We start from the raw sequence: 72,089 nt of genomic DNA, 5'->3' as shown, positions 1-72,089 counted from the left end.
GGTGCCGCCCTGACGGCCTCTTGCGTCTCTCCCTGGCCTGGGATCCTTCGGGACAACACCTCGGTGTCATCCATAGCCCTGGGAGAGGAGGCCGCCGGAAGGTACCCGCTATCCATTGCCTCCGGGTCTAGCAAATTCCCCGAAGATGAGGATCGCTCGAGGTCAGAACGAGTTGGACTGCAAGTGCATGATTCAACATGTTAAAACTATGAAGTAACGAGGCTGGATATATGAATGCGTCAGGGTCTTTGAGTACTCACGATTCGGCTAGGGGCTTATCTCGGGGGCGCCGCTCTGGATTGCTATCGATGTCCCACGCGGAGTTATCCACGAGGGAGATCTTCCCCTTCTTGGACACCTCGTGTTGGGGAACGTAGTAATTTCAAAAAAATTCCTACGCACACGCAAGATCATGGTGATGCATAGCAACGAGAGGGGAGAGTGTTGTCTACGTACCCACGCAGACCGACTGCGAAAGCGTTGACGCAACGTAGAGGAAGTAGTCGTATGTCTTCCCGATCCGACCGATCCAAGCACCGTTACTCCGGCACCTCCGAGTTCTTAGCACACGTACAGCTCGATGACGATCCCCGGGCTCCGATCCAGCAAAGCGTCGGGGAAGAGTTCCGTCAGCACAACGGCGTGGTGACGATCTTGATGTTCTACCGACGCAGGGCTTCGCCTAAGCACTACAACGATATGATCGAGGTGGAATATGGTGGCAGGGGGCACCGCACACAGCTAAGGAACGATCTCAAGGATCAACTTGTGTGTCTAGAGGTGCCCCCTGCCTCCGTATATAAAGGAGCCAAGGGGGGAGGGTGCGGCCGGCCAGGAGGAGGGCGCAGGAGGAGTCCTACTCCTACCGGGAGTAGGACTCCCCCCCAATCCTAGTTGGAATAGGATTCCCCGAGGGGGAAAGAGAGAGAGGGGGCCGGCCACCTCTCCTTGTCCTAATAGGACTAGGGGAGCGGGGAGGCGCGCAGCCCACCTTGGGCTGCCCCTTTTACCTTTCCACTAAAGCCCATTAAGGCCCATATGGCTCCTGGGGGGTTCCGGTAACCTCCCGGTACTCCGGTAAAATCCCGATTTCACCCGGAACACTTCCGATATCCAAACATAGGCTTCCAATATATCAATCTTTATGTCTCGACTATTTCGAGACTCCTCGTCATGTCCATGATCACATCCGGGACTTCGAACTAACTTCGGTACATCAAAATGCATAAACTCATAATAACTGTCATCGTAACGTTAAGCGTGCGGACCCTACGGTTCGAGAACAATGTAGACATGACTGAGACACATCTCCGGTCAATAACCAATAGCGGGACCTGGATGCCCATATTGGCTCCTACATATTCTACGAAGATCTTTATCGGTCAGACCGCATAACAACATACGTTGTTCCCTTTGTCATCGGTATGTTACTTGCCCGAGATTCGATCGTCGGTATCCAATACCTAGTTCAATCTCGTTACCGGCAAGTCTCTTTACTCGTTCTGTAATACATCATACCGCAACTAACTCATTAGTTGCAATGCTTGCAAGGCTTATGTGATGTGCATTACCGAGAGGGCCCCAGAGATACCTCTCCGACAATCGGAGTGACAAATCCTAATCTCGAAATACGCCTACCCAACATCTACCTTTGGAGACACCTGTAGAGCTCCTTTATAATCACCCATTTACGTTGTGACGTTTGGTAGCACACAAAGTCTTCCTCCGAAAAATGGGAGTTGCATAATCTCATAGTCATAGGAACATGTATAAGTCATGAAGAAAGCAATAGCAACATACTAAACGATCGGGTGCTAAGCTAATGGAATGGGTCATGTCAATCAGATCATTCAACTAATGATGTGACCTCGTTAATCAAATAACAACTCTTTGTTCATGGTTAGGAAACATAACCATCTTTGATTAACGAGCTAGTCAAGTAGAGGCATACTAGTGACACTCTGTTTGTCTATGTATTCACACATGTATTATGTTTCCGGTTAATACAATTCTAGCATGAATAATAAACATTTATCATGATATAAGGAAATAAATAATAACTTTATTATTGCCTCTAGGGCATATTTCCTTCAGTCTCCCACTTGCACTAGAGTCAATAATCTAGATTACACTGTAATGATACTAACACCCATGGAGGCTTGGTGTTGATCATGTTTTGCTCGTGGAAGAGGCTTAGTCAACGGGTCTGCAACATTCAAATCCGTATGTATCTTGCAAATCTCTATGTCTCCCACCTGGACTAGATCCCGGATGGAATTGAAGCGTCTTTTGATGTGCTTGGTCCTTTTGTGAAATCTGGATTCCTTTGCCAAGGCAATTGCACCAGTATTGTCACAAAAGATTTTCATTGGACCCGATGCACTAGGTATGACACCTAGATTGGATATGAACTCCTTCATCCAGACTCCTTCGTTCGCTGCTTCCGAAGCAGCTATGTACTCCGCTTCACATGTAGATCCCGCTACGACGCTTTGTTTAGAACTGCACCAACTGACAGCTCCACCGTTTAATGTAAACACGTATCCGGTTTGCGATTTAGAATCGTCCGGATCAGTGTCAAAGCTTGCATCAACGTAACCTTTTACGGTGAGCTCTTTGTCACCTCCATATACGAGAAACATATCCTTAGTCCTTTTCAGGTATTTTAGGATGTTCTTGACCGCTGTCCAGTGATCCACTCCTGGATTACTTTGGTACCTCCCTGCTAAACTTATAGCAAGGCACACATCAGGTCTGGTACACAGCATTGCATACATGATAGAGCCTATGGCTGAAGCATAGGGAACATCTTTCATTTTCTCTCTATCTTCTGCAGTGGTTGGGCATTGAGTCTGACTCAACTTCACACCTTGTAACACAGGCAAGAACCCTTTCTTTGCTTGATCCATTTTGAACTTCTTTAAAATCTTGTCAAGGTATGTGCTTTGTGAAAGTCCAATTAAGCGTCTTGATCTATCTCTATAGATCTTTATGCCTAATATGTAAGCAGCTTCACCGAGGTCTTTCATTGAAAAACTCTTATTCAAGTATCCCTTTATGCTATCCAGAAATTCTATATCATTTCCAATCATTAATATGTCATCCACATATAATATCAGAAATGCTACAGAGCTCCCACTCACTTTCTTGTAAATACAGGCTTCTCCGAAAGTCTGTATAAAACCAAATGCTTTGATCACACTATCAAAGAGTTTATTCCAACTCCGAGAGGCTTGCACCAGTCCATAAATGGATCGCTGGAGCTTGCACACTTTGTTAGCTCCCTTTGGATCGACAAAACCTTCCGGTTGCATCATATACAACTCTTCTTCCAGAAATCCATTCAGGAATGCAGTTTTGACATCCATCTGCCAAATTTCATAATTATAAAATGCGGCAATTGCTAACATGATTCGGACAGACTTAAGCATCGCTACGGGTGAGAAGGTCTCATCGTAGTCAACCCCTTGAACTTGTCGAAAACCTTTTGCGACAAGTCGAGCTTTATAGACAGTAACATTACCATCAGCGTCAGTCTTCTTCTTGAAGATCCATTTATTCTCAATTGCTTGCCGATCATCGGGCAAGTCAACCAAAGTCCATACTTTGTTCTCATACATGGATCCCATCTCAGATTTCATGGCTTCAAGCCACTTTGCGGAATCTGGGCTCACTATCGCTTCTTCATAGTTCGTAGGTTCATCATGATCTAGCAGCATGATTTCCAGAACAGGATTACCGTACCACTCTGGTGCGGATCTCGCTCTGGTTGATCTACGAGGTTCAGTAGTATCTTGTCCTGAAGTTTCATGATCATCATCATTAGCTTCCTCACTAATTGGTATAGGTGTCGCAGAAACAGTTTTCTGTGATGTACTACTTTCCAATAAGGGAGCAGGTACAGTTATCTCGTCAAGTTCTACTTTCCTCCCACTCACTTCTTTTGAGAGAAACTCCTTCTCTAGAAAGGATCCATTCTTAGCAACGAATATCTTGCCTTCGGATCTGTGATAGAAGGTGTAACCAACAGTCTCCTTTGGGTATCCTATGAAGACACATTTCTCCGATTTGGGTTCGAGCTTATCAGGTTGAAGCTTTTTCACATAAGCATCGCAGCCCCAAACTTTAAGAAACGACAACTTTGGTTTCTTGCCAAACCATAGTTCATAAGGCGTCGTCTCAACGGATTTTGATGGTGCCCTATTTAACGTGAATGCGGCCGTCTCTAAAGCATAACCCCAAAACGATAGCGGTAAATTAGTAAGAGACATCATAGATCGCACCATATCTAGTAAAGTACGATTACGACGTTCGGACACACCATTACGCTGTGGTGTTCCGGGTGGCGTGAGTTGCGAAACTATTCCACAATTTTTCAAATGTACACCAAACTCGTAACTCAAATATTCTCCTCCACGATCAGATCGTAGAAACTTTATTTTCTTGTTACGATGATTTTCAACTTCACTCTGAAATTCTTTGAACTTTTCAAATGTTTCATACTTATGTTTCATTAAGTAGATATACCCATATCTGCTTAAGTCATCTGTGAAGGTGAGAAAATAACGATATCCGCCACGAGCCTCAATATTCATTGGACCACATACATCGGTATGTATGATTTCCAACAAATCTGTTGCTCTCTCCATAGTACCGGAGAACGGCGTTTTAGTCATCTTGCCCATGAGGCACGGTTCGCAAGTACCAAGTGATTCGTAATCCACTGGTTCCAAAAGTCCATCAGTATGGAGTTTCTTCATGCGCTTTATACGATATGACCTAAATGGTAGTGCCACAAATAAGTTGCACTATCATTATCAACTCTGCATCTTTTGGCTTCAATATTATGAATATGTGTGTTACTACTATCGAGATTCATCAAAAATAGACCACTCTTCAAAGGTGCATGACCATAAAAGATATTACTCGTATAAATAGAACAACCATTATTCTCTGATTTAAATGAATAACCGTCTCACATCAAACAAGATCCAGATATAATGTTCATGCTCAACGCTGGCACCAAATAACAATTATTTAGGTCTAATATTAATCCCGAAGGTAGATGTAGAGGTAGCGTGCCGACCGCGATCACATCGACTTTGGAACCGTTTCCCACGCACATTGTCACCTCGTCCTTCGCCAGTGTTCGCTTAATCCGTAGTCCTTGTTTCGAGTTGCAAATATTAGCAACAGAACCAGTATCAAATACCCAGGTGCTACTGCAAGCTCTAGTAAGGTACACATCAATAACATGTATATCACATATACCTTTGTTCACCTTGCCATCCTTCTTATCCGCCAAATACTTGGGGCAGTTCCGCTTCCAGTGACCAGTCTGCTTGCAGTAGAAGCACTCAGTTTCAGGCTTAGGTCCAGACTTGGGTTTCTTCTCCTGAGCAGCAACTTGCTTGCTGTTCTTCTTGAAGTTCTCCTTCTTCTTCCCTTTGCCCTTTTTCTTGAAACTAGTGGTCTTGTTAACCATCAACACTTGATGCTCCTTCTTGATTTCTACCTCCGCAGCTTTCAGCATTGCGAAGAGCTCGGAAATAGTCTATAGTTCATCATGAAGCTCTTGTAGCTTGGTGGTAGTGATTGGAGAATTCTGTCAATGACACAATCATCTGGAAGATTAACTCCCATCTGAATCAAGTGATTATTATACGCAGACATTTTGAGTATATGCTCACTGACAGAACTGTTCTCCTCCATCTTGCAGCTATAGAACTTATTGGAGACTTCATATCTCTCAATCCGGACATTTGCTTGAAATATTAACTTCAACTCCTGGAACATCTCATATGCTCCATGACGTTCAAAACGTCGTTGAAGTCCCGATTCTAAGCCGTAAAGCATGGCACACTGAACTATCGAGTAGTCATCAGCTTTGCTCTGCCAGACGTTCATAACATCTGGTGTTGCTCCAGCAGCAGGCCTGGCACCCAGCGGTGCTTCCAGGACGTAATTCTTCTGAGCAGCAATGAGGATAATCCTCAAGTTACGGACCCAGTCCGTGTAATTGCTACCATCATCTTTCAACTTTGCTTTCTCAAGGAACGCATTAAAATTCAACGGAACAACAGCACGAGCCATCTATCTACAATCAACATAAACAAGCAAGATACTATCAGGTACTAAGTTCATGATAAGTTTAAGTTCAATTAATCAAATTACTTAAGAACTCCCACTTAGATAGACATCCCTCTAATCCTCTAAGTGATCACGTGATCCAAATCAACTAAACCATAACCGATCATCACGTGAGATGGAGTAGTTTTCAATGGTGAACATCGTTATGTTGATCATATCTACTATATGATTCACACTCGACCTTTCGGTCTCTGTGTTCCGAGGCCATATCTGCATATGCTAGGCTCGTCAAGTTTAACCTGAGTATTCTGCGTGTGCAAAACTGGCTTGCACCCGTTGTAGATGGACGTAGAGCTTATCACACCCGATCATCACGTGGTGTCTGGGCAGGACGAACTTTGGCAACGGTGCATACTCAGGGAGAACACTTCTTGATAATTTAGTGAGAGATCATCTTATAATGCTACCGTCAATCAAAGGAAGATAAGATGCATAAAAAGATAAACATCACATGCAATCAATATAAGTGATATGATATGGCCATCATCATCTTGTGCTTGTGATCTCCGTCTCCGAAGCACCGTCATGATCACCATCGTCACCGGCGCGACACCTTGATCTCCATCGTAGCATCGTTGACGTCTCGCCAATCTTATGCTTCCACGACTATCGCTACCGCTTAGTGATAAAGTAAAGCATTACATCGCGATTGCATTGCATACAATAAAGCGATGACCATATGGCTCCTGCCAGTTGCCGATAACTCGGTTACAAAACATGATCATCTCATACAATAAAATTTAGCATCATGTCTTGGCCATATCACATCACAACATGCCCTGCAAAAACAAGTTAGACGTCCTCTACTTTGTTGTTGCAAGTTTTACGTGGCTGCTACGGGCTTAAGCAAGAACCAATCTCACCTACGCATCAAAACCACAACGATAGTTTGTCAAATAGACTCCGTTTTAACCTTCGCAAGGACCGGGCGTAGCCACACTTGGTTCAACTAAAGTTGGAGAGACAGTCGCCCGCAAGCCACCTGTGTGCAAAGCACGTCGGGGGAACCGGTCTCGCGTAAGCGTACGCGTAATGTTGGTCCGGGTCGTCTCGTCCAACAATACCGCCGAACCAAAGTATCACATGCTGGTAGGTAGTATGACTTATATCACCCACAACTCACTTGTGTTCTACTCGTGCAAATAACATCAAACCATAAAACCAGGCTCGGATGCCACTATTGGGGAACGTAGTAATTTCAAAAAAATTCCTACGCACACGCAAGATCATGGTGATGCATAGCAACGAGAGGGGAGAGTGTTGTCTACGTACCCACGCAGACCGACTGCGGAAGCGTTGACGCAACGTAGAGGAAGTAGTCATACGTCTTCCCGATCCGACCGATCCAAGCACCGTTACTCCGGCACCTCCGAGTTCTTAGCACACGTACAACTCGATGACAATCCCCGGGCTCCGATCCAGCAAAGCGTCGGGGAAGAGTTCCGTCAGCACGACGGCGTGGTGACGATCTTGATGTTCTACCGACGCAGGGCTTCGCCTAAGCACTACAACGATATGATCGAGGTGGAATATGGTGGCAGGGGGCACCGCACACGGCTAAGGAACGATCTCAAGGATCAACTTGTGTGTCTAGAGGTGCCCCTGCCTCCGTATATAAAGGAGCCAAGGGGGGAGGGTGCGGCCGGCCAGGAGGAGGGCGCAGGAGGAGTCCTACTCCTACCGGGAGCATGACTCCCCCCCCCCCAATCCTAGTTGGAATAGGATTCCCCGAGGGGGAAAGAGAGAGAGGGGGCCGGCCACCTCTCCTTGTCCTAATAGGACTAGGGGAGGGGGGAGGCGCGCATCCCACCTTGGGCTGCCCCTTTTACCTTTCCACTAAAGCCCATTAAGGCCCATATGGCTCCCGGGGGGTTCCGGTAACCTCCCGGTACTCCAGTAAAATCCCGATTTCACCCGGAACACTTCCCATATCCAAACATAGGCTTCCAATATATCAATCTTTATGTCTCGACCATTTCGAGACTCCTCGTCGTGTCCGTGATCACATCCGGGACTCCGAACTAACTTCGGTACATCAAAATGGATAAACTCATAATAATTGTCATCGTAACATTAAGCGTGCGGACCCTACGGTTCGAGAACAATGTAGACATGACTGAGACACATCTCCGGTCAATAACCAATAGCGGGACCTGGATGCCCATATTGGCTCCTACATATTCTACGAAGATCTTTATCGGTCAGACCGCATAACAACATACGTTGTTCCCTTTGTCATTGGTATGTTACTTGCCCGAGATTCGATCGTCGGTATCCAATACCTAGTTCAATCTCGTTACCGGCAAGTCTCTTTACTCGTTCTTTAATACATCATCCCGCAACTAACTCATTAGTTGCAATGCTTGCAAGGCTTATGTGATGTGCATTACCGAGAGGGCCCCAGAGATACCTCTCCGACAATCGGAGTGACAAATCCTAATCTCAAAATACGCCAACCCAACATCTACCTTTGGAGACATCTGTAGAGCTCCTTTATAATCACCCATTTACGTTGTGACGTTTGGTAGCACACAAAGTGTTCCTCCGGCAAACGGGAGTTGCATAATCTCATAGTCATAGGAACATGTATAAGTCATGAAGAAAGCAATAGCAACATACTAAACGATCGGGTGCTAAGCTAATGGAATGGGTCATGTCAATCAGATCATTCAACTAATGATGTGACCTCGTTAATCAAATAACAACTCTTTGTTCATGGTTAGGAAACATAACCATCTTTGATTAACGAGCTAGTCAAGTAGAGGCATACTAGTGACACTCTGTTTGTCTATGTATTCACACATGTATTATGTTTCCGGTTAATACAATTCTAGCATGAATAATAAACATTTATCATGATATAAGGAAATAAATAATAACTTTATTATTGCCTCTAGGGCATATTTCCTTCACCTCGGCCTCCAGATTTCTGGAGGCCACCCTCTTCTTCCTTCCCCCCTCAGGGGGAGAGTTGCTTTCCTCCTCCTCCTCCTCGTCCTCGGCTGCGGAGGAGTGAGTCTCGGTGTCTTCAGACGTCACGTCCAAAGCACCCTTGCGGCGGAGACCACCTCTAGTCTTCTTGGCCTTTTTCTTGGCATTCTTCTCCGGCGCCTGGTAGGGCACCAAAACCAGCATCTTCGTCAGAAGTGGGATGGCTGGTTCCTCGGGCAGCGGAGTCGGACACTGAATTCGCTCCGCCTTCTTTGTCCAGCCCTAAACAAATAAATGGGGAGGCTTTGGCATCTTCCCTGAATAAGTAAGTAAAGGATACACCTTCAAATGCGAAAGACTTACCTGACTGGCAGGACGGGCCAGGTCGTGCCCACGGTCCTTGGTCGTCTTCGGCCACGTCTCCTTGGCCTTGAAGAGCACCTTCCAGATATCTTCGTGCATAGTTCTGAAGAACCGAAGCAAGGTCTGATGCTCGGCCGAATCGAACTCCCATAGATGGCAAGCCCGGCTCTGGCATGGAAGGATCTGGCGAACTAGCATCACCTGGATCATGTTGACAAGCTTGATGTTCTTGTCCACCATGCTCTGGATGCGCATCTGCAGCACTGTCAGCTCTTCCGACGATGCCCAATTCAGGCCGTTCTCTAGCCAGGAGGTGAGCCACATTGGGGCTCCGGACTTGAATTCAGGAGCCGCGGCCCAGGAGGCGTCACGGGGCTCTGTGGCATAGAACCACGGTTGATGCCACCCTTTGACGGTCCCCACAAAGGCACCTTTGGGCCATGTGACGTTGGGCATCTTGCTCACCATGGTTCCTCCGCACTCTGCGTGTTGGCCATCCACCACCTTCGGCTTCACATTGAAAATCTTGAGCCACAGTCCGAAGTGGGGTGGGATGCGGAGGAAGGCCTCGCACACGACAATAAATGCCGAGATGTTGAGGAAGGAGTTAGGGGGCCAGATCGTGAAAATCCAGCCCGTAGTAGAACATAAGTTCGCGGACGAACGGGTGGAGAGGAAATCCCAGCCCGCGGACAAAGTGAGGGATGAACACTACCCTCTCATGGGGCTCCGGGGTGGGGACAGTCTGCCCCTTGGCCGGAAGCCGGTGGGCAACCTCCTTGGCCAAATACCCGGCCTCCCGGAGCATGGTGATGTCCTTCTCCTTGACGGAGGAGACCATCCACTTGCCCTGCGCTCCAGATCCGGACATGGTCGGAGTGCTTTTTTGGGGCGAAAAAGATGAGAACTTGGGCGTTGGAGCTCGAGAATGGGGACAGAGAGAGAAGGCGTGGGTGAAAGAAAGGAATCCTTATCTTCTTATAAAGGCAGTGAATATCAAGCGCCTCCCCACTCGCCTTAAAACTCGCTTATTCCCAAGGGCCGTGCAGATGGCACGGTTGGATTACCCACGCCCATATTGATGAGAATCCCGTAATAAAGGGACATGATCTCTGCTGCGACAAGACGTGCCAATGGAAATTGCATCTTGAAGCGTGGAGTGGCAGGCTAAAAAGCGGTTCGAAATAATAACCGGGCAGCGACGTGATGTCACATTACAAAAAGTCGTCAGCAGATTGGACTCGTGAAATATTATACTCTCTGCGGTTGTGTGTGGTACTTGTTTTGCAGAGCCGGACACGTTCTCTGCGTTTGAGGACTACTTTGAAGTATTCAGAGGAGGAACCCGCCTTGCAATGCCGAAGACAATTTGCGCGCCGGACACATCATCATTGAAGCCTGGTTCAGGGGCTACTGAGGGAGTCCTGTATTAAGGGGTCCTCGGGCGTCCGGACTATGTAACATGGGCCGAACTAATGGGCCATGAAGATACAAGACAGAAGACTCTCTCCCGTGTCCGGATGGGACTCTCCTTGACGTGGATGACAAGCTTGGCGTTTGGATATGAAGATTCCTTTCTCTGTAACCGACTTTGTACAACCCTAGTCCCCTCCGGTGTCTATATAAACCGGAGGGTTTAGTTCGTAGAGGCAATCATAATCATACAGGCTAAACTTCTAGGGTTTTAGCCATTACGATCTCGTGGTAGATCAACTCTTGTAATATTCATATTCATCAAGATCAATCAAGCAGGAAGTAGGGTATTACCTCCATAGAGAGGGCCCGAACCGAGTAAACATCGTGTCCCCCGTCTTCTATTACTATCGACCTTAGACGCACAGTTCGGGACCCCCTACCCGAGATCCGCCAGTTTGACACTGACAGTCACGTTTGTCATTCTTCTTAAGCGATGTTCAATGACTCTCTTCCATAGCTTCATTGTATGGCACATCAGCTTTAATTCCACGGTAATTAGTACAACTCTAAACACCCCCTTGTTTTTTAAGATTGATACTAATATACTCCGTTTCCATTCTTCTCGCATCTTGTTTGCCCAAAAATGAGGTTGAAAAGCTTGGTTAGCCATACTATCGCTATGTCCCCGAGCCCTTTCCACACCTCAATGGAGATACAATCAGGGCCCACCGCCTTGTCTCCTTTCATCCTTTTTAAAGCCACCTTGACCCCAGAGTCCTGAATCCGCCGCACAAAACGCATACTGGTCTCATCAAAGGTGAGCTGACGAATTGAGTTCCCTAAAAAAAGTTTTTCCAGGACTAGTAAAAACACCTCTGACGGTCGGTCCCGATGGATGCATGCAATGTCACAACTTTGGGCGGTAGACGTGAACCAACCTGTGGTTGGATGGTTAGAGGGACTGTGGTATCCCCAGCCCAGCAGGGTTCAAGTCCTGATGCTCCCATTTATTCTTGGATTTATTTCAGGATTTTCGGCGATGCACATTCAGTGAGAGGAGACGTTCCCGTCGATGACGAGGTGTCTATAGTGACTTTGTAAATTTCAAAATGATATGCCGGCCAGGTGCTCATAGAAATAGGGTGTGCATGCGTGCGTTCATAGGGATGAGTGTATGCGCATGTATACAAGCGCTTGCGGCTGTACTGTGTTAAAAAAAACTTTGGGAGGTAGACGGAAGCGTCACGTCTTTCCCCCGCCGGCCATCATGGACGAATGAGGAAACGTACCCGCCGCGTTAATTTAATAATAAAGAAAAGATACCTCTCCTGGTGGAGAGCAGATTTTACCGCGATGGTTGACGCGCGCGGTTCTACCGGGACTTACCAGGAAATCACATCACAGTTAATCGCTGGCAATTAGTTTTAATAAATAATAAATAATCAATTCCCTAAAAAAACGCAACCGTGAGGGATGGAGGAGGGGACACTGTGTGGGCCCCGCGACGGCGACAGCGCATCCCTCTCTCGCTGGCGCATGGGCCAGGGGGCGAGAGTGAGGGCTCCTACTGATTCAGCTGAATGCCTGGCCGTACTATATAAGTTGGCCTCTTCCCCTCCTCCAACCCTAGCCGCCCCCAGTTGCATCTTCTTCTTGTCAATCAATCAATCAAATCTCAAACACAAGGAAGAAACAAGAGATGATGGAAACCTTTCTTCTTCATCACAAGAAGGCAAAAGCAGGATCCATGGCAGGGTAGGTCTCCCTACACAAATCCTTCTAAACTTCATAGTTTCTATGAGATTCATTGGTTCTGACCCATGGATTTTGCAGATCCGGCGACCCTGCCCTCGGATCTACACAACTTCCTTGTTATGGCTGGCCGTCAGTGGCACATCCCTTCTGCCTTTCTGATGTCAAAGTGCATCCCTTCTTCCTTTCTGATGTCAAAGTTTGGACGTCCGTCCGTATTGGTGAGTTTTTTGTATTGATTGGTTGGAGTATATGAATTTCAGGTTTCTTTTCTCATGTCAAAACTTTCAGTTAATCGATCGTCAGGATTGTCCACAGGTTCAGACAGAAAAGCTTATCGTCAGAGAGAAGCAGCAGGCAGACAGAGAAACAGCCAATTCAGCCCAAGAGTCCGAGCCCGAGCTCACCATCCAGCCCAGGAGAGCCCACCATCTTCAAAAACGGGAGGCCCATCGAATCCCGAGGCCTCAACCTATAAGTACACCGAAAAGCCCTAAACCACACCGACTCTCTTCCCCATTCGCCCCCGCCGCCCGGTGAGTGAGCTCGCCGCCGGGATGAACCCGCCCCCCAAGACCTCGACCGGGACCCCCCCAGCGCACAGGTAAGCCTCTCCTCCTCGCCCTGAACGGGGCTCTTCACCTTCCCCTACATCCCTCCCTCCCTCCCTCCCCTGTCCTCGCGTTAATCTATGCTTCTGGTGACATTTCAGGGCTGATGGCCGTCCTGCTGAGGTCCGATTGGGCCATGACAAGGGGGATCCCGGCCCCACGAGTCCCCTTCTGCAGAAGCTGTTCAATGTGTTTGCCCCATCGTCCCGTGGATCAACTAGGTATGGACCGCCGAAATGAGACGCTCATACCCCATATCTGTCGAGGAGAAGCTAGTCCAGTTCATGTCAATGTAGTGGCTGAGTTGCTATCTCTATGTTTGATCTGCCCACTAGCATCGGATTTGCATCATGTCTCTCTGTTTGATCCGGATGTGCTTGCCAACATGATTTATGTATGCAAACATGCAACTTGAAAAAACAAGTACATTATTATCAAAGTTAATTCTGTTGCACTGACTGTTTTAATCTCCTGATTCATTTGATCAGTTTATCCATTTTGTTGCAACTGTTCTAGCTACCTTGGGCATTTCCTGTGACTAATTTCTTTTAGAGATGTGCTTACCCGACGTCTCTTGAGGACAAGATTGTCCTGTTCATGGATTATTATAGTGGCCGAGTGTCCTATCTGTTGAATATTGCTTCTCTCGGCTGCTTGATGTGCCCTGTACCATTTGATTTAGGCATGTGCCTACATGATTTTTGTAAACAAGTCCAATAGCAAAGTCAATTCCGTTGCACTGTTTAGTGAGATGTTGGTTATAATATCCTTACGTCTTTGCTCAAGTTGTGTTGTTTATAACCCTTTGGTGAAGTGTCTAGTTACTATTCTTCAGTTGTTTTCTTTCGTTTATCCAAGAATAACTGTTCAAGCTAACTTTCAATGTGTAGTACCATTAGATGTGCAATATTGTCTTGTCCAAGCCATATTGTGGTTTGTTAATCATTTATTGATGTGCCAATATTATTCATATCTAATTTGTCGTGCTTGTATATCTGTTTGTTAAGTTTATTCTTAATGAGACAACCATAAGTATATCTACAACTGCTACATCCTAATCCTTGCTCACAAGTATCTGCATAATTATTTTGTTATTAACTGCTGGACTTTATGTTTTGATTTCTATAGGATGCATGAGTCCTCCAAGGAAGTTGGAATCAAGGATGACAATGATGAGTCTTGTTACAGCTGTGAGGAAAAGTAAGCTCTCGTCCAAACTAACCTCTTCGTTACATATTAAGGCTTGCTCTTGGTTTACATGTGCAGAGCTAACTCATTTTTGTACCCTACAGAAACACTTCATATTTTTCATGCTGGCATATACATGTGCTGATCTAGATGTACTATATATTTTTGTTCTGTTATTACAGAAGTTATAACCATGTCTAAACTGTTGGACTTTGCCGTTTAGTTCTGCCTTGTTCCATGATCATATTTGCAGTCCACTGTATTGTGACATAATGTAGTTGATAAATTATTGTAAACTGATAGTTTATGAGCATTAGATATTAGTGTACTGTTTGTTGACAAAAAGGTTAATATGGTCTTACTGTGTCGATAAAAGGTTAATATGGTTTAATGTTCTTTTCTGTGTTCATAAATGATAGTTACTATCCGTAAGTGGTTTCCTTTCAGTAATGAAAGGAGGCATTGACCTCTTTTGATCTGCTGGTTACTTCTTTGTTTGTGTGCATGTGCATTAACACTAGATGCGAAACATTTTATTGTAAAAGCCATATTCTGGTCTCTTTACCATTTTTTGATGTGCCAATATTATTGACATATAGTTTTTCATGTTTGTATATCTGTTTGCTAAGTGTATCCTTAATGAGACAACCAAACATAAGTATATCTACGACTGCAACATCATAATCCTTGATTACATCTCTCTGCATATTTTTTTTGTTATTAACTGCTGGACTTGATATGTTTTGATATGTACAGGATGCGTGAGTCAGTAAAGGAAGGTGGAATCAGGGATGAAAATTTTGATTCTTGTAGATTTTCTGAGAAGTAAGCTTATGTCCAAACAAACATCTTTGTTCCATATTCAGGCTTACTCTTGTTGTACATGTGCATAGCTTTGACCCTCCAGCAGCACATCAATATTTTCCAGTCAGACATATACATGTACAATTTGTATTGCACCCTCTCAAATGATTACATGGATTGCTAACATTTTTCAGTCTAAGAAGTTCTTCTTAATACAGAAGTTAAAAACCTGTTTCTGAACTGCTATGCCAACTATATAAACATGTTAGGTTTGGATTATTCAAGAGGATATTATCGATGAAGTTGTTTCACGTAGAAGACCTCTCATCGTTTGGTGGTGATTATTTTTATCATCCACCCAGCTCTGGTTGGGGCCACAGGTAACCATTTTTTAGATCTCTTGAGCTAAATCTGTTATGAATGTCTTACCTTGTGAGCATAATAATTTTGCTTTTATCCAGCTGGGATGAGGTCTCTGCTGCTGTGCGCTATGAGCTGGAGATATCTCGTATTCAGCGTGAGGACCAGCGTAGTGGCATGCATCACGTTGTATGGCATTCTATGTTGATTCCTGTTTCATCTTGCCTTTCTATTTTGTGCAGTTGAATAATGTGTTGTGTTGCAATTATGTTGCAGCTGGGAATGCCCAGGTACATTGCTCGCCAGTTGTATTATCAGAGAAGAGTTTTACGTGAAGCACAGGTGTTGAAGAACCGTTTTGCTGATCTAAAGAAGGCTTTCCTAGAGTGTGAGAAGTCTTCAACCAAAGGGATGTCTGATTTCATGGAGGTCCTCAAAGACTTCACAGCAAGAAATGAGCAAAAATTGGAAGAAGGGCTTGAGGCCATCAAATTGGCAACACATGAAGACTTGGTCTCCAGGCAGCGTACTTATGATGAGTTAGCATCCAAGTTGAAGTCCATGGACCAGAAGGAAATCTCTCCATTTCTCAGCTATATAGACAATCTTGTCAGGACAGTTGAGATACCAGTCAACATGAGGAAGCGTCTGAGTGAGCTCCGCAAGGAGCTATTTACGCTCCAAAGTTTGGCTATTCAGCTACTGGTATTTGTCACTTCTAATAAGCTGCCGGCCCCACCCTCAGTTACTCTCCTGGAAGAAGCAAATGCTAAATATGCTAATCTCCCTCTCCCTGTTCTGGTGAGCTCTGAAGTTAAAGCTCCTCGTTTTTACAGATCGTTTGGCAAGGATTCGAAGGGTGGGTTGTTCAACTTGACTTTCTGTTTCTGTTTTCATGTCCAATATCGGGTTGCTCAACTTGACTTTCTGTTTCTGTTTTCATGTTCAATTGACAGATCTTCTCTATAAGCACTACTGCTCTGATGCTCCCATGACTTCGAAGACGATCGTCAATTTCGACATGAGGGGAAGGTCGTCCTTATCTATGCTGTTGTCTACTGACCAGCAGGTGAGTAACTATGACCTAGAATCTCGTTTGATTATGCCATTCAGTATGATTCTGAGTTCCATTGCAAACTTGTTAGGTAATGTTCAAGTGCAACTATGCTGATAATTTGCCAAAAAATCTGATGGCTACGATGCTCTTTGGGGTGCCAAGCAGTAACTCCAAGGTACGACACAGTTTTCATTGAAACAGAACGTTCTTTCTTGTTGATTACACACTCGTATGTCTTGGTTTCCAAATTATCAGGTCAAGCTTCAGTATTTATTCCCATATGGTGGTCTGAACGGTAGCTTCAATTTTGGTGAAGAAAGTGTGTTAAAGGTTGCATTTTCTGGTGGTTATGATCGGTGGTATGCTGGAGGCAAGGTTAAGGTGAATACTTGCAATGCTATGAAGCATTATGAATTTGGTGTTTCATACGAGTCTGCTACTATAAAGTTGTAAGTTAAATTCAACTCTTCTATTCCAAATTGTCAATGATTATGCTGTTTGAACAATTTTATGAAGTTACTACAATCCTTTGCAAGCACTGACCTTATGTTGAACCTTGTTTGTAGGATAACAGCGACATTTTGAAGATCTCTTTGTTTGATCGCCCTGATTCTGCTATCTCTGGGGCAATGGAGCTGAGGTACACTCGCTCTTCAAACACTGCTGTTGCTGCTGCTGGTGTTTCATGGACGCCTGATGACAAGACCAAGTTTAAGGCACGAGTTGCTTCCAATGGTGAAGCATCACTCTTGTTGCAACATCGTGCCTCGTCGAGCATTGACTTCTCTGCTTCTGCGATGTTCAACTTTCGTGCATTACATGAGGCCCCCAAAGTAGGCTTCTCTTTTGATTTCAGGCCGGCCTTCCTCTCGTCCTTTGCCTCTCCACCCTTTGTTCCATCTGACAGCACTGCCCCGGCAGTGTGAGTTGGAGGTTACAATGATGTATGGCTGCTGCTATGAGGTCCTTGTGCTTTCAGTGGGATGGTTGAGTGCTACTGAATACTTGTAAGATATTGTTTCGTACTGCTCACTCAGAGAGAAGAGCTGAGTATGATTTTGCTACCAGAAATTAAGAAACCATCTGCTTTTAAACCTGTCAACCATATTTTCTGCATGTGTGATTGAAATTCTTGTCAGTTTACAGTTTGTCCATCTTTAATTAATCTTGTAGATTGCTATTTTTGTTCGTTGGGTGAAAGTGAGCTCTACAGCATATCGAACGTGATGGTGAATAATGTCAGAAGTTTTGTTTATTTATTTATTGCCATTGCTTTTCCATTTTCGTACTTGTTCTGCTGCCTGATACCAACATCAAATATTCAGTTACTTTAAATTATCCTACTTTTGGTTTCAAATTATCCTCATCCTTTGTCATACAGAATGAATAAATAAATAAACTGAATACGGCTACGGTCAGGTGAAACTAAATCCTTTGTTATTCATCTGCATTTGCTAGCTGTGGGTTATGTTGCTGATGCACAAACAGGTACAGTCCATGATATATGTCGCTGATGCACACATGTATGTAAATACAATCTCCTTTGCCCAAGGCTTGACGCAGTGTGATTAGCTTTGGTTTCCGTCCAGTCTCTTTATCGGATGAGTAGGCCCAAAAAATCTGCTCCTCTCTTAATACCTTATTAAAAAGGATCAAATCCTAGATAAATTTCCGAGTGTTGCCGTTGCATCCCTGATGATGTTAGTGGGAGGTAGTCTTGGTCATGGGCAGCCCGACCCGACCTTGTCCACGGGCCGGGCTTGGGCCCAGGTTTTGAGCCTGAAGCCTGGGCTGGGCCGGGCCTGTCAATTTTGCTGTTTAAGGAAGAGGCCTGGCCTGTGGCCCAAGGCCCGGTGGGCTTTTAGCGTGATGGCCTGGGCTCCGGCCTGATTTTTAGGCCCGACAGCCGGGCTTGGGCCTGGGTTTTTTGAGTTGGGCTTTGGTTGGCCTGGCCTGAAGCCCGGCCCGGCCTGAAGGATGGCCAGGGGAGGCATTGCCCCTGTCGGCCTCCTTCACCGTGTATCGCCAGCATCCCCACCTACTTGGAGGCCGGTGAAGATGTTGACATGGGCCATACCCACAACGATTTCTTCGGGAAGGAATAATTATTTCTCCTTTTCCATCCGAGTCTAATGTAAACGTTCAATGTATGAATGACGATGCAATGCACGTTAGCTTTATGTTCAATCGGTCATCATATCTCTAACATGATAAACGAGAGAAACAGATTGAGGATTCTCAAGGGAGATTTATACAAGGGAATTGTGAAATCATCCATCCCTAATAACTTGGAAATTGACGTTGGAAACCCCAAAGCACCGGGAGTTTTATTCGAAACTATTTCCCCCAAAAAAGATCCAGATCTAGTACATAAGTAGGCAAGTACAAGCTTCCTCAAATATAATGAAAACTATAACAACCACTACCATAGCCGCTGACGTGTCACTGTCGCTGAACCACCCCCCCCCCCCCCTCTATCGGAGTCTGCTTGACGTTGTAGATGAGAGCCGGAGGGCGTGGTGATTCATGGAAGGAAATCTGGGCGTGGCTGTTTGTGCGTGTTCGGAATCAGAATGATCGATTACTATTGATGATGGTTACAGGACGCTTATATATATATCTCCTGGAGAGACACGACGATCCAGAGGAGGCGTCGGTTCTAGAGAGATGCGTCGGTTGCCAGGACACAGGCGTCCGTGCGGTGCAACTGCTTGGCCGTTGGGCAAGGGGAGATTTCCCTTTTACAGAATTAATTTCAACACTCCCCCTAATCTACGCTTGATCATGTAGAATCATCTTCACGATTGTCCGGGAAGCTCTATCATCTCAAAAGATTCTTTTTCAAAAGTTCTTCAAAAAATCTTTGATGAGATCCTGGAACATATACTCACAAAGAATGATAGAGCTTCAGGATGACATATCACACATTTCATCACATTTCATCATATGACAGTCGGTACGGCCGCCGCCACTGCTGCCTCAGCTCGAGCGGCACTAGGCCGCCCTATCTCGAGGGCCCGATCTGGATGGGGAGGAGCATGGCGTGGGATAGATGGGGAAGCGAACGGCGCGGGATAGATGGGGAGGAGAACGGCGCGGGATAGATGGGGAGGGGACCGACGCGGGGTGGTTCAACGCCGGCGCCGCCGGTGCCGACCTGGAGCGACGCGAGGAGCATAGAGTGGCGGCGTGCGGGAGATGGGAGAAGGGGGAGGGGAATTAGGGTTAAAATGGGCGGGTCTCCAACGCAAAAAAAAGGGCGGTCTCAAAAATTTTGACTCCCCGTGCCGGCGACTTTAAAACTTTGGGTGTGTTCGGTGGCTCTCCATGACCCAAAACTCCTCAACTCCTCAGCCCAAATCTAACAGCCAGCTTCTCGGTAAAAAGAAGTTGATCGATCGTTCGGCAAGCTAGCTTCTGGATCTAGTACCTTACATTAGTATAAACCACCCTAGAAAATGAAATAAGATTGCAATCAGGCCCCTCTTCCTCCTACATCTGTCATCTCTCATCTATGGTGGCTGGCGTTGACCAGGATGTCTATTCCTTGAGACGCCGCGTTGCCATTGGGACATGAGGTGCACCTTGCGGCTGGTGGAGGAGCACAGGGAGGAGATGTACGAGGGGCGGACCTGGATCTAGGGATGCTCGGGGTCGCTGGGGATGGCGCCTCCTGGTCGCTGGAGATGGGACGGCGAGTGGTCCATGACAGCGGGTGCTGGGGACAACGGCGGCCGACGAGTCATGATCGACCGGATCGGCGGCGGCCTGCACGGGTTGCTGTGAGAGGGAAGGACGAGGGGATTGACCAGTGATTAGCGTTGGGCTTGTTCGCTCGGGCTGTTTCTCGTACCGGTTCGGTTCGATTGTCACTTGCGGTGGCAGAGGAAGGTAAATTCCACCAACTCCCGCTTCTCAGTTTCCTCGGAGCTCGAGAAACCCAGCTCCGCGACTCCGGTGCTTTTACACTGAGAAATTCGCCAGCTTCTGTTCCTAAACTCCAGGAGTTGGAGCGTTCGGTCGAAATCCGGATGTGGAATCGATGGAGCTGGGAGTTGGAGGGCTACCAAACAGGCCCTTTGTTTCTCGCGCGCACGCTCCGTAAGTTTTGGTCTATGTTTTCTTCTATTTATATTATTGACTACATCTGACTAACATGTGGATCACACACACGACACATCAGCAGAAGTTATCCATGACGGTCCAATACTGTATAAATAAAAAAAACTCTAGGCCCAACTAGGCCCAAGTGTTCAATCCATGACGGTTTCCGTGACGGTCCCTCCATGTCCATCACAAAAGGGCTACCGTTTTGGATCCCATTTACATCTTCTTGGTCCATGACGGTTTACGAAGATGTCACCAGAAATCCATCATGGATTAACAGATTTCTTGTAGTGTAAATAAATCAGTAAGGCTGTCGCATGATTTGACTTGCAAAATGCTTATTTCCCCGCTTTTCTGAAGATTATGGGGAAAAACCATTTAGGAGAAATATGCTTGGTGATATTACTCTTAATGTATCATGTTTGCATCTGCGCAACACAGGCCGCATTATCTTCATAGATAATGGTAGGTGATTCTATCGAACTAATTCCACATGACTGTTGTATGTGATTTATCATTCTGCGAAGCCATACACATTCACATGTTGCTTCAAATAATAAAATTATTTCAGAATGATTGGTAGATGTTGCCATCAGAGTCTGTTTTGAAGACTTCCATGATAGAGCAGTGCCATCATGTAGGAACACGAATCCGGTCTGAGATCTGGCATTATGGGGATCAGATAAATAGCCGGCATCTGCATATCCAATCATACAGAGTCCTGATTTTTCTGGAACTGAAAATATAGACCAAGATCCTTTGTGCCTTGGAGATATCGAAAGATATTCTTCACTCCAGACCAACGACGTTTGGTGAGAGCTACGCTATGTCTAGCAAGTAGATTCACTGCAAATGCAATATCAGGTCTTGTGCAATTTGCAAGATACATAAGCGCTTCAACGGCACTGAGGTATGGAACTTCAGGTCCCAACACCTCTTCTCCATCACCCCTTGGTCTGAACGGATCTTTCTCCACGTCTAGAGATCAAACCATCATGGGAGTTCTAGATGGATAGGATTTGTCCATATTGAATTTCTTCAATATTTTCTGGATATAGGCAGATTAGTGTACCATGATTCCTGAGGTAAGGTGCTCAAGTTGAATGCCTAAGAAAAATTTGGTTTTACCCAAATTCTACATCTCAAATTCCATCTTTAGGTGATTGCGTGCTTCATCAATGTCTGGTGTGCTGCCGTTGATGTTGAGATCATCAACATACACAAAAATGATGCAAAATCCTGTAGAGGACTTCTTGATGAAGACACATGGGCAATCAACACTATTGGAGTAACATTTCTGAAGAAGGAACTCACTCAGTCGGTTGTACCACACCCGCCCCGACTGCCTTAAGCCATATAATGACTTATTCAGCTTTACACAATACATGTTGCGTTTTGCATTTTTATTCGGGACAGAGATTTCATCAGGAACCTTTATATATATGTCCAAATCTAGTGACCCATAAAGATATGCGATCACGACGTCCATCAACTGCATAGATAGACGATCTTGCACTGCCAAGGATATAAGGTATCGGAAAATGGTTGCACTCATTACTGGAGAATATGTTTCAGTGAAATCAATGCCGGGTTTCTGCGTGAAACCTTGTGCTACGAGCCTTGCTTTATATCTCACCATCTCATTGTTCTCATTTTGTTTCTGAAGCAAAACTCACTTGAATCCCACAGGGAAAACACTGGGAGGTGTTTATATTGCTTCAGTGAATACTTTTCTTTTGTTAAGCGAGGCAATATCTGCTTGGATTGCATCATTTTATTTAGGCCAGTCGGAACGCTTTTAGCATTCAATGATAAACCTTGGATCATAATCAGCGAGAAGGGTATTTGCATGGGTCGTCTCAAGCAACCGCACCGCGCTGGTGCACCTCGGCTCAGCCAGCGCACTTCCGCCAGGCCGCCGCTCGCTTCGATTCGACATCCCCGTCGGCGGCTGCACTCACAACTCCGTGTTAGTTGTATATATAAAACCCCCGATCGCTCACGCCTAGCAGGTCCCAGTGCACCATCTCCACCATCGTTCACTTGTCCACACTCCGGCCGCCACCGCTCGGAGACGCGCCGCAGGGAAAACAGAGCCACCGCGTCGGGATGTCTACGCCGGGACACCGTTGGCAGCCACGCCGTTCCGCTGCTCGACGGAGGACGCTGGTGCGGCTGTACGTCGCTGCCGGGCCGCTGGCTGCTTTTGACCGTGATTTAGTGGCCACGCTCGAGCAGCACCTTACAGGCCGGTTGTTACCGCTGGCCGACGGGGTGTTACGCACCGTCTTCTTCGTGTGCGGCAAACAGCAGCGCGAGCTCGAGGACCTGCGCAGCCATGGCAGCGGCTCAAGGGGAGGTGCGGCGACTTGTAGGACCGTGACGCGCGGAGGAGGATCTGCAGCCGCACCCGCGAGGGAGAATTAACGGCCACGCGCACTAGCCAGGGCACTCGCGCTCGCCGTCGCCCACCACGCCTAGGCATACCCGGAGCCGGCGTCCGCGCCGTGTTCGCGAGCTTCGCGGCAGCCCGGAGCGCACGCGGGCATTTGGACGCTGACATGCGCGCACCGGAACACATGCTCGCAAGGTGTTCGAGAAAATGCCACAGAAAAGAGAGGAATGTATTTGTGAGAAAGGAGTGCTCACGCTGACATGTGGACCCCTCATCTAATATAACGGTCAAACAAACGAAATTGACTTTCGGTGCCACGTCAGCGCTTCCAAATGGGGCCAACTGGCTAGAAATGTCATTACATGGTTCAAATTGGGCATAAGGGCGTCTCTACCGCCGACCCTTAAACTGTCTGCATACGTTTGGACTGTGTTGTGTTTTGCCATCCAACGCAGGTCTGTATGGGTCCGTCGAGCCGTCCAGATGCACTTTTCCCTGCAAGACCGAGATAAAGTTAGGGGCTTTGCCAAAGTCCGTACATCAGCCACGTAGGACTTCGACACCCCGGCCCATCCAAGACCCCTACCGGTTTCATTTTCTTCCAATATGCCCCTTCGCCCCCCCCCCCCCCCCCCCGGTTGCCCTGCATCCGCACCCTTCTTCACCTACACCGACACACAGGCATTGCCGGACCAATGCACCCGCTTGCCTTTTTAGATGGCGTCGTCCACCCAGGAGGCATAATACTCCCCATTATAACCAGCCTCATGAAGGACATGGCACCGTCCACTGAGGTTGCGAGCCCCCCCCCCCCCCCCCGCCCCCCGCTCCCCTCCGAGATGATCACCTCCCTAGGTGTTGATGGCTTGGCCCCACCAGCCTTTGGTTCTCATAACCCATGAGCTAGATAGGTGTGCTCCCGGAGCTCAGGGGAAGAGGAGATCCGCCCGGTGCTAGGCGAGGGATAGCACACTATAACATGTGTGGGTTTGTGCCAACAATAGCTATGGGTTTTGTTTGAATTAGGCGAGGGATACCTATGCCCACCTTCGAATGATACACACGCATACATGCTGTGTTTTGAGTGGATGTAGCATCTTGTAGGACTTGATTTCTTGTGTATGTGGTTTGATTCACAATACTAGAGCTCTTAGTTAGGGGAAAGAAATCTGAAAATTTTCAAAGGGGCTTTATTTTCCCACTGCTGGGTCAATCCTGAGTTGACCAGTATATTTCAAAATGCTATATACTCCCTCTGTTCCAAAATAGATGATCCAACTTTGTACTAATTTTAATACAAAGTTGGGTCATCTATTTTGCAATGGAGTAAGATACAAGAGCCACATAGTATATCAGTCATATGTTTTCCATATTCATGTGTTCTCAATCAAAGATGGCCTAAAGCTTTGCCATGTGGTGATTGGCTTGATGGAGTCCATGTAAAACCATTGCCTAGTTTACTGCTCGCGTCGCTCCCAAGGGGGCGGCACGGGAGAAACCTAGCAGCCGCCGCCCCCATTTTCCTCACCTCCACCCTAGCCCTCCTCGCCGCCACCAGGTGAATCCGATGGGCAAATCCCGCTCAGCGTTCGGTGGCGGTGGGAACTTCTCCTTGCAAGGCGCGTAAAGGCGGCCCTGGACGACGCGAGGCGACTGACGACGGCCGCGTTTCGCCGGCGCAGGCAAGTCGGGGCAGCGGCCCCGGGCATGGTGGCGGCGCCGTTCTCTCTTCTCCTCCCTTCCTGTGGGTCATGCGGGGCGGTGCTAGGGACGACCGCCGTGGATCTGGCGCCTGGAGGCTGGATCCGTCGGTAGGGGTGCCCAGGCGTGTGGCTCCGGCGGCTGCACGTCCGGCTGGTCGAGCTGCGCTGGTGGCGGCATGCTGCAGCACCTGGATGGCGGCGCGGCGGTGCCGCGTAGGTGGATTTGCTGCGGCGGTCTTGGGGAGTGGCCCCTGGCCTCCGTGCGATGTGTGCTCAGCCAGCTCAGTCCGTGCGAGTGGTGGAGGGGTGCTCATGGCTGTTGGCGGCGGCTCCGGGTCTGGTGTCGTGTGGTTGGTTGTGGCATGGCCGGTGGTGCTTCCGGCGAGGCTGGCGGCTCCCTGGATGTGTCAAGGGCTGCGGCGCGGTGGGCTGTCCTTGTGGCAGTATGGTGATGGTGGTTGTCGTGGGGCTCTGGACGAAAGTTTCTACCCGACTCAGTCGGTGCCGGTGACGGTGGCGCTCTATTGCGCCGTTTCCATCTTGATGGCGTCGTCGAGGAGCCCCGACCCGCCTCCAACCAAAGGACCTCGTCTTCTGGGTGAAACCCCAGATTTAATTTTCTAGATCAGAAGGCGGCGGCGTTTTCTTGGACGTCGTTTATCTTTCTTGGAGGCGCCATCTTTGGAGACGAGGTTCGGTTGGCGCTTGTGGCTTTTGTGCTTCTGGTGGTATGCCCGGACGGTGGATGCCAAAGCGGCGGCTCCGGATGGTGGATGTATGCCGAGGCGACGGCCTCGGATGGTCATGCAACGACGGTCCTATTGGGTAGGTCTGCTGCTTTGCTTGGCATGGGCGGCGACCTGGTGCTGCGAGGGTGGCCAGTTCGTCGGCCCGGTCGACGCGATCTGTGGGTCGGTCTGGCTGGAAGTCGAGGCGGTGGCCCCGGATTTTGGTACAACGTTCGTGGTTTGCGGGTGGTCGTCTCGTGTAGCAAGGGCTACGAGGCGCCTGAGCCATGCGGCGTTGTGGCTCGCATGAGGGCGGGGGACGTCGGAGTGGCGGCTCCGGAGTCGGGTGTGTGTGTTTGTTGCAATGTTGCCTTGGGTCGTGTGGTCGGCAAGGGTTCGCTGCGTGTGCGGTTTTTCGGTCTGATTTCCCTCATAAACTGGGCCACTCTGTTAGGTTTTCGATCCGGTTTCCCTTATAAACTGGATCAACTCTTTTCTTCTATAATGCAAAGTCAGAGCACCTGGCCCTGTGACGAGGTTCCGTAAAAAATGATTGGCTTGATAACAGGAGTAGCTTATATAGAGCAGCATATCATCGACAGTGAAATGGGAAGCACCAAATACCACCAACTAGCCCAGCAAAGATCACCAAGGATTTACGTCTTACAAAGTAATCAGAGATACAATGAAACGTCATAACACACAATGAAACGTACGTCTAATAACAAATAGACCCGGTAGTTTAGTTCTTGTTTTCCGGGCTAACATGAAAAGACATTCTTGAGCCCTGCATCGAGGACCCTCTTGTCATTATTCTCCTCTCTTGGATAAATCTTGTGAACGGAATAGAAGATGAGATTTGCGGCCGTGGTGGCAATGAAGACGGCGCCAGAGTATTTGTAGACATCGTTGACAAACGCCCATCGCCGACACGAGCGCCTGCAGGTCACATTAATTATGATACAAGAAGAAGCAGAATTAGGAAGCAACATAGGACTCCTACATAGATATATGCATGCTGATGATAGTATTGAGATGTTATAAGAGGAAGAGGCTGACCAGCGTGGGTCGTCGTGTCTAGGTTTGATTTGTTCCGAGAGATGCTCGAGCAGATGAGTATTGTTTCGGCCTATGTTGCCACTGACCATGTACTTGTCTTTGCACGCGGCGATCTGATTGTACAGCTCCTCTTTCAGATCCTGGATGCGCATCAAGCGAGCCGCGACGTCTATTTTCTCATCGTGTGTGGGCACCTGCAGCAGATGCAGAGTCGAGAATATTAGTGGTGAGCACCGAAGGAAGAAAATCGATCCATTGGAAGGTACGTAGATATATGAAGGTGAATTTTCGCGCACCCTGGTGTGGACAAGCCGGCGTTGCGCCGCCGGGGACAGGGCGGCCCTCTGGAGAGCGCGGCCGCCGATCCTCAACGCCGCGTGTCCAAGGGCTGCCGCCGCCATCGCAGGTTGATTTCGCTTCGGCTGTTGGAACCGTCGCCTCTGGCCTCTGCGCGTACGTAGTATATAGTATATATATTTCGTTTGCGGACGTACCACTTGCGATTTGTAAGAGAGGGGAGACTTATATGTCGCCGAGTCGGTCACGAGTTGGGTTCCGATTGCTCTTCGGCCGCTCCGCTCTGCAGGTTAGGGTTCGTCCGTCGCTCAACCCCGCTTCCCAGTTTTTTTTTTTGAAACTCCCAGCTTCCCAATTTGTTCCACCGCTTTTATGCAAAAAAAAAAAAGTTTGTTCCACCGCCCCCACACGGAGAGGAAGCCGACACAGTCTTTTTTTTTTGAGAAATCTCGCTCACTTTATTGATTCAAAACAATGTTCATAGGTTAATGTGCGAGGAGGCCCAGCCCAAGAGCCTAATACGTTTTCCAAGGTTACCTTTTATAATTGATTTGTCTAAAAAAACCTTTTATAGTTGATAAGATTAATAATATATGACATGCATGATACACAAAGTATACCATCAAAATTGTATGTGAAATATTTTTTTTTTTTGAGGAACACACCGTTCCTATTTATTCATAAAAGGCAGGAATCTCTGCCGATAGAATGTGCAAGATACAATCAGGCGGTTGGTGTAATCAGACCTTACATAAGTCATTAGAAACCCCTTCTCTAGCTAGCGCGTGTGCTGCACCATTCGCCGAGCGGCGAACCCAGGTAATCTTCCACTGCTCCCGCGCCTGCAACATCATTTTCACCTCTTCTACTAATGGTCCCAGCACGGACAAGTCCTTCTCCCTGTTCCGAAGCTTGCTAGCTATCTCTTTGCTATCTGTCTCAATATGCAGGCGATTGGCATTAAACTCATCTGCTAATTGAACTACTCGTCGACAAGCATGCAGTTCACTAGCCGCAGGATCCGGGCACCCAGGCAAGACATGGCATGCGCCTCCAAGGAAAGCCCCTTCATGATTCCTGAATACAACACCGGCTCCTCCTTTTGATCCCACTTTGGACGTAGCACCATCCACGTTTACTTTGATCCAGCCCAACTCTGGAGGTACCCATTTCTGCACTGGAGTAGGTTCCGGCCTCCTGCTCGTACTTCCGTTCGTAGCCTGCCATTGTTCCAAAAAAAAATTGTATGTGAAAGAAGATTCTAATGATTTGATTTTTATAACACACATTTTTTCCAAGGAAGGCATCATGGCTAACTTTATATTAAAATTGAAACAATATTACATCATCACTCTTCTCTTAGAAAAAATTGCCACCCGCGCGGCTCTCGTGAGTGGCGTCGGGGCGAACCCTAGCCGCCCCACCCGCGGGCCTCTCCCTTCCTTCCTTTCCCCTGCCGCCGCCAGGCGAAGCCTAGTCGGCGGCAGGGCTCCTCCTCCCTCCTTGGTGCACAGCAGTAGCGCGAGATGCGACTGCTCGGCAGGGGCGTGATGCTGGCGCGGCGGCGGCAATGCCCACGGCCGCGAGGTGGCGCGGGTGGGCGTTGACGTCGTGATGGCTGCGGGGATGCTACTTGTGAGCTGCATTGGTATTTTCCCGGAAGAGGAAGGGTGAAACAACATAGTAGCGGTTAGTATTTTCCACGGTGAGAACCAAGGTTATAGAACCAATAAGAGAACCACGCAAATGCCTATTGAAAAGTACCTACACACAAAAGCAAATACTTGCATCCAACGCAGGCAAGAGGGTTGTCAGTCCCCTTGTACTCGTTAATTGCAAGGACCAAATCTGACAGTAGTAGATAGGTAAATTGTAAAGTAAAATAAAAGTAAATTGCATCAATGTATTTTTGGTTTTTGTAATATGATTAAAATAGATCCCGAGACATAGTTCTTCTCTCTCATAGAAATAGCATACGGTGGGTAAAAAATTACTATTGGGCAATTGATACAAAAGCACATAGTTATCATGTTATTCATGACAATGATAATGTATATAGGCATTGCGTCCGTGACAAGTAGACTGACTCTTGCCTGCATTCAGTGGCGGAGCTAGCATTTGACAACAGGGTGGGCCGCTTCCAATTTTCTTGTACAACAAATTTGACATGTGAACGATATTACTAATTATCAATAACACAGAGAAATAGATCAATATGGTCTTACAAACACACTAAAATTCTTACTTATGTCTCAATTTTGCATAAAAGAAGACTACATAGACATAGTACATACTACATACCTTGAGAAGTTCAAAGAAGACTATGTTTCCGGCCTACGCTTCTGCATAGCCATGAAAATGTCAATTATGTCATCTTCATTCACCTTAGAGAGAATATCCCGCTCAATCTATGTGACCAGACAATCATCCAAAAGACTATCACACATCTTATTTCTCAACTTGTTTTTGACTAAAGTCATGGCAGAAAATGCTCTCTCAACATTTGCTGTTGCCACTGGTAGAATCAATACCAATTTTAGAAGCAAGTACACAAAATTATGAACTATATGCCTCCCTGTTTGAACAAGCTTAACTGAGAGATCAACAAGATTTCCAAGGCCTTGAAAGTTCTCATCTTTTCTCATGTCACCAATATAGTTATCAAGTTGTAGTTCAAGGTGTATCAAGTCAGCACTTGAAAAGTCTTCTGGATAGAACTCGGCAAGTTTGCGTACCTTGTGTGCATCAAAAGCAGCAAATGAGTTGGCAGGATTCAAAGAAAGCATACAAGATAGCAACTCCATATTGATCACGTCAAACCAATTTTCAAGCTCTTGACTAATTTGATCAATTACTCCAAGAAACACTTCTCTTCTAAAGTGATCATCATTTGTTTGGGGTCGAACAAACCGTGTTGATCTTCCATAAGGCACATAATTATCTTCCATTGTAGGAACTTGAATGCTATGCTTGTTACAAAATAATGTGACTCTTTGAAGAAATGCATCCCACCCATTAGACCTCAGTTCTTGTATTCTATCTTTTGCTAATGTAACCATTGCCATTGCAGAAAGAATGTCTTGGTCTCTTCTTTGCAAACAATCAGACAAATCACTTGTGTATCCAAGAATGACAAGCATCAAGTGGGCATTGAAAATAAAGTCAAATGACTCGAACACTCCAACAATGGTATGGATTTTGGACAATCACTCCTTTGTGAAGCATCTTGTCCAAGAATGATGATTACATCACGAATTGTGGGATACATAGCAATAATGTTGAGAACAATTTTGTAATGAGAGCCCCACCTAGTATCACCAGGCCTAGGTAACCCCATCTCTTGATTCAGACCACTCCCAGTTTGTAACTTACCACATTCAAGTAGTTTCATGATATTATGAAGTCTAGCATATCTAAGCATGTCATGACGCTTACAAGAAACTCCAATAATGTTCAACAATAAAGACACTCGATCAAAAAACCATACACAGTCATCATTTCCCTTGGCAACAGCAACAAGAACTAGTTGGAGTTGATGTGCAAAACAATGAATGTAATAGGCAGAAGGTGACTCTTTCATGATTAATGTTTTCAGTCCTTTAATTTCTCCTCTCATGTTACTAGCCCCATCATAACCTGGCCCACGAATTTGAGTTATAGTCAAACCATGATTGGCAAGTAAAGTTTGAATTGCTTCCTTAAGTGACAATGCAGTGGTGTCACTTACATGAACAACTCCAAGAAAGTCCTCACTTGGCCTTCCTACTTTATCAACAAAACGCAAACATAGAGCTAGTTGTTCTTTATGTGATACATCACTAGACTCATGAGCTAGAATAGCGTAATGATCATCACCAACTTGTTCAATAATTTGATTTCTAGTATGTACTGCACAACATTGAATACTCTGATTTTGTATCTGGTGAGAAGTCAATTTGCAATTACCTGGTGCATTCTTCAAGACATACTTATTCACCTCTCACTATTTGTTGCAAGCCATTTCAATAGCTCAATGAAGTTCCCCCTGTTGCTAGATTGTTCACTTTCATCATGCCCACGAAATGCCAATCCTTGATGATGAAGAAACTGCAAGCATCTAAGTGAATACTTCAACCTCATCCTGTAAAGACGTAGATCCTCACTATCCACCTTCACAAGAAGATCATTAATTGTTGCACGGGGATTCACAAATAAGTCATATTTCTCTTTAGCTGCATTTGTGCACACTTGTTACACCACCAACGTGCTTATCAAGAGCATCATCTCTATTCCAATTTCTCCAACCGCCATCAGTAAATGCATTAGTTCCCTTGCCACGAGTTTTTTTCTCTTTGAACAAGAAGCATACAAAGTAAAATGCAGCTTTCTCCTTGATACTATATTGAAGCCAACTATGTTTATGAAGCCAAAAAGGACTGAATGACCGAACTCTATTCCCAATTCTTCTTGCTTCAAAGTTATGTGCATAAGGTTTGAATGCACCCTTAAGGATATATGCTCTCTGAACTGCGTCTTGATCATTGACAGGATAACTAGCAATGGGTGGCCTTTCCCCAGGATCATGTTTAAGACATCTTCAAGTCGAACCATTGGTTCTGGAGTTTTCTCAACCGTGACATTTGACATAGACACCACTGTTTCTTGAGTTTGCTCTTGAACCACAAATTCTCTTATTTGCTCTTCGGCCACATCCGCGGTCCCATGCACATCCGGCATACTAGCTTTCTTCCTTGTCTTCTGAGCATGTCTCGCAAAAAGGGAAGCAATGTTTCCTGCCCTCTTCATTCTTCGAAAATTCTGCAAAATTTATGTGTATGTGTTCATCAGCTCACCGTTCATCTACTAGTTTGTTAACAGACATTCCAACAACATACATGGTACTGATACACTACTTTGTTAACATGAAAAAATCATTCCAACAACATACATGGTACTGATACACTACTTTGTTAACATGAAAAAATTATGGCAGAGAGCATCTATGTAATCTATAAGCATTGCATCTCCTTTCCATTCCCTGTCAAACAAACAAACAAACAAATTTAACTAAAATAGGTCGACGAGGATTGAGGATTTGGGGCCAGTACCTCTCTCTCTCGGAAGGGAGTGCGGGAGAAGGGGACTAGGTGCCATCGGCGACTGGCCGGCTCCGGCTACTCGGCTAGCAGGGCGGCCGGGCGACAGGAGAGCAGGCGTGCCATGGTCCGCAGCGGCGCGGCTGGGCGAGGTGGTGCGTCGTGCGCCGTGCGCGGACATCAGCTAGCCGGGGCGGGCGGGCGTTAGGGAGGTCCGGGATCCAGCGGTGGGTCGGCGATGGCGAGGGGCGACTCGGCTGGTGGAGGATTGAACTCGACCAGCCGTGGCGGCTGTACGTGGTTGTAGAGGAGAGAGGAATGAGAGGAGAGGAGAGGATGTTTCAGCACGCACTTGTTAATGGGCTTATTTTTTTGTCTCGGCCCGTCTCTAAAAATGCCATCCTATATAGGCCAGGCCGAAATCTCAGGGTGGAGCGTGGCCCACCCTGTCCACCCTGTGACTCCGCCACTGCCTGCATCTACTACTATTACTCTACCAATCGACCACCCAACATGCATCTATAATATTAAGTCCATGAAAAACAAAGTGACGCTTTAAGCAAGATGACATAATATAGACAGAATAAAACCAAGCAATATGATTAAACTCCGTCGTTTTACCATTAGTGGCAACAATATGAATAAAAGTTTGACGAAAACATCGATTCACGCATACTGAGTCACCGACGGTGGTGTCTGGCGATGCGCACAAGATGCTCGATGAAATGCATGAGAGAGGGGAAGGGGACTATAGGTGGGCCCTACGTGGCTGTGTCAGCCTAATGGTTGAGTCAAATGGTCTAAAGTCCGTCTCGGCTGGCCGTTACCCCGTGTAATGTCGCACTGATGGGCTCCATGGTCAGTTTTCATGTCAAAACGTGGAAAAGCCTCGTTTATAGTGCTTTCGGCAAACAATTACTCAAAATCGGTGTTTTCAGCATTTTTTTATGAAAACGGTGGTTTTTAGCACTGACCAATGCAGCTGTGGTGGTTTTTGGCAAAAAAATCAATCATGCCTTTTATATCACGGTGGCTGGCTCGCGTCAGATTTGGCAGCCAATATTTTGGCGGCCGATTTCCGCGCTGTTGTTTCGCCCACGAGTTGGTGAAAACGATACACGGGCGCGCCCATGTCAACGATGGTGAGCCAAAAATGGTAGCAAACCAAACGCGAGCCAAATATCGTGGGCATGGCCAATTTTTTGGTAAGGCTAGCGTTGGTCACCATCCAAACAGCCTCTTACTCTCCGGCCAGAGGAGGAGGAGAATGATGGGCGGGCCCGGCACTAACTTAAGTCGGACTTTGTCAAAGTTTTGTTGCCACGTTAGCACTGACGGCGGCCCCATTCGTCACGTCCAGCGTCAACACACGTTTAGTGATCGATTAGCGTTTTTCTGAAACTGTCCACACAATGGTGGTGACTTTCTGAAAGAAAAAAAGCGGAAGGTGGTTTTCTGAATTAGGGTCTCCAATTGTGATGTTTTTTTGGGCAATTTACTCTATCGCTGCATCACAAGTAACAAAACTAGCACCACCTTTTGTTTCTTCATTGCCATGGATTATTCATTATTGTTTCTCCTGCATTCTGATTGCCGTGCAGGGTTGAGACTGGTCATACTGTCGTCGTCCACGCCGCTGCTCCACCTGACACGTGGAGAGTAGTTAGAGCCGTTTCATATCAAGAGGAAGCTAAACTTGCAACTCAAGATGCAGGATATCATTCTGATGACCCCATCTGTTCTGTTATGTTCCTGGTGAGGCCGAGCATGGTTGGTGCACTACACGCACGGGCACCTGCGATGGCGACGAGCTACTCCAGGCGGCCGCCTGCTGAGGTGTGTGTGTGTGTCAATGTGGCCAGCAGGGTCGCTTGGACGACATTTTGCTGACCCCGGAGAAGTAAGCATCATTTTCCTCTTGAGCAAGGAGGAGTTGAAGAGATAAATAGGGGAGGATCCATGTATTGCGTGCTTGTGAATACTCTCTTCGTTTCAAAATAAGTGTCTCAACTTTGTACTTGGAACGGAGGGAGTATGTTACAAGAGGTTGACAGCAAGGTTATGAGTTGAACACTGGAGCCTCCGCGTGTCTCACCGGTTGATGTCTTATTCAGTTAAGAAGGATGAATGTGTCACTAGTTCCATGTTAAATTAGATTTTTATTTTGTTGTCAAAAGGCCTACCTGTGAATGTGATTTTTTTTAGAAAAGAAGGATGACCCCCGGCCTCTGCATCTGGGAGACGATGCATGCGGCCATTTTATTGATTATTTTTGAGGACCTTACAAAGTAGTACAACAATATGTCTGAATCCACCATCTTGGCAACCTATGCCGCTACTTCTATCCATACGATGAAGGGGTGCAAGCTGGGCCATATACCCAGTCCTCTCACCTAAACCTAACATCTAAACCTGGAAGCCCCGACCGAGCCACATACCGGGTCCGGGGCACAATCCAGTCCGACGCACTCAGATGTGTCGTCGCCACCATCTTCCACTTGTCCATCTTCAGAGCAGATTGAGGTACCAACCTTGGCAGGTTCCTCCACCATCGACGCCACCATGACGCCAAATGACGACCACCACCTATGCCAGTCCATCTCCAAGCCGAAGGAGCGCTACCACAAGATGAAGACCAGCGGTAGAATAGATGAAACGTTGCACACATTGCCGCCGCCAAACACCTCACACGCACCGCAAAGCGCCCACCGTGCTTCTGGGAACCCGAGGCGACGCCTTCAAGAAGGAGCACGACGAGGGTACGACGCCGTCGCCCACAAGGGAAACTAGAGCTTTCGCCCAAAAGGAGAGCACAGTGAAAGATGGGACAGGACCTCGACAAGGCCTCCAAGAAGGGAACCGACGCCCAGCAAAGGCGCCGCCATTGTCGTGGCCTCCGCCGACGGCCAAGGGTTTCCCCCGGTCCCACCCCCATCACATCCACTCGGCCAAAGACCTGGCCAGAGGAGCGCACGCAGCCGAAGAAGGCGTTCGACTTCATCGAAGCTGGCACGCCGGGTGACGGGGCACCCCGACCCACTGTAGTAGACGTCCACCGAGACCTCGCCGCCTGCGCGGCCGAAGTCGCGAACCACCAGCACCCACGGCCGTCGCCCGCAGAGGCAACGCCATCCACACCACCCGAGGCCGCTGCCCCGGCATCCATCCACCGCACACATCCCGTCGAACCATGGAGAAAGACCCATACCGCCGCCACCAGGGAGCACCACACCGCGACCCAAGCCGGGCAGGACGAGGCAGGGCCACGCGGGCCAGATCCGGGCGGATCCGGCGAACCCCGGCTCACCAGCCGCCAGATCGGAGGAGCGCCCCGATCCAGGGCCGAGCCGGCCTGATCTGATGGGCGGCGCCGTCAGGAAGCCCCCGCACCGGATCGGGAGGGGGCGACCGCCGCAGAGAGCCGGCAGGAAGCGGGCGGCGGCGTCTTCTGATGCGGGGAGGGGGGGGGGTCTCCAGAGGCCGAGGCGGGCGTGCGGGGAAGCCCCGCCGCCGCCTACTGCCGCGCGGGCAAGCCCGGCGACGGCTGCCGGCGGCAGCGGGGGAGGAGGAGGGGCGGCGGGGAACCGGCGGGCGACTAGGGTTGCGCCCCCGAGTCGCCTGAGAGCGGACGACGCGGGGGAAAGGGGGGAACGCTCCTTTCAGAAGGGACGGGAATGGCGGATCTGAAGCATCTTCCCCATGACGTGTGGGTATTTTTCTAGACCCGGTTGAGGAGTGCTTGTTAATCCTTGGTGTCAGCGTTGACTGTCATTTATCAGATCTTTGCGTTCAATGCGATACCAGCAGGTCCAGAGTATCTCTCTCGAGGAAGCCTGCGCCATGTTAAACCTCAACTTGAGGAAGTGTTGTTGTTTTCAGTTAACCGATGATGATATTACACGTACCAAAGAATTTCAGTTGAACTGACTGACTGACTCTTCCTGTTCCTGTCACTTGAACCTGAACTGAATGTAAGAGAAACCTGTACTTGTTTGAACAGATGCTCGCCCATTTGCATACTTATACTTACCTCGGGGATTTGAGCTTGGCCCCGCGTACTGTGACACTCTATAGGTCCGTATGTTCATCGTACCACCGACCGTGCGTCTCATTTAGTGTGCACGGTGCACCTTTTGCATGATATATATGATGGCCAGGACAAAAAGATGTATAATCTTGGCTTATTTTGCAGTTCGCCTTCTTGTGTTTCCACGAGAGGTATTATGCGTTGGTGAACGGTAGTTGGAATTTGGACGGGATTCCGGTGCAAGATTGATTGCAAGTTGACTATCACTCCCTTCGCTGCATGCAGCTGGTGTGATTGTTCCACCAAAACCCTAAAAACAAATTACACAGCGCATGAGTATGACTATGCTATAGTCGTAGTATCTGCATTCCGGTGCATAAATGTGTTGTCTTTTTTGTTCATCTACGTGACATGGCAACCTGAAAACCGCACAACGTGCACCTTGTTCAACTCTGCACATGTTGCGTCCCTCGATCCAACCAACCAATGGTTTTGGCAGGGTCCTTGTCCACGTGGCATTTCTCTCTCATATATCTCTCTTTTCTCCGAGTTCGGTATCTCTATCTCTATTATCTCTGGTAGTCATTTCATCGAGCGGTGGACGTGCACCTGCACTGCACCTGTGTCAGTCGTCTAACAAAGAAGACCACCTGTGTCATTTCTTCAGTTTCTTTTCTGCCAAGCTTGGCACTCCAGGAACGATTTGATTTTTGAAAAAGGAAAAGAAACCGTTACAGGATCCGCCATGTTTCTGGAAAGTAGTTGCTCGTCCTTATAGCAAGGTGGCCCAATTTTTTTATAGCAAAGGACAAGCCAGAACGCAAGGCATTCTCGAGGACACATGGGAATTATCGTCTTGTCACTTTCATCATATTTATTTGATTCGCGTTCGCTACTTTGATAATTTGCTATGTGGGTGGACCAGTGCTTGGGTGCTGTTCTTACTTGAACAAGACTCTCACTTATGATTACCTCTCTTGCAAGCATTCACAACTATGAATTTTTTTAAAGATAAATCTAATCATATCATGAAATATATGGATTCAAATCAGCCCCTTGCAGAATAACGCATAAACTAGGGTTTAAGCTTCTGTCACTCTAGCAACCCATCATATAATTATTACTCCACAATGCCTTCCCTTAGGCCCAAGTATGATGAAGTGTCATGTAGTCAACGTTCACATGACGCCACTAAAATAAGCAACAACATACATATCACCAAAATATCAAACTAATACGAAATTCACATGATTACTTATAACAAGAATTCTCCCATGTCCTCAAGCATAAAAGGAACTACTCACAAATCATATTCATGTTCAAGATTAGTGGAGTATTGAATATCATTAAAGATCTGAACATATCTTCCACCAAATAAACCAACTAGCATCAACTACATGATGTAATCAACACTACTAGCAACCCACATGTACCAATCTGATGTTTTGAGACAAAGACTGAATACAAGAGATGATCTAGGGTCTTAATATTGCTCCTCCCACAATGAGAGGATCGTTGGTGATGTCGATAACTTCGATTTCCTTCTCCAGAAGGGAAGTTTCTCCCGCGGAATCGCTCCGCCGGAGGGCAAAAATGCTCCTGGCCAGGTTCCTCCTCGAGACGGCAACACTCGTCCCAAAAGTATTCTCTTATTTTTTTCAAGGGCAAATGGATTCATATAGTGGAAGATGGGCATCGGAGGCCTGCCAGGGGGCCCACAAGCTCGGTTGGCACGCCCAGGGGGGTAGGACGCTCCCCCTGAGCTTGTCTCTCCTTGGTGGCCCCCCTCCTAGTATTTCTACCGCCAATATTTCTTTATATATTTCAAAACAATTCTCCATAAATTTTCAGGTCATTTGAGGTTGTGTATGTTGGGGAATGTAGTAATAATTCAAAAAATTTCCTACGTGTCACCAAGATCAATCTAGGAGATGCTAGCAACGAGAGAGAGGGAGTTCATCTTCATACCCTTGAAGATCGCTAAGCGAAAGCGTTATAAGAACGCGGTTGATGGAGTCGTACTCGCGGATTTCAAATCGCGGAAGATCCGATCCAAGCGCTGAACGGACGGCGCCTCTGCGTTCAACACACGTACAGCCCGGGGACGTCTCCTCCTTCTTGATCCAGGAAGGGGAGAGGAGAAGTTGAGGGAGAACTCCGGCAGCACGACGGCGTGGTGGTGGAGCTGATGGTTCTACGGCAGAGCTTCGCTACGCTCAACGGAGGAGGAGGAGGAGTTGGGGGGAGGTGATGTCTACTATGCAACTTTATTCTTGTAGACTCATGTTGGGCCCCCAAGCGCAGAGTTTTGTAGGACAGTAGCAATTTTCCTTCAAGTGAATGACCTAAGGTTTATCAATCCGTGGGAGGTGTAGGATGAAGATAGTCTCTCTCAAACGACCCTGCAACCAAATACAAGAAATCTCTTGTGTCCCTAAAACACCCAATAAAATGGCACTAGTTCGGCGAAGAGATGGTGATAAAAGTGTAACATTGATGGTAGAAATATATTTTTATAATCTGAATAAATAAAAACAACAAGGTAGCAAATAGTAAACGGGCACAAAAACGGTATTGCAATGCTTAAAAACACGGCCTAGGGTCCGTACTTTCGCTAGTGCAATCTCTCAACAATGCTAACATAGTTGGATCATATGATTATCCCTCAAAGTGCAATAAAGAATCACTCCCGAGTTCCTATTAGCGGAGAACAAAAGATAGAAAATGTTTGTAGGGTACGAAACCACCTCAAAGTTATTCTTTCCGTTCGATCTATCCTAGAGTTCGTACTAAAATAACACAAGCTATTCTTTCCGATCGATCTAATCAAGAGTTCGTACTAAAATAACACCAAAGAAAATTCCTATTCATAATACTAAATCCACACAGAGAACTACAAAGAGACCCCAAAGTTTCTATCAGAGAAAAGATAATAAAAACGTGCATTAACCCCTATGCATAGATTACCCCAACGCCACCTCGGGAATCCGCAAGTTGAGTGCCATAACATATATCAAGTGAATCAATATGATACCCCAATTGTCACCTCTAGTATTCATACCGCAAGACATACATCATGTGTTCTCATCTCTGAATATTCAATCCGACAACACAAAACTTCAAAGGGTAAAGATTCAATTCATCACAACAAGAGTATAGAGGGGAGAAACATCATATGATCCATCTATATTAAAAAGCCCATGATATAGATCACGATATATATATAGAGAGAGAGATTAAACACATAGCTACTGGTACAAACCCTCAGCCCCGAGGGTGGACTACTCCCTCCTCATCGTGGTGGCCGCCAGTAGGGCTGGGCATTCGGTTAGATTGAACCGTTCGGTTCGGTTTCTCGGTTTACTACTAATATCGGTTCTCGGAATATAGTGACCAATCGGTCTTCTAAATTGCTGCTAACCGATGATTTGGTGCACCGATGTTTCGGTTCGGTACTCGGTTACTGACAGAATACACCGATCACAAAGGAAACAAACACGTATGGGAGGAAGACATGCACTAGCGTTGATGGAAACAAAAACTTATCAACAAAAAAAAAATCAGAAATACACATCTGATAGAAGAGATGGGAGAGATGCAACTGCAGTAACATCTCGGGAGACAGGTTAGCCGACCACTCTCTCGCAAAGATGAGATCCTGCGGTCTGTAGATGCAGGTCGTCGGGCGTGATGTTGGCCGGCCGGGATAGAGAGCCGGTGGAGATTTGAGGTGGAGGGAGGAAGAGGGCGAAGATGCATGTCGCTAGTCGTCGGGATCAAGCAGGAGCAGTGGCGGCGACGAGCATCACCTCGACCTCGTCGTCTGGCTGGCGGATGGTGGCTAGGACTCAAGGCTAGTCAAGGGCTAGCCACGTGAAGGTCTACATTTTTCTAGAGAAAACATGAAGGCCCTTGATGGACACATGCGCATGGTAAATGGACTAGTGGGCTGTGGGCCTGATACGTGGAGATTGCCTCTTCCTAATTTTTCTCGGTTGCTCGGTACTTTCGGGTTTGCGTTGGTTACAACCGAACTAGCCGAATCAATTTCGGTTTTCTACAACTGCTGACCGAATTTAGCATCGGTTTTTTCGGTTCATGTCTATTCGGCTCCGGTCCCGATTCTTTCGGTTTGGTTCTTCGGTTTTCGGTTTAAATGCCCACGTATTCACCTCAAGGGTGACGTCAATAATAATAACTCATCCTACCCATATCCAACTGGATATATATGCCTAGATCTTTCCTCACCACATGATTCTTGTCAAAAGAGAAAAATAAAAAGGAATAGAGAGAAAAACTTTGCATAAAAGTAAATACTGAAAAGTATAAGATGTGCCCTTCGCAGAGGGAAGCAGAGTTTGCCATGCTCTTATTTGTTTGTATGCTCAACCCTTTAGTGCAAAAGAATGTCACGTTATATTGCTCCTTATGATAGCAACCTTTATTATGCAGTCTGTCGCTTTTATTCTTTGCCATCACAAGTTTGTACAACGCTCAATTTTCTCTTACACTAAATGATCTAACACTTTTAGTAGCAATTTTTATTGCCTTATTGCACCGATGAGAACTTACTTGAAGGATCTTGCTCAATCCTTAGGTAGGTATGGCGGACTCTTGAAAATAATATTTGGGTTTAAGGATATATGTGCCTAGATCTTTCCTCACCACATAATGCTTGCCAAAAGAGAAAAATAAAAAGGAATAGAGAGAAAAACTTTAACTCTTTGCATAAAAGTAAATACTGAAAAGTAAAAGATAGGCCCTTCGCAGAGGGAAGCAGAGGATGTCATGCGCTTATTTGTTTGTATGCTCAAGTCCTTAGTGCAAAAGAACGTAACGTTATATTGCCCCTTATGATAGCAACCTTTATTATGCAGTCTGTCGCTTTTATTCTTTGCCATCACAAGTTCGTACAACGCTCAATTTTCTCTTACACTAAATTATCTAACACTTTTAGAAGCAATTTATATTGCCTTATTGCACCGATGTCAACTTACTTGAAGGATCTTGCTCAATCCTAAGGTAGGTATGGCGGACTCTTGAAAATAATATTTGGGTTTAAGGGTTTTTGGATGCACAAGTAGTATCTCTACTTGGTGCGGAATTTTTGGCTAGCAAAGATGGGGGGCAAGCACCACATGTTGAAGGATCTATGACAATATAACTTCTATGTGAATATGAACAAACATAAATCATTACGTTGTCTTCCTTGTCCAACGTCAACAATTTTGGCATATAATATTTTGATGGGGGCTCACAATCACAAAAGATTGCCAAGATAGTGTATTTGCATGTGAAAGTTCTCTTCATTCTACTAATCATTCATGAATTGCTTGTATGACCAATATTGTGATTGTCAAGCTTCAAAAGGTTTCACTTTCTAAACCCAATGTGAAGGTACTACTCGGCATGATAAAATTTCAACTTCATGATATTCAATTCATTCAACAATTTACTCATAGGATATAAGTGAAGCACAAGAGTAAATGACAAGCTACTCCAAGAATATATAAATGAAGATCAAGCGAGTAGTTAAGTAAATAAATAGCTATGTGAGGACTCTCTCTTATTTAAAAGTTTCAGATCTAAGTATTTTATTAAAACAGCAAGAAAAAACAAAATAAAATGACATTCAAAAAATAGCACACATCATGTGAAGAAGCAAAAACTTAGGATCAACCGATACTAACCGATAATTGTTGATGAAGAAAGGTGGGATGCCTACCGGGGCATCCCCAAGCTTAGATGCTTGAGACTTCTTGAAATATTATCTTGAGATGTCTTGGGCATCCCCAAGCTTGAGCTTTTGTGTCTCCTTAATTCCTTTTATATCACGGTTTCCTAATCTTAAAAACTTAATCCACACAAAAATCAACAATAACTCGTGAGATAAGTTAGTATAAACCAATGCAAAAACCTTATCATTCTCTACTGTAGCAAATCACTAAAATTATTATTCAACATTGCATACTAAATGCCTCTGCATATTTAATACTCCTATCCTCAAATAGAATCATTAAACAAGCAAACATATGCCAACAATGCAAACATAACTGCAATCTGCCAAAACAGTACAGTCTGTAAAGAATGCAAGAGTATCAATACTTCCCTAACTCCAAAAATTATGAAAATTTACCACACTGTAGAAACTTTATCAGACCTTATTGTGCAAAAAGTTTCAACATTTTATCACATTCTGACTTTTCTGGGGAATTTTTGCAACACCGGTAAACTTTCTGTTTTCAAACAGCAACATGTAAACTTGCAAAATAAGCATGGTAAAAGCTATCCTTGACATTTTTATTGAAAATAAAGATGCAAAACATTATTATAAATAGCAGCAAGCAAATACTAACAAAATAAATTGACGCTCCAAGTAAAACACATATCATGTGACGAATAAAAATATAGCCTCAAGTAAGATTACCGATATTGTTGGAGATGAAAGAGGGGATGCCTTCCGGGGCATCCCCAAGCTTAGTTGCTTGGATCTTCCTTGAACATTACCTTGGGGTGCCTTGGGCATCCCCAAGCTTAGGGTCTAGTCACTCCTTGTTCTCCTCATATCGATATCTCACCCAAAACTTGAATACTTCAATCACACAAAACTTAACGGAACTTCGTGAGATAGGTTAGTATGATAAAGACCAAACCATTTCACTTTGGTACTGTCAAAGACAAGATTAATAATTTTTTCCACACAATTCCTACTGTAGCATATCATTTCCACAATTTATATTGAGCAATATAAGCCATAGAAACTAGAAAACAAGCAAACTATGCACTGAAAACAGAATCTATCAAAAACAGAACAATCTGTAGTAATTTGTACTCCAACCATACATCTACTACTCCAAAACTTCTAAAAACTTAGGAAAACTTAGAGAATTTTTATATCTATCACCTGTAAAAAATTCAGATCAAAATCACGTTCCAGTGAATTTTCAAATTTCCAGGACTGAGCGCAAAAGTTTCTGTTTTCGCACAGATCCAAGTCAACTATCATCCACACTATCCCAAAGGCTTTACTTGGCACTTTATTGAAACAAAAGCAATAAAACATGATTACTACAATATCTTAATAATGTGAACACACAAAAACAGTAGGTAAAAGTGTTGGGTTGTCTCCCAACAAGCGCTTTTCTTTAATGCCTTTTAGCTAGGCATGATGATTTCAATGATGCTCGCATAAAAGATAAGAATTTAAACATGAAGAGAGCATCATGAAACACATGTCAAGCACATTTAAGTTTAACCCACTTCCAATGCATAGGGATTTTGTGAGAAAACAATTTATGGGAACAAGAATCAACTAGCATAGGAAGGCAAAACAAGCAAAACTTCAAGATTTTCAACACATAGAGAGGAAACTTGATATTATTGCAATTCTTACAAGCATAAGTTCCTCCCTCATAATAATTTTCAGTAGCATCACGAATGAATTCAACAATATAACTATCACATAAAGCATTCTTTTCATGATGCATAAGAATACAAATTTTATTACTCTTTATGGCATACATGTCATCATAATAATCATCATAGATAGCAACCTTATTGTCATAGTCAATTGAAACCTCTTCCAAAATAGTGGATGTATCACTAAATAAAGTCATGACCGATCCAAGTCCACTTTCATCAATATAATCATCATAAATAGGAGGCATTCTTTCATCATAATAAATTTTCTCATCAAAACTTGGGGGACTAAAAATATCATCTTCATCAAATATAGCATCCCCAAGCTTATGCCTTTGCATATCATTAGCATCATCGATATTCAAAGAATTCATACTAACAAAATTGCAATCATGCACATCATTCAAATATTTTGTGCCAAACATTTTATTGACTTCTTGTTCTAATAATTGAGCACAATTTTCCGATCCATCATTTTCAAGAAAGATATTATAATGATGATCAATAATATGATGCAACCTCGATTCCATTTTTTTGTAGTTTTCTTTTATAAACCAAACTAGTGATAAAACAAGAAACTAAAAGATTCAATTGCAAGATCTAAAGATATACCTTCCTACATTCACCTCCCCGGAAACGGCGCCAAAAAAGAGCTTGATGTCTACTACGCAACTTTATTCTTGTAGACTCGTGTCGGGCCCCCAAGCGCAGAGTTTTGTAGGACAGTAGCAATTTTCCTTCAAGTGAATGACCTAAGGTTTATCAATACGTGGGAGGCGTAGGATGAAGATAGTCTCTCTCAAACGACCCTGCAACCAAATACAAGAAATCTCTTATGTCCCCAACACACCCAATACAATGGCACTAGTTCGGCGAAGAGATGGTGATAAAAGTGTAATATTGATGGTAGAAATATATTTTTATAATCTGAATAAATAAAAACAGCAAGGTAGCAAATAGTAAACGGGCACAAAAACGGTATTGCAATGCTTAAAAACACGGCCTAGGGTCCGTATTTTCGCTAGTGCAATCTCTCAACAATGCTAACATAGTTGGATCATATGATTATCCCTCAAAGTGCAATAAAGAATCACTCCTGAGTTCCTATTAGCGGAGAACAAAAGATAGAAAATGTTTGTAGGGTACGAAACCTCCTCAAAGCTATTCTTTCTGTTCGATCTATCCTAGAGTTCGTACTAAAATAACGCAAGCTATTCTTTCCGATTGATCTAATCAAGAGTTCGTACTAAAATAATACCAAAGCAAATTCCTATTCATAATACTCAATCCACACAGGGAACTACAAAGAGACCCCAAAGTTTCTATCGGAGAAAAGATAATAAAAACGTGCATCAACCCCTATGCATAGATTACCCCAATGTCACCTCGGGAATCCACAAGTTGAGTGCCATAACATACATCAAGTGAATCAATATGATACCCCAATTGCTACCTCAAGTATTCATACCGCAAGACATACATCATGTGTTCTCATCTCTGAATATTCAATCCGACAACACAAAACTTCAAAGGGTAAAGATACAATTCTTCACAACAAGAGTATAGAGGGGAGAAATATCATATGATCCATCTATATTAAAAAGCCCATGATATAGATCACGAGAGAGAGAGAGAGATTAAACACATAGCTACTGGTACAAACCCTCTGCCCCGAGGGTGGACTACTCCCTCCTCATCGTGGTGGCCGCCGGGATGATGAAGATGGCCACCGGAGATGATTCCCCCCCTCCAGCAGGGTGCCGGAATGGGGTCTAGATTAGTTTTCGGTGGCTACAAAGCCTTGCGGCGGCGGAACTTCTGATCTAGATTAATCCCGAAGGGTTTCGGAATATTTGGGAATTTATAGTGCAAAGAGGGGGTGCGGGAGGCCACCGAGGTGGGCACAACCCACCTGGGTGCGCCTGGGCCCCCAGGCGCGCCATGGTGGGTTGTGCCCCCCTCGGGGCACCCCCAGGTGCTGCTCTGGTCCATCGGGAGTCTTCTGGCTTATAAAAAATCCACAAAAAGTTTCGCGGTGTTTGGACTCCGTTTGATATTGATTTCCTGCGATGTAAAAAACAAGCAAAAAACAGCAACTGGCACTGGGCACTGGGTCAATAGGTTAGTCCCAAAAAATAATATAAAGTTGCTATAAAATGATTGCAAAACATCCAAGAATGATAATATATTAGCATGAATACTTCATAAATTATAGATACGTTGGATACGTATCAGAGGGATGCACCAGGGGCAAGGGTTGCAGCTCCCATGCGCCTCCCCACTATATATAGGGGTGGAGGGGGCTGGTTTCTTGCCCTCCAAGTCCATTGGGGCGTTGGCAAAGGTGGGACGAAAGAAATCCCATCCTTTCCCTTCCCCACCGATTGTTATCCCCCCTTTTTAGGGATCTTGATCTTATCCCTTCAGGATATGATCTTATTCCTTCTAAGGGGGGATCTTGGCGCGCCTTGACTAGGGGTGCGGGGCCTTGCCCCCACTACCCACGTTCATGTGGGTCCCCTCATGTAGGTGGGCCCCACTCCGGAACCTTCTAGAACCTTCCCGGTACAATACCGAAAAATCCAGAACATTTTCCGGTGGCCAAAATAGGACTTCCCATAAATAAATCTTTACCTCTGGACCATTCTGGAACTCCTCGTGACGTCCGAGATCTCATCCGAGACTCCGAACAACTTCCGGTAACCACATACAATTCCCATTACAACTCTAGCGTCACCAAACCTTAAGTATGTAGACCCTACGGGTTCGGGAACCATGCAGACATGACCGAGATGCCTCTCCGGCCAATAACCAATAGCGGGATCTGGATACCCATATTGGCTCCCACATGTTCCACGATGGTCTCATCGGATGAACCATGATGTCGGGGATTCAATCAATCCCGTATACAATTCCCTTTGTCCATCGGTATGTTACTTGCCCGAGATTCGATCGTCGGTATCCCTATACCTTGTTCAATCTCGTTACCGACAAGTCTCTTTACTCGTTCCGTAACGCATGATCCCGTGGCTAACTCCTTAGTCACATTGAGATCATTATGATGATGCATTACCGAGTGGGCCCAGAGATACCTCTCTTTCACACGAGTGACAAATCCCAGTCTCTATTCGTGCCAACCCAACAGACACTTTTAGAGATACCTGTAGTGCACCTTTATAGCCACCCAGTTACGTTGTGACGTTTGATACACCCAAAGCATTCCTACGGTATCCGGGAGTTGCACAATCTCATGGTCTAAGGACATGATACTTGACATTAGAAAAGCTCTAGCAAACGAACTACGCGATCTTGTGCTATGCTTAGGATTGGGTCTTGTCAAACACGTCATTCTCCTAATGATGTGATCCCGTTATCAACGACATCCAATGTCGATGGTCAGGAAACCACAACCATCTATTGATCAACGAGCTAGTCAACTAGAGGCTCACTAGGGACATGTTGTGGTCTATGTATTCACACATGTATTATGGTTTCCGGTTAATACAATTATAGCATGAACAATAGACAATTATCATGAACAAGGAAATATAATAATAACTATTTTATTATTGCCTCTAGGGCATATTTCCAATAGTGTAGCATAGCTATCTCTGTTGTAGCCCTTTCCGATCCAGAATTCTAGCTACCGGCAATCTCCCTCTTCATGTCAAACTTGCAAAATAAGAGAGAAAAGACATAAGAATTGTATCATAAAGTGAAGTAATGACCCAACCATAATAAATAACAGTAGGAACACATGATACAAAATGGGCATATCAGTTCCTTGGTCGCACCTATAGCATACACAGCGGCATCACTGATGTGATAGTGCTTGTCAACGAGGTACTCAACATACTCCAATTCCCAGTGCCACAAATTGCAAGACACCTAACCAAAATAAACATGCCTAGGTCACTTCAATCTTTGGATCCAACACTGAAGAGAAACAATATGGAACGGAAGTAAATCGAGAAGAACCACTAACCCCATGCTTCTGGCATTTGTGAAAGACCCATCCATCGTGTTTCTCGGTCGTGGAGACGTACACGTGCACCTTCTCCTTGCATGACAGGCAGTGGGCCAGCGGCAGCGCCAATGCTTGGCGGCGGACAACAGAGACAGACGAGCGAGAGCGAGAGAGAGAGAGAGAGAGAGAGAGAGAGAGAGAGAGAGAGAGAGAGAGAGAGAGAGAGAGAGAGAGAGAGAGAGAGAGAGAGAGAGAGAGAGAGAGAGAGAGAGGAGGTGGAGCGGAGTGAGAGGGGGTAGAAGAGGGGACCGCCGCGGGTTAGGGATTTGAGGATTTGGGGAATTTTGTTTTTTACAGGAAACCCCTCCATGCAAGATTGGCCAAATCAGAGAGGATTACGTGGCGGTCAACAGTTGGTCAAACCCACCGCGTACATGCTACAGTGACTGTATTGAGCCAGAGTTTAGTGATCATATCGTGCTTCTGTCGTAACTGTAGTGACCATGAGTGTATTTATCTCCCAATCCAATCCCAGAGGGGTCCAAGGAGCGCCGCTGACCACTCATCCCCTCAAGTCGAGCACCACACACTCATAGCATGCTCTGCGTGTCAGGTGCTTGCTTGGCTAGCTGCTTCTGACAGCCCGAGGGAGTAGAAAACTCTTTGTCTATCAAGCAACCTGAGTATCTGACTCTCGCTCGCTCCGCGTATGATCCATGATGAAAACCTGCCGATGTGCCCGCCCGCTCCAGGAGCCTCAAGTGGCATAGGCTGAGCATCATCGCTCGATCGGGTCGACTAATTAGCAAGCATCTCCAACGGCATGTCAGGTCATGCACGAAATAGAGTACTACATGCCTGTCGTCCTCTCCTCTGCGGAGCCCGGCGCTAGGTCTTGGTGTTTTTCCACATAGGTCGGTGCTCAGAATCGGCGTCTCCAGGGAATTCATTGCAAAAAATAATTGTTAGCCTGTACAACATATAGTATACAGTATGTGGATTGCTACAACGCCTACAATACGACCAGGAGTGGCTTCTTTCCCAGCCGGTCATTTAGCGGCTGGACGTTTGGCGGTTGCAACCTCAGCGGTTGAGATGGTCTTTTCTAATTGGACCTCATGTGGTTGAGACCTCATCGGCTAGGAGTAGTGTCTATTCATTTCCTTTGTTTGTTTTCTTTTTATGGGGTGGATGTACTTCTCACTTCCCTTTGAGTATGTAGATTTTTCTGTGTTGCGCCCCTCTTGCATTTCATTGTATGGATGTTATTTGTTGTTTCTTTAGAGTGCGTTGTTACACTAGAGCGGCTTATTGTTGACATGCTTCACAAGTTTGGCATGGATTAATGTTGGGTGTTTTCTTAATTTGTTGTTGGGTGTTTCTTTTATCATGAACCGTTGATGCTTACTCTTATGAGGGTCGTTCATTCGTGGACAACCTTTGCTCTTTTATCCTTGGTGTTCTTTTTTTTGCCATGGCATGGAGAGGAGTCCTTGTTTTTTATTTCCTGATTTTGGGTTGATGTGTTTTATTTCTTTGTGCTGATGTGTGGTAATGATCAGTTGTAGTTTCTTCATGGTGATATGATAAAATAGTATTGCCACTGATACACATGCCGCTGATGTTTATATGAGTAGGCCGATATTGATGCATGTCCATGCATTGAGTGCGGTAGGTTTTCCTGGTATATACAAATAAGGATACCATAGTCCATCTGCGGAAGAGGCGCAACAAAGCATGCGAAATGCTTCTTGTACAAATGTCTAATCTAAATCTAAACATGTACATCAAACTGACAATGTGCCTCAAACTAAATTGCTACTTCCATTTGATATTAATTCATTTTAAATTCTTGACTAAAATCTCCAGTTCGGATTTATTAACCCTCATTTGTTCTTAATTTTCACAACCTCAAAAAACTAGGATGTTACATACACCATCTATTTTTCTATGTAGTTACTCACAACGCAAACAATCATACATTCTACAAACATATCTAAAGATATTTTTCATGTCATAGGTTGTATAGCTTCCTGGCAACATATTTATTGATCCTACCTAAAATGGTGCAAACATCAATACACGTCATAATTCATCTATAGAGAGACATGAAATATTTCACAAAACAAAATTTCAATGTATCATAACACAAATATGTTTTTAAGAGATATTAAATTTCATAACAAACAAATGATATTTAGTAATTTAATTGTGTTGATTACTATAATTAATCAAGTAATATAAAATTTTAGTATGTAAGTATATTTTTTGTAAAATCAAATTTAAAAAGTATAAAATTTTAGTACAATTGCCCAGGTTACTGCAAAAAATACATATGTTTGACTGCATCATGAAGATATGTCAGCTCAGCAGCCCTTGTGGCCCTCTAACCACCTTGTGAAACTGAATCTGGAGCTTCCGATGGTTAAGATTGTACACCCAAATATTAGAGAATGTGAGTCGATACTCACATAATAGTTACCAGTCAAAGAACTCACATGCATGACACATTTCCAAACTCAGTCGTCTTCATGGATACTCCAAGAAAAAATTCCCTGACCAAACCGCCAGCCTCAAAGCATAACTTTGCATCGCCACAAAGCCCGTCCGCTATCCAGAACATGCCTGATATATACATCGAAAAACGGATTGGCGCCGAGCCCAATAGACCCACTCAGATAGGCGCAGCGATTCACAAGGTTGAATTCATCCTACAAAATTTACATGTCACTATGTCAGCATTGTATGCCATGCAACTCTACAGCAACACTGAACATTCAAACCTGTGAATTGTCATCAAGAGGTAGAATATATTGGCCTTTGCTTGAGTCTTGTAGTCGACATAAGCCTTGCCGTAGCTCAGAGTCGTCTCAACCTAGGCAAACAAAACAGCAAAATCATAAAGACAATGATCCACCAAAATACCATGAATACAAAGGAAGTACCAAGGGATCAGACTTCAAGTTCTCACCAACACCTAGTTGCTTATCACAGAGCAGAAGATCAACTTTCCAAATCCCATGGAAAGGCCTCTCCTCATAATCTCCAAACAGAACCTCTGAACAATTGACAAGGCAATCAGAACAAAATTAGACTTTAGCACGCATAGCAATATGAGCAGCAAAACCATAAACGAGCGACATGTTTTAGTATTGAACATCCACATCAAATATAACAAAACACAACAAAACATCAGCTAAAATCATAATGTACAACAGTTGCAAATCATAATATAGAACTAACTACATAGAATGAAATGGAATAAGAACAACCAACAACTACCAACATAAATAACAACATTCAAAGCAGTAAAAAGGTACTCTTACACTAACCTTTCGCCCTGGCCCAGAACCAACTTGAAAAAATGGGCAACCGAAGTTGAATGCATACATAGCAAAGAAAAACTTCACAGTCATGCATTGTTGGTTGAAGTTGAATGGGCAACCGAAGTGGAACGCATATATAGCAAAGTCCACCGCGCAAGCCATAGAGGAAGAAACTGGTGATCCAACAAAGAACCACCCAAGAAGGTTAGAAGAGGGTTTCTGGGAAAGAAGTGGGAGGAGAAGATGGTGAAGCGAGAAGGTGTGGTGAAGATGACAAAGAGGTTCGAAGACATCTTAATCAAGAAGGAGGAGACATACGTCAAGTGCTCGAACACCATGGGGGAAAAGAAGGCGGAGAGGTTCAAGGACATCTTGCCAAATAAGGAGGAGGCATACGTTAAGCACTCGAACATCAAGGAGGAAAAGAAGGTGGACAGGTTCGGTGACATCTTGACCAATAAGGATGCATATGTCAAACGCTCGGACATCAAGGAGGAAAAGAAGGCGGAGAAGTTCGAGGCCATCTTGACCAAGAAGGAGGAGCCATACGTCAAGCGCTTGGACATCAGGGAGGAAAAGAAGGCGGAGAGGTTCGAGGACATCTTGACCAAGAATGAGGAGGTATACGTCAAGCGCTAAGGTATCAAGGAGGAAAAGAAGGCAAAGAGGTTGGAGGACATCTTGACCAAGAAGGATGAGGCATACGTCAAGCGCTCCAATATCAAGAAGGCGGAGAAGCTCAAGGACATCTTGACCAAGAAGGAGGAGGCATAAGTTAAGTGCTTGGACATCAAGGAGGAAAAGAAGACAGAGAGGTTCTAGGACATCTTGACCAAGAAGGAGGAGGCACATGTCAAGCCCTTGGACATCCAAGAGGAAAAAAGGCGGAGAGGTTCGAGGAATTCTTGACCAAGAAGGAGGAGGCATACGTCAATGTACGAGATATGCCCTAGATGAAATAATAAATGTTATTATTTATCTCCATGTTCGTAATTATGTTTATATTTTGTGTTATAACTGTTATGGTTCTCGAGTCTACAATAACCACCAGGCTCGGAGGGAAACTCATATGCACGTGTGGAATAATAAACGATAAATTGTATTCCAGTCATGCCTCTAAGACTAGCTCAAGTGTTGCATGATGATCCTGTTTTCCTGATCATGGGCATGACTATGCCAGCAAACTTTCAGGACATAATGTTAGAAGAACATTTGTGTTGAACCGACCCGATTTGATGCTATGCTATGAGATACATTCGTCTCAAGTTAATGGTTAATAACACAGAGAAATTTGATGTTTGCATAATTCCTTAGACCATGAGAGTATCGAGTTCCTTCGTACTTGCTTCGTGAACTTTGGGGTTTGTTAAACGTCATCTGTAACAGGGTGGCTATTACGGCGGCCTACGGGTTCACGGAAAAGTATGACAAGTAACTTGATAGCTCAAGATTGGGATTTGTTCCTCCGATGATGGAGAGATATTCTTAGGGACCTCCTAGTGTTATGGTATCCACCATCACCTGGCCAGACACAATGTGATTTGATCACTGGGATGCTGGAACGCGGAGACAAGAAAAGAGAACAATACCGGTAACAAGATAACTGGCATAGCGGACAAGTTGTTGATCCATGGGGATGCCGATAAGTCTTACCTCGGGTGTTTGTAACATATCGCGAAGCAACAGGAATAGCACATGACAAACTACAGGTTAACTCAAATATTCATTCGTGTGGGTATAGGGATCAATATGGGTGTCCACGGTTCTGCTATTTCTCATTGATCGGAAAGTGTTCTGATCATATCTATACTTCACGAACCTAGAGGGTCACACGCTTAAGGGTCATTTATCTACTGAATACTAGACAAGGAGTCTGAGAGAAAGTCATCGGAAAAGTTTCAGAGACAACAGAAGAGTTCCGGAGAGAACACCAGAATAGTTTCAGTAAAACCAAAATTTTATTTTGATTATACCATTAAGTCAAAATGGTTTTGGTACACGCCCGGAACTTTTTGAAGGGTGAAAAAATTGTTCTAGGAACTTCTGGAATTTTTCCGGAGAAAAAAAGGGGAAATGTTCCGGAGCTGTCGGAACCGCTTTTGTTGCTTTTCACTGATGAAAATCATTGATCTGAAAAGTTTCGGAACGCGTCCAGAATTATTTTAGTGGGTACTAGAAATGCAAGACCTATAGATTTTTTTCCAGTTTTAACTGCCGCGGAAAAATGTTTTCATGAATAATAAAAACGCCTTTTTGGTTGCTTTTCGGAAAGTCGCCTGTTTGGGCTTTGGCCAAAAGACCTTGGGGAAGACATGGGAAGGAGGGAACCCCTTTTCTGAGGACCCCACATGGTGTGGACGTCCAAGGAGGAGCTACTCCATGGAGCTCCACTTGCCTTCCCTTTATGCCCTTATGAAGGTGATACGTCTCCAACGTATCTATAATTTTTGATTGTTCCATGCTATTATATTATCCATCTAGGATATTTTATATGCATTTATATGCTATTTTATATGATTTTTGGGACTAACCTATTAACCTAGAGCCCAGTGCCAGTTTCTGTTTTCTCCTTGTTTTTGAGTATCACAGAAAAGGAATACCAAACGGAGTCCAATTGACGTGCCAACTTTTGATGATTTTTTATGGACCAAAAGAAGACCACAGAGCATCGGAGTTGGGCCAGAGGAGTCCCGGGCTGCCCACGAGGGTGGGGGGCGCTCCCACCCCCCAGGCACGTGGGCCTACCTCGTGGACAGCACAGAGACCCCCCCTGACGTGAAACCTACGCCAAAAATTCCTATAAATACATAAACCTCCAGAAATAAACCTAGACCGGGAGTTCCGCCGCCGCAAGCCTCTGTAGCCACCGAAAACCAATCGGGACCCTGTTCCGGCACCCTGCCGGAGGGGGGAACCCTCACCTGTGGCCATCTTCATCATCCCGGCGCTCTCCATGGCGAGGAGGGAGTAGTTCACCCTCGGGGCTGAGGGTATGTACCAGTAGCTATGTGTTTGATCTCTCTCTCTCTCTCTCTCGTGCTCTTGATTCGGCATGATCTTGATGTATCGCGAGCTTTGTTATTATAGTTGGATCTTAAGATATTTCTCCCCCTCTACTCTCTTGTAATGGATTGAGTTTTCCCTTTGAAGTTATCTTATCGGATTGAGTCTTTAAGGATTTGAGAACACTTGATGTATGTCTTGCATGTGCTTATCTGTGGTGACAATGGGATATCACGTGATCTACTTGATGTATGTTTTGATGATCAACTTGCGGGTTCAGTGAATTTATGCATAAGGGTTGGCACACGTTTTCGTCTTGACTCTCCGGTATAAAATTTGGGGCACTCTTTGAAGTTCTTTGTGTTGGTTGAATAGATGAATCTGAGATTGTGTGATGCATATCGTATAATCATACCCACGAATACTTGAGGTGACATTGGAGTATCTAGGTGACATTAGGGTTTTGGCTGATTTGTGTCTTAAGGTGTTATTCTAGTACGAACTCTATGATAGATCGAACGGAAAAAATAGCTTCGTGTTATTTTACTACGGACTCTTGAATAGATTGATCAGAAAGGATAACTTTGAGGTGGTTTCCTACCCTACAATAATCTCTTCGCTTGTTCTCCGATATTAGTGACTTTGGAGTGACTCTTTGTTGCATGTTGAGGGATAGTTATATGATCCAATTATGTTATTATTGTTGAGAGAACTTGCACTAGTGAAAGTATGAACCTTAGGCCTTGTTTCAAAGCATTGCAATACCGTTTACGCTCACTTTTATCATTAGTTACCTTGCTGTTTTTATATTTTCAGATTATAAAAACCTATATCTACTATCCATATTGCACTTGTATTACCATCTCTTCGCCGAACTAGTGCACCTATACAATTTACCATTGTATTGGGTGTTTTGGGGACACAAGAGACTCTTTGTTATTTGGTAGCAGGGTTGCTTGAGAGAGACCATCTTCATCCTACGCCTCCCACGGATTGATAAACCTTAGGTCATCCACTTGAGGGAAATTTGCTACTGTCATACAAACCTCTGCACTTGGAGGCCCAACAACGTCTACAAGGAGAAGGTTGCGTAGTAGACATTAGAAGGTCATGTGTAATGGGTTTTTTGGTATTTTCAAGTGTCACTTTACCCCTTGATTTTATCTATAAATAGAGGTGGAGAGGATCTCTCCACACACACTCTTTCTCTCATACAATATGCCATGCATGATCTGGCTTCTTCTCTCCCTCACACGAGATAGTTTCGTAGAGCCGAAAGGCTGTCTGGGTTCCAGTGGGAACTAGTTCTGGACGGCGAAGCCCTGCCGGATAGCTAACATCGTATGTGTGCAACCCTGTAGAGAGGTCGTAGGTTCAATATTTTGCCCGAGGGGTTATTCGAGGGTCCTCCTGAATGGCTGTCCGAGTGACCGTCCGAGTTTCGAGGGTCCTCCCGAAGGGCTATCCGTGACACCATCCGAGAGACTATCAGACCGCCTCCCGAAGGGCTGTCAGTGGGGCAGACGAGGGAGAACATCCTCGCGGTTGGGAGGTTGTAAATCCTAGCAGCAGGGATCTGCACCGACGATCTACATCGACTGTACTTCCATTGTGCTACAAGTCGGTAACGATCAAGTCAAAAACCTGGTATGCATCTTCATAGTGGTCCTGGGCTGGTGCTTATGTCGGAATTTTTTGTTTTCTGATGCGTTACCCTACAGTCAACCGCTCGGACATTAAAGAAGAAAAGAAGGTAGAGATGTTCAATTTTTTTTATCAATACGACTGAGAAGAAGCTTGCGCAAGAAGAGAAGAGGGCCATGATCGAAGAGAAGAAGGTCACGCTCGAGGAGATGAAGGCGATGCTCGATCAAAAGAAGGTGAAGATTGCAGTCGATGCGGCGGATGGCAAGATGTTGTCATTGAATGTGGTGTCTTTGGATGCCGCACAAAGATGATCGTGCAAGCCGTCCGCTACAAGATGTTGCAGCGGCAGAAAGATGAGTTGGAGGCGGTGGACAAGGAGGAGGAGGAAGCGGCGGTGAAGGAAGCGGAAGCTTCATACCCGGAGGCGACGGCACCTTGAGCGTGAGCGTGGAGGCTCAGATTATTAGTCCTGCAGGGCATAATTTTTTGCACAGACTGCCAGACTGATATTCTTTTGTGATCGGGCATGTAAAAACTTTAAGCATAATTGCCCCTTTTTGGTTATGATTGGGCATGTGGCCCGTACGTAGTTGGGGTGATCTGGTGGACGCTATGGATCGGACTTCATTTGAATTTGAAATTGCCCTTTATTGACGAACATATAGAGAATTATATTGGATGACCAGCTCCCACATTCATGCCCGTAGATTGGATGCCGGAGCAAATTGGCGGGTCGTTGGAGATGCCCTAAATGTGTTGTCTATTTTGTTCACCGACATGACACGGTGCAACTTTTTTTCTTCGAAATGGCAGTTGTACTGCATTTATTAAGAAGAAAAGAGTTGCTTAGTTAATTAGGGAAAACCGAGCGAAAACTAGATTGTCCAGTTAATTATGGAGAACCGGGCGAAAATCATCACAACTGCTGAGCAGCACACATAAGAAAGAGATAATTCTTTATTTAACACTATCTTCAATTTTGTTCCTCTATTTGATATTGCAAACCTTTTTCTTCCCAATGTAACACTAGGTCTAAATTTTATGCCCTTTCTGATACTTTCGTTTTTTGAGCTTTAACGGTGCTAAGCGACATATGAAAAGACCTTTTTGCCCTTTATGTGGTATGTGATCAAAATTTTAATAGTAGACGCTAATATTGAAAGAAAAATAGACATGTGCAGCTCGCTGTTGGACGTGCTTTTGTACGTGGCTTAACAAGAAAACTTATTTTTAAATATGAATAAATTTCAAGTGCACGTCCACCTCGCGTGTGTGTTTTAGTCATGGAAGTACTCCCTCCGTTCGCAAATACTTGTCTGAAAAATAGATGTATCTAGACTTATTTAATTATAGATACATTTATTTTTTGCATTTGTAGGACAAGTATTTTCGGACAAAGGGAGTATATAAGTGCTCCTACTTGCATGCTCTACATGCGTCCGCTAGTTGACATACTAATTACTATCTTGCACGTACATGCATGACAAGGATCTTTGCGTTCTTGTACTTGCTTGTGCTGAAGGCCAGGTCTAGAAATACGTAGCCGAATACCCACGCCGGACCGCTGGTGTACATGTATGTACCTAAATACTCATGTATCGGCCGGCCAGCCATACATGTATACGTATCCAAACAACGGCATACATGTTTGTGTATTTGTGTATCATTGGGCACATACCATATGTATCTAAATTAGAAGGGTTAGACGCGCTTTGCTGTATCGTTAGTGTTGAAGAATATATACTCATTTTGTTTAAAGTATAAGGTGTATTACTTTTTTGAAAAGTTCAACCTCTTTAAGTTTGATCAAATTTATAAAGAAATATATGAAAATTTGTAATATCAATTTGTTGTTATTAGATTCATAACGAAATGAATTTCCATAATTTTTTGACTTAATATTGTGGGTGTCGATATTTTTGGCTCTAAACTTGGTCAAAGTTAAAGAAATTTGACTTTCTAATCAACTAATAACCCTTGTATTTTGGAACTGGTGGAATATTTAGTTTGGCGGATGGGGGAGGCGATGGAGTTGTTTTATATTAATCTATAATGTGGTTATTTGATGGGCCTTTTATGGTGTAATTCTATGTTATGCGCTAATCAACTCATATTTGTGTGAAAACATTTCTGCGTTAGTGGCTACATGCACTACATTGGTGCTATAGTATCATCACATGGTGCTGTTTCTTTTTTCTAGGTGGTAAAAGGGTGCACGGGGTTGATACGTTTTTCTAGCCGGTTGGTGTTGATTGATTTAAAAAATCATCGGCCACACCAAAATCATAAATCAAATTCAAAATTGAATATCTCAATCAAATAAAAAAGCTTTAAAATTAGGAAATATGATGAGTTAAAATAATTAAATCGAAGAGCTCCTTGAGAAATTATTGACCCGGTCAAAATCAGGTGACCAAGTTCTAAATTGAAGACCTCAATGAATTGAGGGGACTTAAAAATTATGAAGCATAGTGTATAGTGTATAGTATAAAGGAATTGAATAGAGCTTTAAAAAATTGTTGAATTGGTCAACTTGGAATTGGGTCACCTCAATTGATTGTGAGGCATTTTACCCTTAGGAAGCTTAGTGATATAGTAGAGATCCGTGCATACATGTATATGGTCAAATATCCACACTACTGTTTGTATACATATTCGCGTATTCGTGAGGCGGTGGCGCCCAGCTACACGTATACCAAAGGATGTGTACACAACTAGCTGGCTAGGAAAAATGCAAGGGATCCGTTTGGCTTGGACTTTGCCAAGGATCACGTGTTCGATTGCAAACACGTACAACGACTCAGGTACGTGCATGTGTGGCGGACCAATCTGTCGTTGGATCGCTAGAGAAACAGTGGTATTCTTAGCACATCAGAGTTTAAGTCTTCGCTTTCAGTGGATGAGATGTTTTTGTCGATAACGAGATGTCTACAGTGACTTCGTAAATCTGAAGATGATATACCGACTCGGTCTCTTAAAGATGCTCATAGATGAGGATGTGTGTGCGTGCGTTCATAGAAATAAGTGTATGCGCATATGTATGAGCGTTTGCATCTGTACTATGTTAAAATAGTTATCTGAATATTTTCTTTTGCATTTATTTTGTTTTGCAGCCGTGTTGATAAAAAATAGTTGACCGCCCAGTTTCATGATGCAGCCATGTCGGCGCTCACATAGCTGACTAGTTGTATGCGTGTGATGGGCGCCAGCGGAGGATGGGAACGAGTGGAGTTGGATCGGGGGAGCGAGCGAGTTCATATTATGTGAGGGGCAAGAGTGTCTTTACATGTAATTTAACAGTGTTGGATGAAAAAAAATGATAAAAGTGTCGTAAAGCCATAAAATTTAGATTCAGTGTTAGATAAGGAAGTAAAACTTTTTCAGTGTCAAATAGGAAAGCAAGATTTAAAACAGTGCTATATAAGGAATTCTTTCCATAAGAAACCTCACGCACACCACTTCAAAGAGGGCCTCAGCAAGACAGCACGCAAGCGTCATCGTCATCACTCCTCCCCTAGAGGCATCATGGTCATCCCTACACTCTCAGCAAACGACTCCGACTTTGACGTAGGCGATCGTCGACTCAACCCACACTGTAGCAGGCACGTGAAGCTTGCATGAAGATCTGTGTCAAAAACTCAGCCACCTGCGGCAGCAGACAACGCAGCTCCGACTCCAATGAAGAACTCTGAAGGACAAAACCACGGACGGGTGGCGCCACAGAAGATCCGGAAATGGGCCTCCTGCAGCCAGTCATCGTATACCACAGGGCCTGCCGCCGCAGTTTTGACTCCATAGCAACAAACGAACCAAAGCGATACCGCGGACACGCCGGAGAAGAGCCGATTACTACAACCATTGTCGCGTCACCGGCATCGCTCCCTGCACCTTGTTCAACTCTGCACATGTTTGCGTCCCTCGTTCCAATGAACCAATGGTTTTGGCAGGGTTCTTGTCCACGTGGCCTTTCTCTCTCTTCTTCGAGGTCCGTATCTCTCTCTCTCTCTATCATCTCTACTTGTAGGCGGTGGTCAGTGGTCCAACCAAGAAGACGAACCACCCAGCCAGAGCGCAACACCTAATGGAACGTACGTACGTAGTACATGCCTGTCGTCCTCTCCTTCGCGCAGCTTCCACTTCCACTTCCTCTTTCCTCGTGATTCTTGCCAATGTGTCCCATTGTAGATACTGTATGTTAGGGGAGAGTATGGTCAGAGATTACCATTACCATCACTTGATGATGATTCGCCTGATTGCCATGCATGGCATACAGGTTGACTGCATTTTGATTGCCGTGCAGGTCCAGGTCCAGCTGACTTGATGGGGAGTTGGTTGGGTCACTCCTTTCTTTGTACTTCCTCCGTAAAAATATATATAAGAGCATTTAGATCATTATAAAGTATATTTCTTTACAGAAGGAGGGAGTAGTACTTGGAACTGTTTCAAACCAAGAGAAGAAGCTGCACGGTACCGTTCATCTGTTCCTGTGTCCTGGCTTGAGTAGAGTGGAGTGATTGGCGTCCCGAGGTTCCACCGCACCAGTCACCAGATCCCATTTGCCCATTTCCATGAGCGGCCGAGCTTCAAGTCGCTGTTCCTCACAAGGCCACTCCATGCAGCCGCTGGCTGAGGTGGCTGGGTATAGTGTCAACGTGTCCAGCGGGGTCGCTTGGACCACATATATATTGCTGACCCCGGCCGGAGAACTAAGCATATCATTTTCGGAAAATCAATTCGGCTCTTTTGAGTTTTTCAAATGTTGAAAAAATTGAATGAGTAGAACGAATAAATAGGGGGGGATCAAACGAAAACTCAAAACGGTGCCCGGGCTCATCTGCTCCCTCTCAGCAAAAAATTCAAAACAAATACTAGAAAAATTCAAAAAATTCTAATTTTTTTTATGGTGGTAGATAATTTGACGCGTGCGATGCGCCCCAAAATTCAACATATTTGGACATCTGAGTAGCTCTCGGCAAAAAAGACAAATCAGGGTCAAAACAGTGCGTGAACAGTAAACATTTTTACAGATCCTGATTTTGTCTTTTTTGCCGAGAGCTGCTCAGATGCTCAAATGAGTTGAATTTTGGGGCGCACCTCACGCGTCAAATTATCTACCACCACAAAAAAATTCCAAATTTTTTGAATTTTTCTAGTATTTGTTTTGAATTTTTTTCTAAGCGTGGGTGCAGCTGAGCCCGGGTGCACATTAGCCACACTCGGGGATCCAAGTGCTTTACATGTCGTGAATATGACAAGAGCACACCAAATGGGTAAGATGGCCACGGATTGTGCGGTATTGCACAATACGCAACAAAAAAAAAGTGAATGTGATGGTCATCATCTCGTATCCGGATGATGAGCGCAGAGCCTGAGGAGCTGTTTTTCAGTTAACTGATGAAATGAAGTTACACCACAAAACGGATTTAGAATTATTTCAGTTAAACTGACAGACTGGCTGACTGTTCCTGCTCAACCTGAATTAAAGCTGGTCCCGCTACAAGAAACTTGGGGCGCTTTTGGTTACCCAAACCATTTTGTGGAGGTTGCATGGAAAAAATGAGTCAGACTGAGTATAGCCTGGTTGAGGAGATATAAGCCATAATACGATATTGGCATGTCGATTGGTTACCTAGGTTGTCTGCATCGTGAAAGCATTTTCTACCTGGTGTTCGGTTGCATAGATGCATCGTGATTAGGAGTTAACAACCACTCTGAACAGAGAAGTTAAAGTAGAAGGGTCTGTTTAGGACACATCTAGATGTGATATAGTTATGTCACATCTAAGCTGATGTCTACTCTGTTTGTGGTCTATTTTTTTTATCCTAGTTTTTTTATTTCTTGTTGCTACATTATATACTTGTAGGAGCTTAGATGTGACATCCTTAAAAAACATCTAGATGTGAATTAGACAAACTGATGTACATTACCACTACAACCGAAACCGAGTCTGATCTCTGGTGGCTCCTCCACCGGCTCACTGCCATTGTCACCGCCAGCGCGAGGGCTGTCACACACGTCCATGGCGCTTGCCTGTGCGCTCACCACCATAGCCATCCTTGTCGTCCTCCTCTTCTTCGTCCTTCTGCTACCCCTGGCCGCGCTGCCTGGAGCCACCGCGCTGACGGGGTTCGTGTCCCTACATCCGTCAATGGCAGGGCGTTCGCCTGCGGCCTCTGCCTGGGCGACCCCGCGCTGACAGACTGCCTGGTGTGCCTCACCACGGCCGCCAAGAAGCTCACTAATTGCGGCGCGAGCAGGCGCGTCAGCGTCTAGAGGAGCGAGGGCCGCTACCTGGCCTACGCCGACGACAACACCTCCTCTGCGCACGAGGACGCCCACAGTCATCTCCGTCGACGACGGCATGCCGGCCTCCAACCTCCACACATTGATCACATGTAGAGCTAGTGGTCTATGATTAGTGAAACAGAAAACGCACAACACAGAAAGCCGTGTCAAACAGCAAGGTGAAACTACTCCTCAAAGGAAACTTCAAACGGTCGACCGTGTGTCACGAATTTGTCAAAAAAAGATTCAAATATGAACATGAAATTCAACATATAGAGTGAACGAAACTACAATCCGATTGCCTAAATGGAATAAGAACATCGAGGAGCATACTTTTCGTGTACAACTTATCGCGAATCAAAGCACGGAGGGATGAAGGAGATTAAAGAGGTGCGTCGAAGAAAATACATCCAAACCAAGTACATGCATGTCCTGTTAGAGCCGCTGGGCTCGAGAGCATCCCTCGGGCCTGACTTGTTGGAAACGGACGATTTGAGCATTTCCAGTAATGCATGCAAAATGATGCTTTAAGAACCATATGATGTAGGCCTAAAAGTGTTTGCATATAACCAACAACCCAACACGAAAAAAAGCTGCATCCAATGGGCATGGTTGGGTTGGATGCAGCCTACCAAACACGCCTTTGTGCTCCCATTTGCATACTACGTCGGGGATTCGAGCTTGGACCCGTGTGGTGTTTGCACTCTACGTCGAGGATTGGAGCTTGGACCCGTGTGGTGTTGCACTCTACAGGTCCGTAGGTTTATCCTACCACCGACCGTGCGTCTCATTCAGTGTGTGCGGTGCACCGTGTGCATGATACGACGATGGGGACAAAAAAAGATGGTCCTGCAATGCAATCTTGTGAATATATATGTATTAATTTCAGTTGACGTGCATGCGTTCTTCTGTTTCCGCAAGAGTTGTTCAGTGTAGGTGTCAATTTGTAACGGTTTTCACCCGGTTTTTCATTAATTAACTGGGCAATTCTCTTTCTCTTAATTAATCGATGAGGCAAATCTTTTGCCTTCGTTTCGAATTTTTTTTTGAGTCGTCAGGTGCACGTTGCCTATGTGCCAGGTCCTCAGGCTCCGCCGTGCCAGCCCGGAGTCGTGAGTCGCGCGACCCTCAACGGCCACATAGCTCCGGAGCGCCGACCACGCTCTTGCCCGAGCGCAAGATCCCGACATCCGCGCTGCATCGGTCGGTCCTCACTTCACCCAAAGCGAGCGTCGTGGCGCTCGTCATGCACCAAACAGAGTAGTACATACCTATCGTTTTCTCCTCCGCGGAGCCGAGGTGTAGCCTGTTAGACTGTATATATGTAGTTTTGTACATGTCTTGTATTGTACCTCCTGGTACGTCTATATAATGAGATAGCCACACCCCGTTTTAAGGTGTCGAGCCAGTTTCCCAAACCTTATGTTTTACATGGCGCCAGGTCTTGGCGTCGTTCCACTTCCACATAGGCTGGAGCCCGGCGTCGGGGTCGCTGGTTGCACGCCAAATGCTCGATAAAACGTCCAGCGTATTGAGTGAGTGAGAGGGGCGATAAAGATGATTAGGTATTTAGGTGGATGTCAACTCAACCAGCTCTTGTCCTGGGGGGCCTAGGGTACAAGTTGCAAGGGCAGACTCTACATATACAGCAGAAGACCTTCCAAAAAACATATACAGCAGACCACAGCTTCAGGCAGGTGCCGGTCCGCCAGCGCACTTAGCCAGGCGTCGATATGCCCACGCTGGTCATCACTGAGCCTCCCTTGCCAGAGTAATGCGTCATCTCGGCAGGTGCTTCCACAAGACCAAAGCACCGGACGCGGCCCCGCCGAAGAAACTGCGGGCGAACGGGCGGTGGAAGATGAGGTGGTCGGCTGTCTCAAGAGGCTCGGGGTTGGCGGGGCATCCAGCGCCGGCGGCATCCACGATGGATTTCCGGAGCAAGACGTCACGACTCGCGAAGAAACATACGTGGGAGGGGGCACGAGAGCCCCAGAGAAACACGCCGCCAACGGACACGGTGGAGATGGCGTAGGCCGCATGAGCAGAGAGAGCACCATGCCGCGTCGCAGAGCATCAGGCGGCGCTCATCCTCCCCGCGACTGGTGACGTGGGAGTCCATGAGCGCCAGTAAGGTTGTGCGCTCTCCTTCAGCCACCCTGGAGAGCCTACTCGTGGAATAACGTACGCTATAGCAACACATGCGTCTCCTGTTCCTGTTCCACGATCGCCGCAACTTTCATGGATGGGTCATACAAAGTTACACATTTGGTCCTTCAAGTCTTTGGCGCACGACAATGTCAGCGACACGACGAAGAAGCAGAGCAAGGGAGCCGCTGCCATGACGGCGGGAGAACAGACTACCCCCATGGCAGCGAATCCAGCCCAAGACGGCTGCGTGGCGAGGAAGCCCAGCAGGCCCGAGAGGATTATCCAGCCCAACAGGAGATTCGTCGGGCCCAACTGGACACGCTGACTGCGTCGCCACCAACTACTTAATCTGGAAGCATCGACTGGATCGGCATCCGTAGGGATCAGGCAAAGGACGGCGGCTCTCTCTTCCTCATCTACTTTCCCTTTCTTCCCTCGCAAGAACACTATCGATGAATGAACTGAGTTGAATCCTTCAGAGTGTAATAGATCGATCCGATACCCTAACATCCTGGTATCAGAGACCACCACCACCATCGATCTCCGCCGCGACACCCTGGAAACTCGACAACGCGTCCACGCCCGGCAAGTCCTCCTCGCCGCCATGGATCCGACGCTCAAGGAGTAACTCGACAAGCTCCATCAGGACGCGAAGAGCGATTCCGCGAGCGTCCTCAAGCAGCTGCAAGCGCAGACGTCGCAGATCGAGGACCTGCTTCGGTGGAAACCCGATCTAGAAGCCCGCTTCACCAAGCTGGAGAACACAGTCGCCATGATGCAAGCGGTTCCTCCCCAACCAGCCGCACCGCCTTCGTCGAGTGGAGCGACGCCCCAAGTTCCTCCGCCGCCGCTATTTCAAGCGCGAGGAATCCTCCACGGGCCCAGTGGCCACGGCGACGTCGATCTCACCGGGGGGCTCCCGTCGGTGACCATCGAGTCACCGACGGCACTCCCGGTCACGGGTACGTCTCAGCACCTGGCACTTTCCCCTCCAGAACCCATGACTCCATCGTTCCTCGCCAATTTGGGGCAAAATCCACCTCCCATGAATTTTCCCCTGTTCACCGGCGAAAACCCGCAGCTCTGGAAAACGCTCTGTGAGCAATATTTCCAGATGTTTGCCGTTCATGATGCATACCGTGTTCCTATGGCGATTTTGAACTTCTCAGGCCCTGCGGGCATCTGGCTCCAATCAGTTCAAAAGAAACTGATTGGGCTCGACTGGGAATCGTTCACATCGCTACTCTGCACCCGATTCGGGCGCGACAAACACCAGATGCTCATCCGACAGTTTTACGCCATTAAGCAGCATACTACTGTCGCGGATTTCATCGAGCGATTTGAATCACTGATGAATCACCTCATTTCTTACTCTGAAAATACTCACCCCTATTTTTTCCTGACACGCTTTGTCGAGGGATTGCGTCCGGACATCCGCGCGGTGGTGCTCGTACAGCGCCCACCGGACCTGGACACGGCTTGTTCGCTGGCCCTACTTCAGGAGGAAGTGGCCGACGGCGACTTGCCCTACAGGCGCTTCTCCAACACCAGCCAAGGGCCAAGCCACGCGGTTAGGTCGACTCCACCCTCTTTCTTCAGTCGACCAACGACACCCGCGACCGGTTCAGAAGACAGACGCGGGACCGATGCAGCTCGGGCCTCATCTGAAGCTAGCAAGATCGCAGCAGTGCGTCAGTTCAGACGAGCCAAAGGGCTTTGTTTCAAATGCGGTGAACGCTGGGGCAAAGACCATGTGTGCCCACCAACAGTACAAATGCACATCGTCGACGAACTGCTTGCCATGTTCAGCCTGGATGATCCAACTGGCGACTCACCACCCGATTCACCCATTTCTGAAGAAGAAAACCCGTGCACTCACTCGCGTCAGGCTGAAGACGGATCATCAGACCGCGGGGTCCTACAACTGCAAGCATGGGTACAAGGCCAAGAAATACTACTGTTGGTGGACTCTGGCAGTTCAACATCCTTCGTTGACAGCACCCTGGCAATCAAGCTTACTGGAGCAACTTCTTTGCCAAGACCGTGCCGTGTGCGAGTTGCAGATGGAGCTACCATTCCTTGCACTCGTTACATACCTGCATGTCAATGGGTCACACAAGGTCATGAGTTTCAAACGGATTTAAAAATCCTCAAGCTGGGATCATACGACGCAATACTTGGTATTGATTGGCTCCGCAAGCATAGCCCTATGAACATTGACTGGATCGAGCAGTACCTGACAGTCACTACACCTGAAGGCCAACTGAAACTATCAACAGTTTCTTCGGACCAAACACAATGCTCTATTATCTCAGCTCCAAAACTGCTCAAAGCGTGTAAACAAGGCTCAGTCGCTCATGTCGTGCAACTGAATTCACTGGATGGAAGTAGCAAACCTGACACCCCAATACCAACTGAAGTTCTGCGTTTACTTGAGCAGTTCACTGATGTGTTTGAAGATCCACGATGTCTACCTCCGAGACGCGACTGTGATCATAGAATTCCATTGATAGCAGGAGCACAACCAGTTAACCTGCGACCGTACAGATATAAGCCGGAACTCAAGACAGAAATCGAGCGGCAGGTGCAAGAGTTACTTGATGCCGGCATTATTCAAAAAAGCTCCAGCCCGTTCTCTTCGCCAGCACTGCTAGTCAAAAAGAAGGACGGAACGTGGCGTCTCTGCGTTGATTATCGACGACTCAATTCCATGACGGTGCCCAGCAAATACCCAATTCTCATTATCGACGAGCTACTGGACGAGCTCGCGGGCGCCAAGTGGTTCTCCAAATTAGATCTGCGCGCGGGATTCCATCAAATCCGAATGGCGGAAGGTGAAGAGTACAAAACGGCATTCCAGACCCATTCCGGCCATTGGGAGTACCGCGTTATGCCATTCGGAGTCACCGGAGGACCGTCTACATTCAACGGCGCCATTACCACCACTCTCCGCCCTGTGAACCGTGTCTGTGCGATCTCGTTCTTCGACGACATCCTCATCTTCAGCAAGACACTGAAAGAGCACATACAGCACATCAAGCAAGTATTGCAATTGCTTCGGGCAGATCATTGGCAAGTGAAGCAATCCAAGTGCTCGTTTGCACAACAACAGATATCTTACCTTGGACACGTCATCAACGAGCAGGGTGTTTCTACTGACCCCAGTAAAATTCAGACAATTGAGAAATGGCCAACACCCACTTGCGCCAAGGAGGTGTGCGGATTCCTAGGACTGGCGGGGTACTACAGGAAATTCGTCCAGCATTTTGGGATCATAGCACGGCCACTCTTCAATCTGCTCAAGAAAAATCATCAGTTTGTATGGACCAGTGATACACAACAAGCTTTCGATGTTCTGAAGCAGAAATTGATCACAGCACCTGTACTGCAACTGCCGGATTTCAAGAAAACCTTCACCGTCGATACAGATGCTTGCGCCTACGGAGTGGGTGCAGTTCTTCAACAAGAGGGTCATCCCATAGTGTATATGAGTAAGCCCCTTGGTCCCAGAAACAGAGGGCTATCCACTTACGAGAAGGAATGCATGGCGATTCTCATGACTATCGAGCAGTGGCGCCCCTACCTGCAGAATGAAGAGTTTATAATACGAACAAATCAGCGAAGCCTGGTCCACCTCGACGACCAATATCTCTCTACACCATGGCAACAGAAAGCATTTACTAAGCTTCTCGGCCTGCGCTACAAGATTTGCTATCGTCCAGGCGCTACGAACTCAGCCGCTGATGCGCTGTCGTGACGAGCTCCTGACGAAACAGCAACAACAATTTCAGTCTGTAAACCAGTATGGCTGGATGATATCGCAGCAAGCTATGAGAACAACCCACAAGTTCAGAAGATTATCAGTGATCTCGCGCGACGACCGGACCCCAAACAACGCTTTTCCATGCGCGATGGCCTGCTGTATTTCAGAAACAGACCCTGGTTGGGTGGCTCCCCCGCACTCCAACAACGTATGCTCCAGGCCTTCCATGACAGTACTGTGGGTGGCCATTCCGGCGTGCCTGTTACCTACCTCCGTCTCCGCCACCTCTTCGCCTGGCCCAAGATGAAAGAGCACACCAAACAGTATGTGCAATCCTGTTCAATCTGTCAGCAGGCCAAACCAAAGCGTGTGCGCTACCCTGGCTTGCTTGAACCACTTCCAATTCCAGATGGCGCCTAGAAGGTGGTGACCATGGATTTCATCGACGGACTACCATCGTCAGGCAAGTTCAACTGCATCCTTGTTGTAGTGGACAAATTCATGCGATACGCGCACTTCTTGCCTCTCAATCACCCGTTCACGGCTGCAAAAGTTGCTCACTCTTACCTGGAGAACGTGTACAAACTGCATGGACTGCCTGAAGCTATCGTATCCGACAGAGATCCAGTATTCACCAGCAGTTTCTGGCGCGAACTGTTCAAGACTATTGGCGCAGAGCTCAACATGAGCATGCCATACCATCCACAAACAGACGGGCAAACGGAGCGCGTTAACCAGTGCTTGGAAATTTACCTCAGGTGCTTCACCCATGCCAAACCGCACAAGTGGCATCAGTACTTGGCCCTTGCAGAGTTCTGGTACAACTCCAGTTTCCACTCGGCACTGAACACTTCTCCTTTCGTCGCGCTCTACGGTCATGAACCTCGCCATTGGGGGATCGAAGCTGCTTCCACTTGCAAGATTCTGCAGCTCCAAGATTGGCTGGAAGAACGTAAGAACATGCAACAGGTCATCTCTGAGCATCTCCACCGAGCTCGCAATATCATGAAGGCCCAGGCGGACAAGAAGCGCACCGAGCGATCCTTCCAGGTGTGGGCGACTCTGTTTTCGTCAAGCTACAACCCTACGTCCAAACGACAGTGGTACGTCGCTCGAACTACAAGCTTTCCTTCCGCTACTACGGCCCCTACAAGATCATCCGCGTCATCAACCCCGTCGCCTACGAGCTCAAGCTCCCTGCCGGCGCCAAGGTCCACCCCGTCTTCCACGTGTCCCAACTTCGCCGAGCTCTCTCCCCCACCATCCAAGTCGAGACGGCGCTGCCAGTACCCAACGACAAGCCATTGAAGCCGGTGGAAATCATCGACACAAGATGGCGCCATACCCCTCAAGGCCGGCGAGAACAACTACTCGTGCGCTGGTCCGACCCGTCGATCATGGACGGCACTTGGGAGGACGCCAAGGCCACGCGTGAACGCTACCCCGCACTGCTGGCTTGGGGGCAAGCCACCACTCAAGGAGGGGGGGATGTCAGCGACACGACGAAGAAGCAGAGCAAGGGAGCCGCTGCCATGACGGCGGGAGAACAGACTACCCCCATGGCAGCGAATCCAGCCCAAGACGGCTGCGTGGCGAGGAAGCCCAGCAGGCCCGAGAGGATTATCCAGCCCAACAGGAGATTCGTTGGGCCCAACTGGACACGCTGACTGCGTCGCCACCAACTACTTAATCTGGAAGCATCGACTGGATCAGCATCCGTAGGGATCAGGCAAAGGACGGCGGCTCTCTCTTCCTCATCTACTTTCCCATTCTTCCCTCGCAAGAACACTATCGATGTATGAACTGAGTTGAATCCTTGAGAGTGTAATAGATCGATCCGATACCCTAACATTTTGTTCCCACAACTCGAGAAACACTACAATACAATCCTTATACACGCGAATACATAACACTCTACAGTCTCCTTGGCGGTAGAGCGCCCGGGTGGTGTTGCGCTTTTGCGAAAACCCTCTCCCTTCTAGCGCTCCAGCAAATAGGAGTTGATCGATTTTACCCCCACAAAAATTTGCTTAGCGAATTGGATGCAAAGTCCGAGTACAACATACTTTCACAGCATGACTAGTTGAAATACTCGATCTCCCTCTCGGGGTCGAGACTGATCGGCAGGCGCACACAAACATGCACCGAGGTGCTTGGAGGCCGCGTGGAATAAATCCACCAAGGACTAGGTCCGAATCCCCACCTCGGCCAATTTACAAGTCCAGGCAACGTACGTCATGCGGGATACTTGGCTTGCTTAGATAAAAATGGCGACCTGCGTGATTACACCCGAGACCGCAACGTAACGGCATCGGACGTACGTCATGCTACCAACAGGATTGGGGAGCTTTTTTTGTTGTTGAGAAAAGCTTGCTATGCCTTTATTTATTACCTAAAATGTTCATACGTATTATATTCGGGTCATGCGAAGAACCCAACCACAAATACCTCCCTACAGAGAGAGAAACACCAAACCTAGCAAGCCTATGAGCCTCATAATTCGACTCTCGAGGTTTAAAAGAAAAATTACACAACGAAAAAAGCATAGATGTCTGTAAGATCTCTCTAATAATAGTACCGTAGTCTCCTCCGACTCTTTGATGAATATGATGCACCACCTGCTTACAATCTGAAGAGATTTGAAGGCGATCCATTCCAAGTTCCTGCGCTAGGGACATCCCCTCTCTGCACGCAATCGCCGCAAGCGTCGTAGGGTCTATCATGCCATGAATGACCAGCAAAGATGAGCCCAAAAAAGTTCCATCACGAGCTCGACGCACAACAGCTGCCGTACCCACGTTCTGATCCGTAGATACTCCGGCATTAACACTGATTTTTACTAATCCTTCCGCTGGTGGCATCCACAGGAAATCTTGACGAGGTTGTTGTGGGGCTGTCCTCAATTGTGGTTGTGACGCCGGTTTCAATTGGTCTAGCTCAGCTATGAAATTGAGAACAAACCTGTGTGTGTCATAGGGACTTTGGTGTATTCCTTCATGGATCAATTGCTTCCGAGCATACCATATTGCCCACAAAGTAACTGTCAACCTTGTCACCTCCCCATGGTTTAGACTTTCCATCATGAAAAACAGCCAAGCTCGTGCTGATGGTTTTGATGTAGCAATCATGTGATCAAGTAGGTCATGGTCTACAAGAGACCAAACACAACGAGCCATGTTGCACTCGAGAAGGCTATGTCTCCAAGAATTCTGAGCTCCACATGCAAAACATTCTTCATAGTGTGACATCTTCCTCTTCTTTCTCACATCTTCAGTTGGTAAGGAGTTTCTAGTAAAGCGCCAAAGAAACAATTTTAGCTTCGCCGGCACCTACACTTTCCATAAAGTTTCCCACCAACGCTCATTATCTGCATTATTTGAGGGCCCCGCTCTTTCTTCCAGCCAGTCCTCACGCCTACTTTTTGTTGCGACGATCATTCTGTAAGTAGACCGGACAGAACAAATTTCATTATTTTCGAACCCCCATGACCAAAAGTCCTCCATATTCCTGGTACAAACCGGGATCCTCAAAATTGCTGCTGCATCATACGACAAGAACACCTGCTCAATCAGCGTAGTGTTCCAACATGCATTCTCATGGTCAATTAACTCCGACACAGACTGAGGTGGATTAGCAGTTAATGCAACAATGGGCCTCATGTTTTCCTTTCGGGATAGCCAGTTCATGTCCCAAATACCCGTTGTGTTTCCATTACCTATCCTTCGGATAATCTGAGCTTCAAAAAGTCACGACCCTATAATATTCCCCTCCATATCTGAGAGGGGTGCCCACCTAGGTCGGCTGTCAAAATCTCTCCATCCGGATAATACACAGCTTTCAGAATTCTAGCGCTCAGTGAACTAGGATTTTCAAGAACCCTCCATGCCTGCCTAGCCAGGAGCGCCAAGTTGAAAATTTTGAAATCTCGAAAGCCTAAACCGCCCATATATTTCGGCATGCTCATAGAGTCCCATGACACCCAGTAAGGCTTCCTATGGCCTTGCTTACTTCCCCACCAAAAAGCTTTTATCATCGCCGTTAGCTGCTGGCATAAACCCCTAGGTGGTTTGAAGCAAGACATATAATACACTGGGATAGCTTGGGCTACTGATTTTATAAGTAGCTCCTTTCCCGCTGCTGAGATAAACTTCTCCATCCACCCTTGTATCTTATTCCACAACATGTCCTTTAGGTATTTAAATGCACCATTCTTTGAGCTCCCCACATCAGATGGCATGCCAAGATATTTTTCATTCAACTGCTCATTAGCGATTTGCAGGATATTTTTAATAGCACCCCTAATAGACTCAGGGCATCCCTTACTGAAGAAAAGTGAGCACTTATCCTTATTTATTCTCTGACCAGATGCTCTAGCATATGTCTTCAACAATTGAGAAACTTCCTCAGCTCCCTCACTATTTGCTTTTAAAAAACAGCAGGCCGTCATCTCCAAACAGCAAATGGTTCGTAAGGGCCTGTAGTCCCGGTTCATGAACCGGGACTAA

General features: G+C 46.1%; 2 protein-coding genes across 3 annotated transcripts; one reads left to right on the top strand and one right to left on the bottom strand.

Annotated features, from left to right (window-relative positions):
* Positions 1-12,407: 12,407 nt before the first annotated feature.
* Positions 12,408-17,734, top strand: LOC123070955 (uncharacterized). Of its 2 annotated transcripts, none has more exons than XM_044494378.1 (13): positions 12,408-12,615; positions 12,694-12,833; positions 12,931-13,216; positions 13,325-13,444; positions 14,352-14,423; positions 15,168-15,236; positions 15,485-15,595; positions 15,677-15,764; positions 15,852-16,434; positions 16,532-16,644; positions 16,721-16,807; positions 16,888-17,081; positions 17,199-17,734. In XM_044494378.1, the coding sequence occupies exons 3-13, from the start codon at positions 13,170-13,172 to the stop codon at positions 17,215-17,217; spliced, it is 1,503 nt and encodes a 500-aa protein (XP_044350313.1). In that variant the 5' UTR covers positions 12,408-12,615; positions 12,694-12,833; positions 12,931-13,169; the 3' UTR covers positions 17,218-17,734. The 2 variants fall into 2 exon arrangements, with proteins under 2 accessions (XP_044350313.1, XP_044350323.1); XM_044494388.1 differs by having other exon boundaries at positions 12,919-13,216.
* Positions 17,735-26,246: 8,512 nt separating this feature from the next.
* Positions 26,247-27,183, bottom strand: LOC123183448 (uncharacterized). Its single transcript, XM_044596266.1, has 3 exons — positions 26,921-27,183; positions 26,625-26,818; positions 26,247-26,504 (listed from the first exon to the last, which is right to left on the bottom strand). Exons 1-3 carry the CDS (start codon positions 27,023-27,025, stop codon positions 26,327-26,329), a joined length of 477 nt encoding a protein of 158 aa, XP_044452201.1. The 5' UTR covers positions 27,026-27,183; the 3' UTR covers positions 26,247-26,326.
* Positions 27,184-72,089: the final 44,906 nt, after the last annotated feature.

Source organism: Triticum aestivum, chromosome 1A (genome assembly GCF_018294505.1).
Source record: "Triticum aestivum cultivar Chinese Spring chromosome 1A, IWGSC CS RefSeq v2.1, whole genome shotgun sequence".
Classification (NCBI taxonomy): Eukaryota; Viridiplantae; Streptophyta; class Magnoliopsida; order Poales; family Poaceae; genus Triticum; species Triticum aestivum.
The sequence above is the reverse complement of the archived record's forward strand: the minus strand, read 5'-3'. Positions and strand labels throughout refer to the sequence as shown.

Coding starts and splice junctions, on each gene's coding strand:
- LOC123183448 (XM_044596266.1), bottom strand. CDS start 27,025: ATGGCGGCGGCAGCCCTTGGACACGCGGCGTTGAGGATCGGCGGCCGC. Junction 26,819..26,920: donor GCCGGCTTGTCCACACCAGG/GTGCGCGAAAAT, acceptor CATCTGCTGCAG/GTGCCCACACACGATGAGAA. Junction 26,505..26,624: donor AGACACGACGACCCACGCTG/GTCAGCCTCTTC, acceptor TGTGACCTGCAG/GCGCTCGTGTCGGCGATGGG.
- LOC123070955 (XM_044494378.1), top strand. CDS start 13,170: ATGAACCCGCCCCCCAAGACCTCGACCGGGACCCCCCCAGCGCACAG. Junction 13,217..13,324: donor GGGACCCCCCCAGCGCACAG/GTAAGCCTCTCC, acceptor GTGACATTTCAG/GGCTGATGGCCGTCCTGCTG. Junction 16,435..16,531: donor GTTTGGCAAGGATTCGAAGG/GTGGGTTGTTCA, acceptor TTCAATTGACAG/ATCTTCTCTATAAGCACTAC.